Genomic DNA, 71,901 nt, shown 5'->3' with positions numbered 1-71,901 from the left:
GCAATGTCTAATGCGTGCTTTGCTAGCAAATGGATAGGTTTATTACCCCTTTTCACAATAAAATAATTTTGATTTTAATATATTGCAGCTTACAATAAAATATGTTTCTTATATTTCAGTTTTTTTTTTTTGGGTTGAAAAAAAAGAAGTAAGCCATATTTTCTTTTTGCTCTTTTTTTCTAGAAGTTTTTCGTGACAAACCCACTCTATGTCCCTTTTACCCCATAAATTTATCATCAAAAGTCATATTTAAGGTAAATAGGATTTTTTTTTTACTTTATATCTTATGCCTTACAATTAAAGTGTAAAATTGTAGCATTAATTTGATTTTCAGTTAACCAATTTTTCCTTGTGAATGTTGAAATTATTGATTAAGTGAAGCTATAATATATATTTTTTTTGTTGATAAATTAGGTTTTTTGGCATGTCTTTTAAATGTCAGTTAAAAAAATTCATCCGGATATGAAGAAATTAATTAAATGGGGGAAAAAATCAATAACACATCTTACAATTGTGCCAATAAAATTAAGTTTTTCAGAATCAAATTTGATAAAATTAAATTTAATATTAATTATGTTACAAAAAATCTTAAGTGTTAACCATATTACCGACAAAAATATATATTATAATTTTGTATTTCAAAAAGTGAGAAAAAAGAGACTGTAAATGAAAGAAGAAGAAAAAAAATATATCTAAAGTTAAATACATATGATTTAATTAATTTGTAAAGATAAAAAGGTCTCTCTTACCACTGCCGCAAAGCCCCAAAATACATGTTGATCTTGTCTTGGAGCCAGCTCAATCGGCATCTTCATGTACCTCTCTGTCTCCACAGAGGTAAGTGTTAATGGCCTGACCCAACTTCAGAACTGTGATTGATGGACTATATTGGGCCCACGAGGGAGAGCAAAGATTAACAAAGTGACAACGCTATAACAGATTTGGATTCAGATACATAGTCACGGTTCTGACTTCTGAGCAGACATGAGGTCAGATTCTTGATTGTCGGTAGCTTTATTTACAAATTTGTTAAAAATACTCCTAATTCTTTTTGAGAAACAAGAAAAAAAAATACTCATAATTTAATTCGTTATTCTTAAATTGAAGTTATAATCGTAATCATGGTTTTAAAAACTGAATCGGGAATAAAACCGTTTTTTTCAAAATTTTCAGTTTTTCCCAGTTTTTGACTAGTTATTAACCGGTTTTGAGACATATAACTGGACTGGACTGCACCGATTTTTCCGATTGAACCGGACCGGACCGGTCGGTCCAGTCCGATTTTTAGAACATAGGTCGTAACTCAACAAAATTATTCAAAAAAAAAATAGTAGTTAAAATGATTTTTTTCTACAATTGAAATCTATAGATTTTCTAGAAGCTCTCTAAGAATAAAAAATAAATAATATACATAAATATTATATATTTATTAATAAAATAATAGTTATATCCCAAAAATGGTAGTTGTGGAAAGTGGATGTCCTTTACAACTAATGGAGAACTAATGGTGAAGAATCTCATGAGACAACTCTCACAACATGAGACATTTATGAATGTTGTGAGAGAAATGTCTTAAAGATCATTTTCTTTTTTATTATTTCTTCTAATCATGTAATATTATGCAAAATTGAAATGAATGTTTTTTTACCATTGAAATGAGTGACACAAATAAGAAATCAGGAAAAGGAGAAGAGAATTATGAAGGTATCACATTTTAATGCATGGTTGAAGGTTAGTGTATTGTATCACCCTTTTGAATTAATGTTGTTTAGAAATTATCAACTACTCTATTTTTTTTCTTAAATTTTTTTTTATATGTTGCTGGGTTACGAAATTCTGGCTTTAATTTTTCTTCTCTTATCTGTTCTATTGACATATGTTACAACATGTCATCTAGATCAAATTGTTTTTTGTAGGATGGAAAAACCGCTCATTGGAGGGACCATTTGGGTTTGTTTTGTGTTTTACATTTTTACGATTACACATCTCATTTCCTTTTTTTATTTGGGGTTTTTAAATTAAAAAAAAATGATGTTTGCAGTTATTTTTTGTGATTCCTAAATAATTATGATTGGAACAACCTACATTTTTTAATATAAACCCATCTGGTATAGTTGCTAAAGATGGTATGAAGGGGTTCGTTCTTTTTTTGTTTGATACAATACTTCGCTTGCGCCCTTTCCCTTCCATTGTGGATTTTAATCACTTGTTGGGTGCCTTGCAAGAATAAAGCATTATTTTGTAGTCATAAAAAAAATTATGTCCCAAATGTGAAGAAAGCATGTATTATACAGCACCAACACCAGTATTTATAATAGTAAGGAATATCTTGATTTTTCATTCATTTTTGCAGGGAAACCTATGGTATTTAAAGGGAGAAAGAAAAAAGTAAAGGGAATAAGCATCGATATGAAAGCTACAATGGCTTTCTAATGAAATTTTCTTTGCACTTGCATGGAAGCCTTTAGAAAGTCGCGGGTGTCAACACAAAATTTTCCAATTGTAGAAAATCAAACAATTGAAAAGAAATATGGTTTGCAAATATAAATTTGTATTGATGAATAATGAGTACAATCTCTATTTCAATTCTTTTACAAAAGAATACCCTCTAATTCTATCTTCATTGAATTTGACTCAAACAAGGAATCTTCTTGCCTTTAGTTGGAAGATGGATTGCATGGTCTTCACAACAAATCTCTAGCTTTGAATGTGAAGACTCTTAGGTTGAAGTTCATCAGGGCTTTAGAGGTTTGATTCGTTGAGTTTCAAAGATTTGAGTTTGTTGAAGTTTAAGGAGGCTTTTTAGCTTACTTCCAATAGAACTTCAAAGAACTCAAACAAGAGATCTTCTTGACTTTGATTGGACGATGGATTGAACGGTCTTCACAACGAATCTCAAGCCTTAAGCTTGTTAGAAATTTGTTGTCTTTCAAGTTCTTCAAAGATGCTTCAGACAAAATTTCTCCAGAGCTTGGATCTCTTGAAAACTTCGTCCCGAAAATGAGAGAGGATGTTCTCTATTTATAGTAATCTCAGAGGATAAGCTCTACTTTAAATTGATATGTTTGAAAGTATGTAGTAGACTTTTAATTGGCCCAAATTCTTCTTAGAGATAAATATCTCTATTTATCTATATCATATATCGATAAAGATAATAATCAACAAAGATAAATAATTATCTCTATTTGATTTATTTTAATAAAAATAATTATCTATCAATTTGAAATATAAAATTTATCTTTATTTTATTTAAGTATTTTAATAAAGATAATTGTCCATAAATTTTGAATAAGAAGTTTAAATTTATCTTGTGAGTCAAATGACACGTGGCAAATTTTGATATACCAATGTGATGTCAATTTGGATGGCATATGTCATCATCTAATTTAATGGCATTAATTTAGAATTTGCTATTAGGATTGGCTTAAAATTTTTGCCTCCTACAGCGGGTTCTTCACAAAAATCAATTGAGGGAAGCTAAATCAAGGCTTCGTTGAATGTATAAGCTATTCTTTTAGTGTCAGATTGAAGATCAAAGAATAAAAGATTGGAAGGGTCAGGTTTTGTTTGCAAAGATCAAGAATGCAAACGGATCATAGCTTGCTGCCATGGTTGGGAAACTTTGGACAAGGTGATAATTTTCTGGTTGTCAAAGATTTGGAACAGTAAGAAACAAAGGATTTATAAAGATTATTATTCTTCTAGCTAATGCTTAAGTAGAGGCCTTATCTAAGAACACAAGGGATCCTAGATGGCTTACTCAACTCAGGTTGGCAAATGGAAGGAATATGATTTAGAATGACTAGTAAGAGAGTGCTTAAGAAAGTGGATGATCTTGGGGGTAGAGCAAGGACAAGGAAAATTATGACTACTTGCTCAAATACTGTAGCAGAGAAGAGTTGGTGTTACTAATATTTCAACACAGAAGTGAAATATCTAAGTTACATGAGACTTCTTTTTTTAGTTGGGATTTCTGTGTAGCTACCATTATTGCCTTTTATTTTCTGCTAACGCTCCGTTTGTTTCATTGGAAAACCTTGTGTAAAGATAGTTTTCCTTATTTTCCAGTGTTTGGTAACATACAAAAAGATGAGTCAAAGAAAAACTATCTTTGGTCAACATAAAAAGTATGGCTTATTTTTGGAGATTGTTTTCCATTAAATTTTTTTGGAAAACAACTTTATCTCACAGCAAATTAAATAAGGGAAGTTATGAGGTTGTTTTTCAACTTATTTAAAGTTTCTATCAAACATTAGAAAATGAGATAGTTTTATAGAAAATATTTTTTAGAAAATAACTCATTTTCTAGAAAACATAATTACTGAAACAAACAGAGCGTAAGTGGCTTGTTGTACTCTTGAGTCTTCACTATGAATATATAAGAGAGAGAGAGAGAAAGAGAAGTATGAAAGAGATTGTTGTAGCATACTTGCAAACTCGAAAAGAGCTATATGGATTAGGAAAGAGGAAAATAAACCATTTTCCTAAGAGGTACTTATGCAGAAGATAAAGATTATGTGCAAAAATTATGCTAAATCTTTTTTGGCACAAGATAATATTGGCACACATTAGATATTTTAAAAATATGTTTTTGTCCTAAATTGTTTTTTACAATATATCTTAATTAATTAAGGATACTAATAATAGCTGAAATTAAGGACAAATGGACATGAAGATCAGTCCTATTTAATTGGCTTACTAAAAAATATTATTAACAAATATAGTGCAGCCAAGTGAACAATTAAATAGATCCCATTGATATATATATATATAAAAGACCCCATTAAAATAAGTTTCCTTTACCAAAAAAAAAGTATTTTATTTTACACTCCCACTTAAAAATATACTAATACTTTTTGTAGGGGTATTGGGCCCAGCAATTTATGAAGGGCGGCCCAACGAAGTCTTTTGGGCTAGAAACCCAAATCCGAAAACATCAAAATGATCATGGAGTATTTAAATGTCCCAAACGTCCGAGGAGTAGATTTGTCCTCGGAATATTAAGCCGAGGACACGCAGTATACGTGGAGGACAATAAAAAGAGCGGTGGAATGTCTAAAGTAAAGCTGCTGCCACCGCCCATACATTAAAAGCTCTGTAACTGATACGCTGGCTGGTAGAGGGAAGGATGGGACCTGAGCATAGAGCTTGGAACTTGGTCCCTAATCCCAGCGGGCTTTAGGGAAGAATGGATGGGACAAGTATCCGAAAATCAGGATTGCAACCATAAAGTGGAAGATATAAATAGAAGGGAAGGGATACGAAGAAATGGAGAGGCTTTTTGAGAGAGAAAAAGTGTATGATAATCAATATTTGTATCCAAACTTGAGAAATACTATTAGAAACTATCCTCAGAAACAGTCCGAGGAGGAATTCTCGGTCTTACTCTTTGCAAACGATTCTTTGTTTTCTTCTATTGGGCCCAAAGCCCGTTCTTTTTGTAATTGTCTAAACCATCCTTGAAATCTAGATTACAAACCCATCCTCTACAAATTCATTGTGAAGAAAGGCCTTTCAAACCCATTTCCTCCCAGTCGTAGTTTGGGAATTTGAATTGTGTCCTTACAATTGGCGCCGTCTGTGGGAATTTAGTTTTTAAGAAAGTTTAGGACATCATGGTAGGATCAGAACCACCACGCAGTGCAGAGTCCGTGGGCTCCCAGCGTGAGGATCACTCCTTACATCCTGATCATGGAGAGAACCGAGAAGGAAGTGTACATACTACACACACCATCAGAAGTGCTAGTCATTCGCAAGGAGGAAGCAGAGTTCCTTATGAGAGAAATGCCAGGGCCATGCAGAAGGAGATTGACGGCCTAAAGAGGAGACTGCGTCACGAAAGGAGAAGGAGAACTCCTCCGGTCTCTGACCCCTCTTCGAAAGGATCCGAGGATGACAATTACGGGCAGAGATCCAGAACTCCCCCAGGTGAATATGTCTCCTCCGAGGAGGAAAATCTGCATGGGAGGCGTGGCAGAGACTACCCCCCTAGGGGCTTAGGAAATGACGCAATGGGCAGAGCGTTACACTAAATCTCCAAGTCACCCTTCGCGCGCAGATTGGAAGAAGGGAGGTTGCCTCAGCGCTTCACACAACCGGCCTTCACTCTTTACAATGGTCGGACGGATCCTGTGGAGCACGTAAGCCATTTCAGTCAGAGAATTGCAGTGCATTCCAGGAATGAAACTTTGTTATGCAAGATTTTTCCTTCTAAATAGGCCCGTAGCCATGAGATGGTTTGACGGCGGGCGTAAAGGCTATATTGATTCTTTCAAAGAGCTTACTAGAGCATTCGGTTCTCGCTTTATCACGTGCAGTAGAGTTCCTCGTCCATTGGATTCTTTACTATCCATGGCCATGAGGGAAGGGGAAACCCTGAAAACGTATTCGGACAGATATTGGGAAATGTTCAACGAAATTGACGGAGACTTTGACGATGTAGCAATAAGGACCTTCAAGGTCGGCCTACCAATGAAGCATGACTTGAGGAAATCCTTAACGAAGAAGCCTGTAAGAAGCGTACGTCGACCGATGGATCGCATCGATGAGTACAAAAGGGTTGAGGAAGATCAGCAGCAGGGAAAAGGCAAGGCGAAGGTTATCCCATAAGAAAGGAGGGATTTCAGGTCGGACAGATACAACAACAATAGGCCTGCGCGGGATTTTTCCAGCAAGTGTGCCGGTCACATACCCCCACAAGTGGTCAACACCGTCTTCGTGAGCCGTGCAGAAGAACTGTTGGAGAAAATAAGGCATGAGCCTTTTTTCAAATGGCCAAATAAAATGGCAGGGGACCTCCGAGACGCAACCAAAATCTCCATTGCCATTATCACCGTGAGCGAGGTCATACCACCGAGGATTGTCGCACTTTGTGGAATCATTTGGAACAATTGGTTAAGGAGGAAAGCCGAAGCAGCTTCGTACCAACCCAACGGGCGAGGAAACCAATCAGAGTGGCAAACCACGACGGTCCTTCATCCGTACCTCCTCTAGGTACTATCAATGTCATTTTTGCAGCACCTGTAGGACCGGCTCGCCCTCCTTTCGTGGTAATGTCGTAGCTCGAACATTGGCCGAAGAGTCACGGGATCACCGAAGAGGATTAAGGCAAATATCCCGCCAATCCTAAGTTTCTGAAGAGGACAAGACGGGGACCATCCTCATGATGATGCCTTAGTGGTAACCCTCGAATAGAGAACTATGATGTAAAGAGGGTAATGGTTGATCAAGGCAAAGGGCGCATATATCATGTACCCCGACCTATTTAGAGGCTTGAAGTTAAGAGTTGAAGATCTTATGCCATATGACTCACCCTTGATAAGCTTCGAAGGGAGAGTTGTCGTTCCGAAGTGGACAAATTAGACCGCCCGTGCAATCGTGTCCTGAGGTGGTAGACGTAGATTTCATCGTGGTCGATGCTTATTCTCCCTATACCGCTATTGTGGCAAGACCTTGGCTGCATGCATTAGGGGCTGTTTCTTCAACCTTGCATGTCAAAGTCAAATTTCATTCGGAGACCAGGTGGTGGAGTTACTTCGGGAGTCAATCTGTGGCTCGACAAAGGTGTTAATACTCGCAATTCCGCGTCGACCAGAACCGTACCCCTCGGCCTCGACTAACCGGAGAGGCATAGCAATCAAAGTCTCTTCCCACAATGGGTAGATGAAGCGGTATGTGAAGAATTGGAGAAAATTCTCATAGACAATGATCCCGAGAAGTTCTTCCATGCTTGGAGTTCAATTGCCGTAGGAAGGTATGCGTAACCGATTTTATTTTTTAAAGAAAAATATGGATGTATTTGCTTGGAACGCGTATGAGGCCCCCGGGGTTGATCCGAACTTCATATGTCATCATTTAAAGGTCAATCCAACCGTAGTGTCGAGTGAGGCAACCACCCTGAGGTGCTCCAAAGAACATTCCGAAGCCGTAAAAGAGGAAGTGATCAAACTAAAGGAGGCAGGGGATATCAAAGTAGTGTTTTATACTGAATGGTTAGCCCATACGGAGGTGGTGAAAAAGAAGAATGGGAATTGGAGAGTTTGTGTAGACTTGCCGCATTTAAACAAAGCTTGCCCGAAGGACTCATTCCCAATGCCTCGGATTGACCAGTTAGTTGACGCTACTGTTGGACATCCTCGGATGAGTTTTCTCGATACTTTCCAAGGTTACCACCAGATACCCTTAGCCGTTGAGGACCAAGAGAAGACTGCATTCGTCACTCCTACAGGAAATTATCATTATAAGGTAATGCCCTTTGGTTTGAAAAACGCAGGGGCTACCTACCAAAGGATGATGACGAGAATGTTTGAGGCCCAGCTAGGAAAAACTATTGAGGTATACATGGATGATATGGTGGTAAAGAGTAAAGAAGTTTCTGCACATCTGGAGGATCTGAGCAACACTTTTCAGAAGCTAAGAGAGTATAAATTGCGGCTCAATGCCTCTAAATGCTCTTTTGGTGTGGGATCGGGCAAGTTTCTAGGATATATGGTGACTCACCGGGGGATTGAAGTGAATCCTGCTCAGGTTAAGGCAATAAACAGCTTACACCCACCTCGGAATCCTAAAGAAGTGCAAAGACTAACGGGTATGACCGCGCTCTCAACCGGATTTATATCTCGGTCCGCGGATGATGCACCTTTCTTTCAATTATTGAATAAATGGAAGGGTTTTGAATGGACCGAGGAGTGCGCAAAGTGGCTTTCCGCAGCTAAAGGAATATCTCTCGCGACCGCCAGCTTATGTCTCGACCGAAGTCGATGAAATCTGTTTGCACATATTGCGGTGGCTAACCATGCGTTAGTTTGGTTCTTATCCGAGATGACAATAACATCCAGAGACCGGTTTATTATGTAAGCAAATCTCCGCATGAGGCCGAGCCGAGTTATTTGCCACCGGAGAAAGCCATCTTGGCGGTGGTACATGCTACACGAAGACTTCCACATTACTTCCAGCCTCATAGCTTGTTGTTCTTACACAACTCCCTCTTAAATCAATTCCGCGAAGTGCATTATATGGGAAGAATTGCCAAATGGGAACTGTCCTAGGAGCTTTCGATATCAAGTATATGCCTCGCACCTCTATAAAGGGACAGTCATCGCGGACCTCGTGGCGGAATTTGCCGAGCCTTCGTTAGAAGACTATCAAGAAGGCATGGGGTAAAAATCGCAGGCATACGATTTCGTGTGAAGGACCTCCATTATGGAAAGTCCATGTTGATGGAGCAAAGAATCGAGGGGATCGGTATGTGGCTAGTCTTGATATCTCCGTAGGGAATTACTTTTGAGAAATCTTTGAGACTAGGTTCTCGGCCACCAACAACGAAGCAAGTAGACCAGGCCGTCCTCGGCAGTGGATGAACATGGTTCATAAAATGGGAGGAAAGACGGTGCAAATGTTCTCGCATTCACCGTTGGTGGTAGGCCAAGTGGAAGGGAAACCTGGAAGCAGGGATTCCAGAATGCGAGAATACCTAACCCATGTCGTATATGCAGAAATTTGTGTCTTTTTTACTATTTCATGTATCCGTATGTGGCAATACCCATGCCGACTCATTGGCCACGCTCGCAACGTCCTCGCACAAAGTCTACCACGAATTATCCTTGTTGAAGATCCGTTGAAACCCATCGGGGCGGACGGTAACTCCACTCAAATGCTCCAAATTTGACCGGGCCTAGTTGGATGGATCAAATAGTAACATTTCTAAAATGACATCCGCCCGGAGAAAAGGCTGAAGCAGATAAAGTTCGCAGGAAAGCCACTCGTTTTTGGTTATCCGAGGACCAGATATTGTACAAACGTTCATTTTCCGGACCATATTTGTTATGTATACACCCCGAGGCAACGGAGCTACTTTTGGAAGAGTTACACGAAGGGATTTGTGGAAGTCACACAGGGGGAAGGTCTTTAGCTCACAGAGCCCTTACTCAGGGCTATTGGTGGCTAAATATGCAGAGAGAAGCGCAAGATTATGCAAAGAAGTGCGACCAATGTCAAAGGTTCGCTCCAAATATACATCAACCAGGGGGAGTCCTGAATCCTCTATCTAGCTCATGGCCTTTTGCTCAATGGGGCTTGGACATTGTTGGACCCTTCCCCAAAGCAACAGGAAACAGACGGTGGCTTCTCGTGGGAAATCAGCATTATTTCACCAAATGGGTTGAAGCTGAGCCATTGTCAAATATCAGAGACGTGGAGGCAAAAAAGTTTGTATGGAAGAATATCGTTACCAGGTTCGGCATCCCTCATACTCTCATTTCAGATAACGGTTTACAATTTGATAGCAAGGCCTTTCGGAAATACTGCTGTGATCTGGGCATTACGAATAGATATTCCACTCCGGCCTATCCCCAAGGAAATGGGCAGCCGAGGCCGTCAACAAAGTAATAGTGAGCGGACTCAAAAAAGAGGTTGGGTGACGCGGGGAGGTGGGTGGAAGAACTACCACATGTCTTGTGGACGTATCGAACTACGCCACGAAGATCCACCGGTGAGACACCTTTCGCCATGACTTATGGAGCCGAGGCAAGATAATACCATTAGAAAATGGGTTCCCAACCCCTGAAGAAAAGCTCCTTCATTTCGTATAGCAATGATGATCTATTAATGAGAAACTTAGACTTAGTTGAGGAACGACGAGAAAACGCCATGGTTCAATTAGCTTATTATCAACATAAGCTCGGTGGATATGATTCTCATGTGAAACTTCGACCTCTTGACCCTGTGACTTAGTGTTAAGGAAAGTTTTGGGTACGATGAAGAATCCTGCGTGGGGAAAATTGGGGCCCAACCTGGAAGGACCTTATCGTATTACTTCTGGTCGCAGTGAATAGGGGCCTACAATCTGGAAGATTTGGACGAACATGTTGTACAACGTCCCTGGAATGTAAATAATCTACAAAGGTACTATTACTAAATAAAAGGCACTTCGGCCGTTTTTTATTGTAAACTACATTATATTCATTATCTTCGTTCGTCTAAATATCAAGCTGAAGCATGGTATGCCTGGATCCTCGGACCACATACCTCTTCTAAATTGATATTCTTTACTAAGTGTTAAACAGAACCTCCAAGTTACGTCCGGTCCTCTACATCATCTACTTTGGGAAAATTAACATTTTAAATTCTTTCGTCTAAGTATCAAACTGAAGCTTGGTATGCCTGGATCCTCGGACCACATACCTCGTCTAAATTGATATTCTTTACTAAGTGTTAAACAGAACCTAAGTTACGTCCCGGTCCCTGAGATCATCTACTTTGGGAAAATTAACATTTTAAATTCATTCGTCTAAGTATCAAACTCGAAGCTTAGTATGCTCGGATCCTCGACCACATACCTCGTCTAAATTGATATTCTTTACTAAGTGTTAAACGAACCTAAGTTACGTCCGGTCCCCTGATCATCTACTTTGGGAAAATTAACACTTTAAATTCATCCGTCTAAGTATCAAGCCGAAGCTTGGTATGCCTGGATCCTCGACCACATACCTCGTCTAAATTGATATTCTTTACTAAGTGTTAAACAGAACCTAAGTTATGTCTGGTCCTCGGATCATCTACTTTGGGAAAATTAACACTTTAAATTCATTCGTCTAAGTATCAAGCTGAAGCTTGGTATGCCTGGATCCTCGGACCACATACCTCGTCTAAATTGATATTCTTACTAAGTGTTAAATAGAACCTAAGTTATGTCTGGTCCTCGGATCATCTACTTTGGGAAAATTAACACTTTAAATTCATTCGTCTAAGTATCAAGCTGAAGCTTGGTATGCCTGGATCCTCGGACCACATACCTCGTCTAAATTGATATTCTTTACTAAGTGTTAAACAGAACCTAAGTTATGTCTGGTCCTCGGATCATCTACTTTGGGAAAACTAACACTTTAAATTCATTCGTCTAAGTATCAAGCTGAAGCTTGGTATGCCTGGATCCTCGGATCACATACCTCGTCTAAATTGATATTCTTTACTAAGTGTTAAACAGAACCTAAGTTACGTCTGATCCTCGGATCATCTACTTTGAGAAAATTAACATTTTAAATTTATTTATCTAAGTATCAAGCTGAAGCTTGGTATGCCTAGATCCTCGGATCATTTACTTGGGAAAAATTAATACTTCTTTTCTTTTTTGTCAAAAAAACATCAGATCTTTGCATGTCTAAGTCAAAATACCATATGCCTTATTTTTACATAGTTCAACTAGAGATCCAAAATGAAGAATCAAATACTTAAATGCATCACTTAATGCAGTTCCCGGCATAATTAAACCTTCCTGGAGTATCAATTTCAATTCAAGTTGTTGCTAATAACTTTGGTAAAGGACAAAGAAATGGTATTTATGGAATGATATGATAAAAACAAAGCAAAAAAGTAAGAATCATCTAAACGAGTAAAACAACATTCGTGCTTATATTAAATTCCAAATAAGTACTTTTTCAATCACACTTAGAAATTACACTTAGAGATAAAATAAAATAAAAATAAAAAAGAGAAAGGCAGCAAGCATTCATTGTTTCAGCTTGATCTTCAGAGGGCCTTTGGGGTCTTTAGGAGATGGAAGCTGAACCGAGGACTCAACGGCAATTCCTTTGCCTTTGGGATCATCTATCAAAGCTATTGGATTAGCTTGATCACCCAACTCATCCTTCAAAGATTCCTGAAGGTCACTTGAGGGCTGTACGTTCTCAAGCGCCTTTTCTTGTACTGAATCAACTTGCTTAGGAGCATTTTCAGGAAGAGTTGAATCTTCAACCAAATCACCCCTCTTATCCTCAGATGATCCCTGGGTAGCTTCTTGAGCAGCTTCAGGAATGGAAGAAGCGCGAATTGCGGGAGGATAGTAGACACTCTCTGCTTTCCAAAGAGTGGAAGAGGCATCAACCCCAGCTTGGGAAAGTGCCTCATTCCACACCTGGAGGCAGTAATGCCTACATACCTCGGGAACCTGAGCCTTGAAGGTTTCGGTGACCTCCTTCACGCCTATATCATAACCATCTTGTTCGGCTTGGTCCCTTGAGATCTCGGCCTCTTCTTTGCTTTCTGCCTTTTTCTTCTCCTCAATGGCTTCCTCTGCCCTCGATGGCTTCCTTAGCCTTCTCGCACTGCTCCTCGATCTTTCTTGAGATCCTCTACGAGCCTTCGTGCCGTTTTGAGAGGTTATTGTCGGCTTCACGGAGCTTTAGGCGCCGATCCTCGGCTTGATTAGTCGTTGTCTTCGCATCCAGGCCTCTAAGCCTCGCCTTATCACTCCGCCTTAGCCAACTTTGCCGTGACCTCCCTGAGCTTCTTCTTGTGAAGGTCCGAGATCTTTTGGGCGGTTTCACGCCCGGCTTCTCGGCCCTCGTAGATTTGTAGGAGTTGATGGCAATCTCCCCGCGCCCATGGGCATTGAACGGCCTACGAACAAAGCATATAAAACTTAGATATATATATAGGAAATAAAAACAAAAGCCAAGGTTTTAGAGAAATAAAACTTACCATTGCAAGCTCCTTCTTCAAAGTCATGAAGATGGTGTGGTCCCTTTTCTTTCTAAGGTCAAGCATATCCTCGTGAGTACACTGCCGCTCCAATGCACCGCGACGCATGCAACCTGTCCCTTCATCGGAATTTCTAATGGTCGTATCCACGGTAATGACCTCATCGTCCATAGACATGTCCGGAAGCCATACGTGGGCGCGCACGGCCACCCGCTGGCTCCGTTCTTCTTTCCGACCTAGTCCGCACCGGCGGTGGCCTTTCCACCCTTTTCCACCTTGGGCTCCTTGGAAACAAGTAACCCCTTTCCTACCTCCACCACTTCCTTTTCTTTCGGCCGATCCCTTTTTCTTTTGAGATCAGCCATGTTGGTGCGCCGAGTTTGGGAGGATGGGGGAGGAGGAGGAAGCCTAACTTCGTGGCCTTTGTCGCACCCTTTTCGAGTCCGAGTGGCGCACCCTCTTTTGGAGGTTCTTGGACTCTAGGGCCCTTTTCAGTGCCCTCAAGGACATCCTTTAGGCTGGGCTTAATCTTTCGTTGAATGCCCATATTGTCAAGTTCTTCAGTAGTAGCCTTTGAGAGTTGGGTAGAGGTGCCGAGGATGGAAGTTGAATCTTCAGGAGGGTAGGGTTGATTAAAAACCTCAAACTCGTCCTCGGAATCTGATACCTCAACTATTTCTTCTTCTTCTTCCTTTATAGTGGAGTGGGAAGACGCGGCTTCACCAAAGGTTAATTTTGTGGAGAAAGGAACTGTGGGAATCCCAACTGGAACGAATTGTGGTGGTTGGATTGGTTGGGTGATCAAGGTGTCTTGAGGAATGATAGTCCCCTCCGGTAGCAATAAACCTTCAACGGCAACGCTGATCCGAGGAAGACGAGGATCGTGGGCTTTTATCACGCACTTCGGCGCCTGAAAGGCTTTGGATATTGGAGTGTAGCCGAGGATCAGATGAGCTGCTCGGAGTTGGCCGTCAGTGTGCACGAAAACCTCAGCTTGTAGGATCCTATCCAACCGTCCGAAGTCAACAAGATTGGGATGATGGTCCGCAGCGTGTGGATCTGTAGAGTTATCCAAGTAAAAGAGGGTAAGAATAAGTAAAAAGACAAAGGATAATTGTATGTAAAAGAAACTTCACCTGGAGTCCCTTCCCTTGTCGGACAGGGGAGGCCGTCGTGCCAATTTCCTGATATGATCAGGAAGTCGTTTTTTAGGCCCTTATTTGATTCAGGCAGACATTGAATTAGCCTAACTTCTGGGTATCTAGATTTTAGGTAATACTCGTCTTTTTTGCTTAGGTAATGGAGGTTGTAAACCCAGTTCACGTCGTGGTGAGTGAGCCCTAGGTTCATCTTCTCATTTAAGGCATCTATGGAACCTAGGATCCTAAAGACATTTGGGGCGCACTGGGTGGGAGCTAATCTAAAAGCCCTAAGATAATCCCTAGTCACGGTTCCCATGGGGATTTTCATTCCCCCTTCGATGAACGCAATCATCGGGATTACAACTTCCCCCGTTTTTCTTTTTGTATAATACTCTTCCTCGTTACAGTACCTAATGGATACATCCGAGGGAATTTTGTACTTAACCTTAAACTGCTCTATTGTTTCGTTTGAATCCACCAGGGACGCAAATCTACCCATTCTTTTTGAAAAAAAAAGGGGGGGTGTGAAGGAAACTAACTACGCCGAGGATGAAAGATACAGTGAAAAAGAGAAGATGGGAAGGAGAAGAAACAAAAGAAACAAAAAGCTGATAAGGAGGGGAAAGAGTATTGAAGAACTTACTTTTAAAGAAAGAAGAAAGCACGTCACCTCGGACAGGGTACTTGATAGAAAGAGAGAGTACGGGTAGGTGGAAAGTGTGGCAGGTACGTTATGAGGTTTCTGTAGTGTGAAGAATTTTGAAGAAAATTAGTATTTATATGTCAAAAGATGTTTTGAAGCGGGCGAATTCCCGCCTCAACACAGGATTCGCTCTCAACTGTTGGATATGTGTCATATCAATGAAACGTGGGGAACATAGAAGCGCCAATAATTAATACGGGGGCGTTTCGCATACCGAAGCATCGAGAACACGCGATGGGTAGATCAGAAGTTATTTCCGTCAGCAGTAATCCAGGATTCTGCAGGGTGAAAAGGTCTTTTTTAGTCGAGATCCTATTTTCCTCCCGATGTGAAGAAAAAATAAAGAATCTCGAGGGGCTATTGTAGGGGTATTGGGCCCAGCAATTTATGAAGGGCGGCCCAACGAAGTCTTTTGGGCTAGAAACCCAAATCTGAAAACATCAAAATGATCATGGAGTATTTAAATGTCCCAAACGTCCGAGGAGAAGATTTGTCCTCGGAATATTAAGCCGAGGACACGCAGTATACGTGGAGGACAATAAAAAGAGCGGTGGAATGTCTAAAGTAAAGCTGCTGCCACCGCCCATACATTAAAAGCTCAGAATCGATACGCCGGGCCGGTAGAGGGAAGGATGGGACCTGAGCATAGAGCTTGGAACTTGGTCCCTAATCCCAGCGGGCTTTAGGGAAGAATGGATGGGACAAGTATCCGAAAATCAGTATTGCAACCATAAAGTGGAAGATATAAATAGAAGGGAAGGGATACGAAGAAAGGGAGAGGCTTTTTGAGAGAGAAAAAGTGTATGATAATCAATATTTGTATCCAAACTTGAGAAATACTATTAGAAACTATCCTCGGAAACAGTCCGAGGAGGAATTCTCGGTCTTACTCTTTGCAAACGATTCTTTGTTTTCTTCCATTGGGCCCAAAGCCCGTTCTTTTTGTAATTGTCTAAACCATCCTTGAAATCTAGATTACAAACCCATCCTCTACAAATTCATTGTGAAGAAAGGCCTTTCAAGCCCATTTCCTCCCAGTCGTAGTTTGGGAATTTGAATTGTGTCCTTACACTTTTTTTTTCTTTTTTTTTAATGTCATAATTTTTTATTCATCACAATTTGAGATTTAAATGAATGTTTGATTATATTATGCATTTGAGAACTACAGATAAAGCTAGGAGTGTCATTAGGCTAGTTCCAAAAATGAACACATTCACACACGAACATATGATTTTAATTAGGGGTGTTTTGGTTCGGTTTCGGTCGGTTTTTATGGGTATTGCCAACCGAAACCGAATATTTCGGTTTGTGAAATTCTCAACCGAAACCGACAGAAATGTCTGGAATCCAAACGGTTTTGGTGTATTTCGGTTTCGGTCGGTTTCGGTTAGTTTTCGGTTTTTCAAAGAAAGGGTTATTGAGATTTTCTAAACCCTAACTTCAATCACATATAAAAAACAAAGTAATAGAGCAACAGAGAGGGAGCTATTGAACAAATCAGAACGACAAAGAAATAAAAATTTCCAACAATATTTGTTCAACAATTTACACACAGATTCGAACAAAAAATTGAACTTTACCACACCATAGCAGGAGCCTACCACCATGCTTGAGCCTGCCAGTGATTTTGCGTTCTTTGTATAGAGATGTGACTCAGAGAGAAGGGAAAGGCATGGCCATGGTCCATGGGACTCATAGAGAACAAAAAGAAATGAAAAAAATGGGGAGGCTGAGGTAGACGTGGGCTGATGAAAAGAAAAGAGAAGAAGAAAATAGTGAGACAGAAAAAATTGGGGAAGGGGCAGTTGGAAAAAAAGAAAAGAGAAGAAGAAATTAGGGAGGATAGGGGCGGCTGGAAAAAAAAGAAAAGAGAAGAAGAAATTAGAAATAGGGGCGGCTGGAAAGAAATGAAAGAGAAGAAGAAAGTAGGGATATTTATATGATGCTATAGTACTAGGGTTTTAAAAAATTAAATAGCAAAAAAATCACTCATGCCCCCGCGAAGGCTCGATCTCTGGATCTGCTAGCCAAGACTTGCATACCACCAAGCCACTGAAGAGTTATGTTTTAAAGTTACATAAATATATATATATATATATATCAGTTCGGTTCAGTTGGTTTCGGGGTGAAAAAATCCAGCACCGAAACTGAAACCGAAAATTTCGGTTTTTAGAAAATGAAACCGAAATCGAACTGTACCGAAACCAAACCGAAATTTTGGCAACGATTTGGTCGGTTTCAATCGGTTTGTTCGGTTCCTCGGTTTTTTGCACACCCCTAATTTTAATGTTTTCTCAAGGTTCATTTTTGGTGGCTACCTCATGACATTCATGACTGTATCAATAGTTCTCAAATGCATAATATGATCAAATATACACTTAAACCTCAAATTATGATAACCAATGCATTAGCCTAAACAAACTTAATATAATCCTAAGGAGTTAGTTTGGTGGCTCTTAAGATCTCATGATATTTATGAGATCTTGGGTTCAAAATCTCTTGTCATCATCTTAGGGTCATCCTCATGAGATTTCTTTCTAAAGAAAACGTTTTGTCTAGAGTTGGCAGAAAATGGGTTATTTACGCCACCAATCAGGAGCTGCCACGTCATATATTCAATAAGGCCTTAGTACACTCTATCACACAGAATTGTAGCTCAAATAAAACCAAAATCATCAAACACATTCTATTCAAAAGCCCTTACTTGGAGGAACAGCACCAAAACCAACGCCTTCTCTCCTTTGACCAACGGAGCTCCTCTTTGCCGCTGGAGCCACCGGGGCGTTGTTCTGAGCTAGTGCCCACGCAGTATTTTCAGATGTCAGATTTTGCTATTTTCGTGAGTTGTAGCTAACAATGTCCTTCCTCGTCCAAACATAGAACCAAAAAAAAAAAAAAAAATGAACACAAGCACAAATTTAAGAAAGACAGACAACAATTATATTTCATAAGCAGAATTACATATTTACAAAAAAAAAAAAAAAGACGCTGGACATCAAATTAAAACTAAACCCCCCCCCCCCCCCCCCAAAAATCCAAAAAGAAGAAAAAACAGAAATTTAAAATGATTGGATTTTAATAATTCTTATGATCTAAGAACAAGCACAAGGGTTATCAACGACAAGCATAGCAACATACTCATCTCCACTCCTAAAAACCAAGTAACCAACTGCAAGACTAAGCACAATAGCCACGACACACCACCGCTAAACGACATGACGGCGAGCATAAGCAAGTATTCGATCCCGGAGTTGAGCCCAAACAGGGTGCCTCTGACGAACCTCGCGACAGACTACACAGACTCTTTCCCATACACCTCAACTATTCATTACTCCAATCAAATTCCACAATACTATGGCCAATCACAAACTACAACATCTAATCATTAGCCAAATTACTATTCCAATCACATAAAACACACCCAAAAAAAAAAAAAAGATTCATTAGTCTAATCATTACCCACATTATACCCAAGTCCATGATTCATCCCAATTTATTCCTCAACGTGGAGTGGGGCAAGTCTGATCTCAACTTGGCTAAAGGACTTGGTTTTAAAATTCGCTGAAGGATCAAACTTTCAGGATATGAAGGGTGTGTTTGGTATTAGAGTTCAAACTCACATTTTTACATTTTAAACAATATTACATACTTTTTCACACACTTTTTCACTCACATATTTTAAAAAACTATAAAAATCTCATCTCAAACTACAAAAATCTTATCTCAAACTATTCTACCAAATACCCCGAAATTTCTAAACCCAGAAAAATGTTAGGAAAAAACAATAATTTTTTTTTAAAAATTTATGCAATCTTAAAATTTTATATATTTATTTTATTTTTAAAAGTTATTTAATTGATATGGCATGATTTAATTGGTTAATTGTGTGTTTGGATACCACTTATTTACTGAAAATCAAAAACTTATTACTAAAAATATTGTAGCAAAATAATTTCTAAATGTGTAAATAGCAATGTTATTAATTCCGTTACGGACCCCGTTTCAATTTTTCTAGTGGAACGAAATATTTCGGTACCGGCCTATTCCGGTGTATCGTTTTGGGGTGTTTCGGAGTTCCTAAAATAAAATAAAATATATATATATATATATATATATGTATATATAACTAGATATTATTACTATTATATAAAGTAATGAATTTAATTTTATTTTTTAAAAAATCTTAAATAAAGTGGGATTAAAAAAATATTTATTTATAATTTTTCTACAAATAATACAATAAATATAGTGTATAAACTTTCACCTTAAAAAAAAAAATTCAGTGCAGTGGATAAAAAAAATTATGGAAATATTTTTTAACTTTTCACTTGTGGCATTGTTGTAAATAACTAAGTATTTATGAATAGTTTTTTAAGTTGGAAATTTCCTAGAAGCTTCCTTACCATTTCCATTAGCCCACACGTATTATTCCACTTATCAATATTATTTCCTCTTCATCTGATCTCCTTTCTTCTACTTCACAAACTTCTCCGCCTTTTATCTTCTTCTTCTTCTTTTTTTTTTTTTTTTTTTAATAATTTAATGCATCCCTAAGTCTTAACTCTTCCTCACACAAACAAAGGCTGGAGCTCAACACGCCCAACAAGTAAGTGTTCTCCAGCAAAGTAAATGTCAATAACAGAGAAGTATGGTGGCTCAAAGCAACAAGGATGAAGAAGTGAGTTTTAATGGCAGCACTTGAGCTTTGTCCATGACTTGAATTTTTTTTCTTCTTCTTCTTCGATCTGATGTGAATCTTATCTTTCTTCTTCTTCTTCTTCTTTTTTTCTTCTTTTTCTTCGATCTTTGTGAACTGTGAAGTGTGAAGCAAATCCAAAACACATACCGGCCGAATCTTTAGTTTCGGCCGGTATTTGCCGAAACACACCGGAATGACCGAAATGCCCCGAAATTGGCCGAATTTTGACCCGAGGTGGAACAAAGGGTATTCCTGTTTCAGATTTTATACTGGTATGAGAAATTCCGTCCGTTCCGGCGAGAACGGAACAGAATTCATAACAATGGTAAATAGTGTGGTGAGACCCAAATATATATATATATATATATATATATATATATATATATATATATATATATATATATAATAGCAGAAGAAAATTGGTTTTTACATTTAAGGAGATATTGACAAATAGGATAATTGCCTATTTAAATTTTAGACACATAATTTTAAAAAGTGATAAATTATAAAAGGTCATGCTAACGAATGTCCTTAGGGCATTGATTAACAATCTAATTTGAAAGTTTTGACATCATTTTTATGAGAAATGAAAAAAACTGTCAAAACAATAATTTTTTTATTTTTTTTTCCATAAAAACTTTTTTTAAATAAATTATTAACCAATAGTCTAAAGGTATTCATTAAGATTTTTCAATTATAAATAACAACACGGTTTAAAATCCTCTAAAAAAAAATCCCCTCATTATAAATAACCAAAAAAAAAAAAACCGTCTAAAATTAAAGAGTACACATAAATAGAAATAGAGAGAGGCGAAATCAATAGAAAGAGAGAGAGGCGATGAAATCGAGAGAGAGGCTATGAAGACACGGAGAGGAAAAGAGAACTGCGGGGTCTTTCTGTCGCCTTGCTGCAGCAGAGGGTCCTCGATCTGGGGTTTAGGAGGATTGGAAGCTTTGGCGGTGGAGACGAGAAGGGAAGGGGAGTAACTGATCCAGGAACTGCTTGTCCAACTGTCGAACAGGATCGTCACCTAGTTGTCCACGCAGTATTTGGGCGCCGCCTCAGGGGAGAGGAGGCGTTGGTGCTGGTTTTATGATTTGGGTTCTCTGTGGAAGTTGACAAAGTTCACTGGATTTTGACATTTTCTGGGTTTTGGGTGTGCAGTTGGTAGTGGAATTTTGGGATTAAAGATGTGAATGGGAGGAAATAATATTTTATTGAATTGGTGATGTAGTATTGACTGTTGAGGTTGATGCATGTCTATGAAGAAGCAAAACTAGAAAAAGTCAGAGGTGTTTTTTTGTGTTAGTTAACTAGATTATGAAACTTCTCTTCCCTTTAAAATCTCACAAAAGTGACACGTTAACAACCTCTCAGTTTCACTCCACTTCAACTCTTCTTATCAAACTCCTTCACCAAACATCATCACCTCATACTCCCACACATCTCAACAATCTCCTCAACACTATTCTCCATACCAAAAACCTCAAACATGTCTTCCAAATTCACGCCCAACTCATCACAAACAACTACACTTGTCACCCTTTCCTCTTCACCAACCTTCTCAACTTGTATGCTAAATGTGGCCATATCAACCAAAGTTTACACCTTTTCTCAAATACCCATCATGGGTTTAAGAATATTTTCACTTGGACCTCGCTTATAACCCAATTGTCACACTTTAACAAACCCTTTAAGGCCTTGACATTTTTTAACAATATGAGATGCACTGGTATTTATCCAAACCACTTTACTTTCTCTGCTATTTTACCTGCTTGTGCACATACTATGATAGTTACTCATGGTGAACAAATGCATTGTTTGATTTGGAAACATGGGTTCAAAACAGATGTGTTTGTTGGTACTGCATTGGTTGATATGTATGCTAAGTGTGATGACATGAGCTCTGCAGAGAGAGTGTTTGATGAAATGCCTGAGAGAAGCCTTATTTCTTGGAATTCAATGATTGTGGGGTTCTTGCAGAATAAGTTTTATGATCGGGCAGTTGGGGTTTTCAAGGAGCTTCTTAGGGAGAGTTCAGATAGTCCTGATCAAGTGAGTTGTTCGAGTGTGTTGAGTGCTTGTGCCAATATGAGTGGTTTGGAATTTGGGAGACAAGTTCATGGAGTTGCTGCAAAGCATGGTTTGGTAACATTAGCTTATGTTAAGAACTCATTAATGGACATGTACTGTAAATGTGAGTTGTTTAGTGATGCTGTCGAGTTGTTTCAGACCATAGGAGATAGTGATGTTGTTACTTGGAATGTTATGATAGTGGGGTGCGTCTGTAATGACAACTTTGAAGAAGCTTGCAATTATTTTTGGGTTATGAGGAGGAAAGATATTTCACCTGATGAAGCATCGTACTCTTCTGTTCTTCATGCTTCTGCAAGTCTTGCGGCCCTTGATCAAGGCACTTTGATTCATGATCAGATTATAAAAACAGGTTTTATTAAGAATGCGTGTATTGCAAGTTCATTGGTTACAATGTATGCAAAATGTGGGTGCTTGGGAGATGCTAGTCGAGTGTTCGAAGAGATTGAAGATCGTAATGTGGTTTGTTGGACGGCTATGATTGCAGCTTGCCAACAACATGGCTGCGCAAACCAAGTGATTGAATTGTTTGAGGAAATGCTTGGGGAAGGGGTTAAACCTGATTACATTACATTTGTGTCTGTTCTATCAGCTTGTAGCTATGCTGGGCTTGTTGAAGATGGGTTTGTGTACTTTGATTCCATGACTAAGGTGCATGGCATGAATCCTGGGCCTGAACACTATGCTTGCATGGCTGACTTGCTTGGCCGTGCCGGTCGATTGGATGAAGCTAAGAGGTTTATTGAGTCAATGCCAATCAAACCAGACTCATCAGTTTGGGGAGCTATGCTTGGGGCTTGTAGGAATTATGGCAATGATAAAATGGGAAGAGAGGTTGCAGAGATTCTTTTTGAGTTGGAACCGGAAAATCCAGGGAATTACGTGCTGCTATCTAATATGTATGCACGTAATGGGATGTTGAAGGAAGCAGCTGAGGTTAGAAGGATGATGAGGGTCAGTGGGGTAAGAAAGGAACCTGGATGTAGCTGGATTGATGTTAAGAACACTACCTTTGTGTTTACAGTGCATGACAGGTCACATCCTAGGACAGATGAGATATATGGGATGTTGAAGAAGTTGGAGGAGTTGGTGAAGAAGAAAGGTTATGAACCTGAGACACAGTTTGCAATTAACAGTGTAGAAGGGTACAAAGAGCATAACTTATGGCATCACAGTGAGAAACTAGCCCTTGCATTTGGGCTACTGGCCCTACCAGTTGGGGCTCCAATTAGGATAAAGAAGAATCTGAGGACTTGTGGAGATTGTCATACAGTCATGAAGTTAGCGTCAGAGATATTTGAGAGAGAGATTATTGTAAGAGATATCAATAGATTTCACCGGTTCATTAATGGTTTGTGTTCCTGCGGTGATTACTGGTGACTGGAGTTTGAGTTTGAAGGAATAGAAACATCATCTCTTGGGGGCTTTTTCTTTCCTCCTTTTGCCCCCCATTTTTTCTTTCAAAAAAATATGTTGATTCAAAGTTGCTTGAATTCTATCCAAGAGGTCGTGTGATATTTGGTATTATTAACATGTGAGAGTTTTTTCATTCATCACATTAGGATATTTGTTGAGAAGAATAAGTGATTGCCACTTCAGTGTATGTATTTAATCATATTTCAACGGTGAGAAGTAAAGCTGTCAGCCTGCCACCTTCATGTGCTTGAGGATTGCCTATATATACAGTATATATTGAGCTTAGAATCTTCACCTCAGCTAGGGGTTTTCAAAATAAATAACAATTATACGAAGTTTTGAGTCATGATGTCAAGGGTTCATCAGGATTAAAGGCAATACTGATTAGAAGTATGTAATTTACATCTTGGATATGCAGCAAATACTCATAAATTATTTTGATACTCACTTTCTTTCTTATATTACAGTGCAAAAGCAGCCTCAATAACGTTGTATAAATTCTTTATGGTGTTTCACCTGAAATATATATATATATATATATATATATATATATATATATATTTAAATATATATTTTACTTAATTGAGTGTGCATCAAGATTAGCATTAAGTCATATCCCTCTGTAATAGTGATGGATGAGCTCACTAAATCGATTCAAGAGAAAGTTTCTTGGTGCTTTTTGCAGATGATATGATTTTAGTTGATGAAACTAGAAGTGAAGTTAATGCTAATTATTCTCTATTGAGGATCCATAGTCAATCCCAAAAATTTGGGATTAAAGCTTGTTGATGTTGATGTTGTTTACTTAAGTAAATTCATATTCACACCTTTAAAACCATTTTATCCACATGTAGTGCAATACTTTGGTGAATGGGTAAATACCTAGCTTTTCTAAAGGACAAGAAAGGCCTTTGCAGAACATTCTGTGACAAGCATTGAAGCTTTAGTATAAAATTCTACACTACACAATATGTGACAAGTTCAATAATCATCTGCTTGCATTAAAGGCTAAGAAACTCTTCTGCCCTTTAATTGATAGTGACATAGGTTCTGATTGGAGGGTTTTAGTTGCACAAGGGACAATACTATTATTGGACCTAGGTTCTTACTGGATGGGATGTGCAAAAAGAATCCTCTCAGCTTGTAATTACATGGCTATCCAGCAACAACAACTTTAGAATCTATGCAAAGTTGTTTGTTTTCCCTTTTGTCTTTATTTTTTTTTAATCTGCTCAGATGGTGCTAGAAAGCTGCGGATTACCATTCAAGAAACCGTTGGCCGTTTGTTGGAGAAATGTTGCAGATGATAGGAGGTCACCATTGTCTATTGAATTTTATATTTCTAAGAACTTGGGAGACAATTTACATTTTATTGTTACCGAAGTTCATCAATTTTCTACCTTACATGCACATTTAAAGCACATACTTGGAGGCATGAATACAAACTTTCAATGATGAATGAATTCTGCTTTCACAACAAGTTGCATTAGCAAATCTGGACATTATAGAGTTTTTCCTGATTTGATGCTCTTGAGATTGTATCTGACATAACGTCATGTGATCAAGTTGCACCAAAATACTATTCTAGCATATCTGTAATGATGCCTCATCTACTCCATTAACTCATATCTTTGAAAATGATATCGTAATATCTGGAATATCTTTGATATGAATGACAAAAATGTCTGTACTTAAAGAGTCATGTCATCAAGAATATAGCTATACATAGTCCCCACCCATAAGTGTGACATATAAAACCTTTCTAGAAAATAAAAGAATTTATTTCCTAAGAAAGCATTGGAACAACCACCACTGCACCTCATTTATCTTCTTTTTTTTGCTGAATGCACCTCATTTATCTTTGCTGCTACAAATAGTGGTCAAGTGATGAAGTACCTTCCATACTCCACCCTCCCCCAAGAAATATAAAATTGGAAGAGGTTCTACTTTCCATGAACTGATTGATATTTCTACAGTTGTCCTGGCAGACATGTCATTTGAGTTGAATTATTTTTTAGTACTTGACATCAGAGCATCATGGGCAGAGTTAATATAATAAAGTCAGGTGGTCCCTTCAGAAACTTGAACAAACGGTTTGTTTTTATCGTTATCTTATATGTGATGGCTGCCTCTGTCTGCCTTCTACTCTCATTTGCAGGCTCTCTACCTTAGCCTTCTGAATACATGCTTTTTGCACACAAAAACAAAATTAGAAAATAAAAGGGAAAGAAAAAAGAATGCGATTAAGTGGTGACATTCTTAAATTTTACAAAATGTAGCAAAAAAGTAATAGTAATGAGTGTCTTATTATTTTAATTTGGAAAAAAAAAATCACCAATGATATTCTATTTGCTTGTTTATGATTGAGCATGATGTAGAAGGTGCACGTTTAACATGGTAGAAACATTATCCAATTGTTTATTGATACTTGATATGGGTAGCATTTATAGAGAAGAAAAAAGATAAAAGCAGTCTAGTGGTTGTGGTTCTACTCTATTAAGTTTTAACACTTAAAAGTTTAAGATTTATAGTCATAAAAATATCTGTGCCTGTTAGATGCGTCTAGGGGTCATGTGCAGATTGCAGGGAAGTAAAGACAACGGCCTGAAGAAACAGTTAGCACTGGGAGAGCATTGTTCAGGTTTTGGAACAACCTATAAGGCTCCACAGCCAGAGACAGAATTATTCTATAGAAGGTCCATCCCAGTTCTCTTATCCCATGAAATTTCTCACTTGATTAATTTTCATTATCCTCTGTTCTTCCCATTTCTGTGTATCAGACACTGTATTTTCTTTATTCTGGTATCTCATTGTGTCTGATATATTTACTTGGGATCTTCAGGTCCTTACCAGCATGCTTTAGCAAATTATTTCTTTATTTATATTCCTAGACACACTGCTTTGTTATCTGCATGATATGCTGTTTAAGAATAATAATAACGGTTCCACTCACAAGGTTTTAAGTTTGTTTACTTAGCTTAGTACAATTTGGAACCATAACAAAGTCATTACATCAAAGAATGTTTATGTTGGTTCTATGCTCTTATTGCAGAGGAGGAAATGACTGGCTGCTTAAAAAAGGTGGTGGCTGCAGCCTGCAGGTTTTGGACAGCAAGTTCAAGAAATTGATAGCAGTGGGAGCTTAGAAGATTGCAGATAAAAGACAAGGAATAAAAACAGTGTAAATATGCAAACCTCTGCCTCCTAAAATAGTTATAAAGATGACTTTATAATGGTATCCTATTCTATTACAGCAAAAAAAATCAAGTATTTCTCCCAGAATTTTGGGGTTGAATATGAATTCTCAACAAACAAATTAATTAAGATTGACCGCATGTATTCTTCTCTATCATGAGGGGTTGAATATGGATTCTCTATCATTGTGATTTATGACTTTGAAATAGGGTAGATGCAATGATACTTTTGTTGCTTGCAATCTGATTCTACACAAGTCTCTTTTGAAAGGAAAATTATCTTATGCACCAACATATCTGTAAGAGGCGCGCTCCATACTCGGGGAGCATAAGATACGATGAAATGATGAAAATGGATATGATTAGGCTGCTTTTAATTATGACTGCAATGTGGTACATAGTAACTCCGAAGGAGATGAAACTGACATGCATGTCAACAGGAGCAAAGCATTATTTTTTGCAGGCAGCAGTGTACAATGTACTTTGCAACCACCAAAGTTGTAATCATCCTTTTGCATAGGGGACACGTGTTACGCTAACTTGCAAACCATGTCATGCAATCACCAGACCAGCATGGTGGGCTCAATTTGGCTAAGAATGAGTGGTTGGTATATATAACCATACACACACAGTCACGTGTGAGGTTCACACATGAACGTGAATTTCACACACTCACATTTGAGAATCTAGCATCCACTCAAAAGTTTGGTCCATTTTAAGGATACTCTCATTATTTCCACCTCTAGAGTTAGAGTAAAACCGTATCACATTCACCCTCAATATTATTATACATTGTACATGGGAAAGATAGAAGATGCTCTAAGGATTTGGAGGCCCACATGTATGGTGCCAAATCCCTTACTGGGTCACTAAGGTTCCACGTGGGCAATGCCCATTCCTTCATCTTTCAAATGTGGGTGGGGTCTACTTGGAATGAACCCCAACTTCCCTTTAAAAATTGGGACATTTAAGAATTTAACTCTGCTTTCAACACAACTTATCAATAAGCTTAGGATGCAACATTTTTATATTATTTTTCATAATTGTTAAGATGATAAGTTATAAGTAGCAAAGAGTCGCTTTTACATAGATTTGTTTCTAACACCAGTTTTATTTCACCCTACACAACCTGCCACTTCAACGAATTACCAAAAAAAAAAATCAACTAATTACAGGAAAAAGTTAGGTAGCTTCTCACATTAAACTGTTTATGGAATGCTACTATAGATTAAGATAGCTTCCCATTGTACATCTCTGCAACAAAAGCAAAATTAAAACTACTATGTATGTCCTCTTCATAAAAGACAGAAAGGCATCCACTGGCTGCTGATAATCCACTTGAACCAAATCTAATCCCATTGTTCCTTTATTGAATTATCTTCCCACTATATTAATCACTTTTCCTAACTTTACACATATTGCTGTTTTATTTCAAACAAAATTTTCCTTAAAACATTTTTACGAGGGTCCTACATATATCTTATCAAAGTAAAATCAGTGACTCAGTGGTTAGAGTATGAAAAGTCCTTAAAGTCCCAGATTATAATAATTTGTACCTATAGAAAGGCAATTCTGACCTTGATATATCATATCAAAGTGCTTAAAATGATGAGCAATGGTGACATTTTGTTTACCTAAATCAAAGGAAGCGCTAACTAAGCTGATTATAAAATGTGTGATAATGTCATGGATTCTAATCCATGAGAAAGGATCATCAATTACAGAATCGATTGTGACTAATGGTTTTGAATATCTTATATTTCTTTAGCTCAAAAAAGGGATTACGAAAAAGCTTCATCTAGCAACTTTGAGGTTCGTGTAAGCCTGTATATTTAACTAAATTCAAATTAGTGATTTCAAAGCTTCTTATCAAAAATCCAAGTTTATGACAAAAGGGAAACATTGCAAAAAGGACCATTCTTTAAATCATTAAAATGCCAATACTATACTCCACCGGTTAATTTTACAAAAAGTCTATCCAAAACTGATGGACAAGAAGATTTATTTAGTTTTGTTTGAATCTATTTGGTTCAACTTATTTTCATCCTAAAGTGGAATTTTCAAAATTTTAAAATAACACCTTTTAAAGTGCAACTGTAATTTTCACAATAAAGTAAGTAAGATAAATTATTAAAAATAAATTCATCCAAAAGTATACTTCCAATTAGCTCAATTGGTGACAATTCTGCTTCTTGGACAAAGACTTGGGTTTGAATTCCTCCTAAACTAAAAAGGAATTTATTAGTATTATGATTGATGAAACAAATGCTATAAATTTCAAATTTTATTCATAAACAAATGTAGAATAATGCTCTATTTGTTTTAAAGTAAAATATATTCAAATGTAAAATTTGTTACATATAAAACATTTTCAATAAAATATTTTCAAATATTTAGTATGACAAATAAAATTTTTCAAGTAACTATCAAACCGGTGGCTCAACCACTAAAGTAGCTAGTGTTGAAGGTTTGATGACCAAAATGTTGGAGTCGGTAGCCGAAACGGTGGCTCCAGTGATTGCCATTAGAGTAGTGTATGCGGTGGATGGACCACCAACATAGGTGGCTGGAAGGGTGGCTCCGACTATTGAACCGTTAATATCTGATGTCTAAACAGTGGCTCCAGCTGCCTAGTCCATTGGACATTTGTCGGACCGTGAGCTATGTCACTGCATCTCAAAACCAATTGATGATGAAAAAGAAGACACACTCAAATCTTTTATGGCATTCGACATCACATCTTGTGGCCCTGTTTTTAGAATGGTTGTAGGGAGTCAAATTGTAGTCTTTCCAACAATCCTTCCTTTACAATGACACTCTCTTGAGTCGAACTTATGACTTTGTATTGATGACCTAATTGGTGAGGGGAAGCCACTGTGTCTGCATGTGTTTTGTAAAATGTTTTACTAAAATTTTAAAAGTAAGACATTTTACAACTTTTTGTAAAGAATTTTACTGTCAAAATTGAAAAATATTTTACTCCAAAAGCGTAAGTAAACAATAAAAAAAAAAAAATCGACTGTGAGCAAGTCAATGGTTATATAAATCCCTTACCCCACACAAATTTTAAAACCAAAAATAAATTGTACAAGTTGAAAAGGATAGATTACAGAGACTAGAGAGTAGACTACAGAGAGACCCCTCCAACTCATATATCATAATAATGATCTTGTTGTGTTCCATTATGAAAGCATCCATACAACTCACAAAATATAAAGTCCAATCCGTGGCCAATTAATCTCATGTGAAGATAACATATATAATTGGAAAAAGATAATATGTTGTATTCCAATACAGAGAACAGAGACAGTGCATCAATCTCAGCCGAACAACGACACCAACAAAATGGGACACGTATGACTTATGACTTGCCCCCTCCCCCCTTCCTCTTCCCCTTCCATGTTTGCGCGTGAACTACAAGCACCATCTATCACTAGGGGTATAAACATGGTGGGCCTATTGAGCTTGATAAGCAGATCACACACTCCTCAAGTAACCGTTGGATTAAAAATGGAATAATATTGAGTTATTCTCTCTTTCACCCTTATAATTTAGGATTATTTTTGTTTAAAAGTCTGTTTGGATACTGCTTATTGTTAAAAATTAAAAATTAAAAATTAAAAATTAAAAACACTATAGTAAAATAATTTTTAAATGTGTGAATAGTACCGTGAGACCCATTTTTAATAAAAATTTTGTTAAAAAAGAGATTTGTGAATCTCATAAATAATACACAGGGCTTGCTGACGGACGCAAACGTGCAACACAAGTGTTGAATACGTTATCCAAACTCCACCTAAGTCTCTTAGATTTGAGATTTTTTTACATTATTTTGGTTTATTATATTTGATTTGCTTTATAAAATGGTCATTCTGTTGTGGTTTTGTTGACACATAAATGATAAATTAATCATGTAGATGGACAAAACGACTATTATAAAAATGGAATCGAAATTGATGGTTCAAATGAAAAAAAGAAAATCTCAGATTCAAGCAAGTAGAATTGAAAAAAGATACAATCTTTAAGAGTCAAAATTGTAATTTAATCATATAATTATGATTGAAACTCTTTGGAGATGTTTGTTTCCTTAAAAAAAAAAAAACAAAAAAACAAAACTCTTGAAGATGGGCCCCTCAGTATTTAGCCAAAATCATGGGCCCACACTCCTAAGCAAAAGAGTCTAAACCACGAATTCAACATTTAACTGTGGTTAAGCTCAGCTCTCTCTCTCTCTCTCTCTCTCTCTCATACTGTACTGTGCCTTGGTCCCCTGCAACTCTGCAAGCCTTTCGCCGTCTTCTACGTCCACTTGGATCCTCTCTCTCTCTCTCTCTCTCTCTCTCTCACACACACACACACACACACACACACACACACATACACATTGAGCTGAGCTACAAACTCTTAAAAGCTCAAACTTTTGGGAACACTTACCCTGATATACAACCAAATTCCACGTTTTTAATGCATATGGATTAGCAAACTTTGGCTGGTTCGAGGAACCCCAGATTTTCCAAAGACTTCATTTTCAATGAATCATGTGAAAGTTTTTTTCCAAGTTGGGAATTGGGTATTTGAGTATTTTGAGCTGGTTTCCAGCTTAACATGACTTTCCCATGATTTTAAGTGGTGTTTGTTTGAGGTTTTTGGTTTTACTGATCTGGGTTTTTTCTGGGGTTGCTGTTTAGTGATTTAAACAGTGGAAAACAGAGAATTTTTAATCTTAAAGAGCTTTAATTTGGAGGTTTTTGTATCATTGGAAGCCATTAAAGAATTGGTTTGACTGGTACTTTATCCTTAATTAAATTTTGTACCTTTTATATACATATATTATATACTTCACTGACAAGGACTTTAGTATTAAACGAAAGATTTTATTCTGTAAATTTTAACTGTAAAAGAAGTGCCATTTCGGCATTTCCTACTTTTTTTTTTGGTTTGGGGGTTCCCTTATAAGTTTCACTGGGATTGTCTTTATGGTGGGTTTTGGACAGGCTTGTGTCTTAAAACCTCGTTTGGTTTCTATATTTTTTTGGGTTCTTTGAGCCATGAATTGAGAGTTAAAAAAGAGTAGGGTGTGGATGTGGATGTTACCATCAACAATGGCCAAGTGCTTGAATCTGAAGCATTTCTGAGGAACAAACTGTGTTTCCACCTCTCACAACATGCCTTTGTCTGAGCTGTATCGAATGGCTAAAGGAAAGCTTGAGTCTACTAGGGAGAAGAACACCGCTTGTTCAAATGATCTGTCTTTTCTGTAAGTTCAGTTTCACTTCATTTTGTTTTATAACCTTTATGCTCTTTGCTCTTTTGGCTCATGCTTTTAAATTTCGTTTTGTTATCCTATTTGATCTTTTGGGTATTTTTGGTATTGTTATTCTTCTTTTTTGTGGGTTATAATGCAGACCAGAGAATGATCTTTTTGAGCTGGTATGGGAAAATGGTCAGATTTTGAAGCAAGGTCAGTCCAGTAGAGCTAGAAAGAGCCCAACTAGGAACAGCTTTCAATCTCACTGTTTACCATCTTACACCTCTAAGATAAGAGATAAAGACATAGGGAATGGCAGCAATTCAAAGATGGGAAAGTTTGGGGGAATGGAGTCTGTATTGAATGAAATCCCAATGTCAGTGCCATCAGATGAAATAGATTTGAGTCAAGATGATGACATGATGCCTTGGTTGAATTATCCAATTGATGATTCTTTACAACATGAATATTGTTCTGAGTTCTTGCCTGAATTATCTGGGGTCACTGTAAATGAACTATCCAACCAGAATAATTTGGCATCTATCGACAAAAGAAGTAGTTGTAATCTGGTATATAGGGATTGCCATACTAATTCAGTAAATGATGTTGTGAGTTTAGGACAGGGGAATGTGTCAAAAGTTTCTTCAGTAGGAATAGGTGAGGCCACAAGACCTAGAACTACTCCTTTATACCCATCATCATCACAACAATGTCAAACATCCTTTTCATCTCTTAGATCAAGGGTTACAGATGGTGCTGGCAATAATACGAGCAGTGTCATGCACCGTGCTGTATGTGGGGATTCAACACAGGTTGCATCTGCTGCAGGTGTATTTCCCACTATAAAGATGCAGAAGAAAGATCCAATGTCATCTAACAATAACTCCAATCTGATGAATTTCTCTCATTTCTCACGTCCTGCTGCTCTTGTGAAGGCTAATCTTCAGAACATGGGCCTCATGGTTGGTTCGGATTTATCAAGCTTGGAAAGGATAACAAGTAAGGATAAAGGTTCAGCTGCAAGTATTAAACATCCTCCTGAATCAACACATATCAATTCCATTAGTGGTTTACAAAAAGAATCAAGTTCCCATTGTCAACCTCTTGCTGTGCCTGCGCCATCCAAGGTTGATTTAAAACCATCAGAGGATAAGCCTGTTGAGGAAACAGTTGCCAGTAAACAATCTGAGGCTGTCTGTCCAGATGAGGCCTCTAGGAACGACAAAATCTCCAATCAAGTCTTCAGTGAAAGTGTGACTAAGGGACTGCCGGATGGTGAGAAGACTACAGAGCCTGTTGTTGCTTCTTCTTCTGCTTGCTCAGGCAATAGCGTGGAGAGAGCTTCCGATGATCCAACACATAATTTGAAGAGAAAATTTCGTGACACTGAAGAGTCCGAATACCATAGTGAAGTGAGTTCAGTCTTGGTTTGATATCTTTTCAATTTTTGTTCGGCTTCCCTCAGTGTATCTCTTTCCTCCATTTACCAAGAAAACACTGTCATGTGCAGGACATTGAAGAGGAATCAATTGGGGCAAAAAAAGCAGCTCCTGGCCGAGCGGGTACAGGTTCCAAGAGAAGCCGGGCAGCAGAAGTGCATAATTTATCTGAAAGGGTGAGCAACACCATTCAAGATTATCATCTACCATTAAGAACATCTTTGTTTCTTGCATGCATTGTTTTGTTTCTGAATTAAAATGTTTTAACTGGTGCTCATTTTGGAATTCTACAAACAGAGGCGAAGAGATAGGATCAATGAGAAGATGCGTGCATTGCAAGAACTTATTCCAAATTGCAATAAGGTTGATGTTTTGAATTACAGTTTGCTTGATTATTTGTTTAATAAACTTCATGTATTCTTTTAAATTTGTTGTTTGTGGAAGTGTATCCTTGTGTATGAAGGTCTGAAGCTAAAAGCTAAAGTCTGTGTATGAAAGATTTTGGACTTTGACTCTATTCTAAAGTCTAGTTGATTAACAAATTCAATAGTTTTTGATAGTGATGGATCTTAATAAAGTATGTTACCTTGAACATAACCAACTAAAAAAGATTGATATTTTCTCCATTTTCGGTTCTGCTGACTTCACATTTTGGCATTGCAAGAACTTATTCCAAATTGCAATAAGGTTGATGTTTTGAATTACAGTTTGCTTGATTATTTGTTTAATAAACTTCATGTATTCTTTTAAATTTGTTGTTTGTGGAAGTGTATCCTTGTGTATGAAGGTCTGAAGCTAAAAGCTCAAGCCTGTGTATGAAAGATTTTGGACTTTGACTCTATTCTAAAGTCTAGTTGATTAACAAATTCAATAGTTTTTGATAGTGATAGATCTTAATAAAGTATGTTACCTTGAACATAACCAACTAAAAAAGATTGATATTTTCTCCATTTTCGGTTCTGCTGACTTCACATTTTGGCATAATAAGGTGGACAAAGCTTCAATGCTTGATGAGGCCATAGAGTATCTGAAGACACTTCAACTTCAAGTGCAAGTAAACATTCTTTTCTCTTTCTCCAAAAATCATTTTTTAGTTTTCTATTTACAGGAATTGGATAATCCAATTGAAACATGGCACCTTTCCCTCGTTGTGCAGATTATGTCAATGGGAGCTGGTTTTTATATGCCTCCAATGATGTTACCAACTGGAATGCAACACATGAGTGCACCTCATATGGCTCATTTCTCTCCTATGGGCGTTGGAATGGGAATGGGAATGGGAATGGGCTATGGGATGGGTATGCCAGACATGAATGTTGGACCTTCGGGTTACCCTATGATTCAAGTGCCCCCCATGCAAGGAGCACATTTCCCTGGCCCACCTATACCAGGACACACTGCTATGCATGGGATGGCCGGATCTAACCTTCAGATGTTTGGGCTTCCTGGTCAAGGACTTCCAATGCCAATGCCAATGCCTCGTGCACCATTAATTCCTTTGTCGGGAGGGCCTGTTATGAAGTCAGCCACAGGACTTAATGCCTGTGGGGTTGTAGGTCCTGTGGAAAATGTGGATTCAGCTCCAGCCTCTAGCTCAAAGGATCCAATGCAGAATGTTAATTCTCAAGCAATGCAAATCACTGGTGCTAGCATCTCAATGACTCAGACATCTAGTCAGGTTTGTGCATTTATTTGGAGTTGCTATGCTGAATGAATAAAGAGAAACCTACAATATTTGGAAAAGTGGGATTTCTGTTTTATTAAAAGGTAGACTCAGCATAAATTAATGAGAACATATCACTAAAGAAAGTTGTGACAATAGACGTGGAAGGAGACACTAAGTGTGGTTATCAGATTATATATTTCACTAGCAAATTTTCTCTTTAGTGAGGCCAGACCTCCCTCTCTTTATTTCTAGCAAAAGCAAGAAGTGCAAACAAGATGGTTTTTCCTATCTATGCTTCTTTTTTGGCCCTTAAGCTGCTAACTATCTCTCAAATCATGAATACCTTAGCCACTAAATTCTCATACCGACTTGTCAGGATTAACTATCTCTTTCCAAAGCAGATGCTTGAGAGGAAATAATGACTCAGTTTCCTTTTCTCTAATAACTGTGGAATTTAGTTCATTTACTCTTATGCATGATTGTTGGGGTTCTTTGTTAGGAAAGAAGAGTCTTGCAAGATGGCATTATTATTTTTTTGATAGGTAAAGATGTTATTATAGATGTAGTTAAAACCCTAATGTTATATTTATGCATTAATAGCCAAAAGGCTGAGAAGGTAATGAAAGAAACCTAATAAGATTATGAATCTTGGTTAGATAGGTAGACAACGTCATAGAAATGCATGGGTAATTGTATTTCATTCTCTTTAAGAATATGGATGAGACAAAAAAAGTTGGACAAGCAATCTTCATACAAGCGATGTTCTCTTCAACTTAGTGTTATGAAGAGTTGAAAGTTTTGGATGGTTAGTTGAGTGACTTGTGTCTAGCACATTTCTATCTTGTATCAATTCAACTCTTTATGACAGTCTCCCATTGTCTACTTGCCTTCTGCCAGTGTCACTGGTCTCCCAGAATCACCTAATGTTTTAATGTTTTTGTAATGTCAGTGTCCAGCAACAAATGCAAGATTTGAACCGTCTTCTTTGGTGCAAAATAATGGTCAAGTCTCAGATGTTGGCAACACAGCTGTTAACTCTGCAAATGGAAATGACCTTGTGCCTAGTAAACCAGCTTGTAAGTGGATATTGGAAATCACACTTCAATTTTTATTTACATTAATTATTAGAGGCTTGAAGAGGTAAGGACTGATTGTCTGTGCAGGCTATGATTGACAACCAGTTCTTATGATCTTTGTGATTGAAGAGAAATCTGTCATGGCCTTTTGAGATTGATCCTTTTGTTTCATGCTTCTTCAGGATCTCAGCAATTTCAGTTGGACTAGAAGGGGTATAACCATCGATATTCTAATTTCAGGACAGTACAATTAAAATTGCACAGATTTTGGTACCTTGGGGAGACTCAGAATCTTTTTCTTGAGCTTGTACATTAAAATAGTGGCACACGCAGTCAATGCAATGTCTAGGAGTTAACTATCTCGGAAATATGTATTCAAAATGTTTTTTAGATCTCTCATAACAATTCTTTGAATTAAATGATAATTATATTCCAATAGACTCTCTCTCTCTCTCTCTCTCTCTCTCTCTCTCTCTCTCTGTGATGCAATATTGTGTGAATGTATGCAGAAAAGAAGCTGGATGTTCTAATGGCTAGTCTGGTTCCTTTTTGCATCTTAAATTCAGAAAATTGGCATGTGAAGGGAGCTGGTATCTTGTGTCATGGTTGCATACAATACTTCTCACACATGGGCGTGAGAGGGGAGTTGTATGCAACAACTGTTAGACAAGATAATGAATTTTGTGAAAGGGTTTTAAGTGGGTCTGATTCAACTGATAGAATTTTCTGTATGGCTATTTGGGTTCTGTGGTTGGGAGAGCATTTGGCATTTGAGTACAGACACCAAACCCATTTTTGGGAAGTTTCTTTTACACAAAAAAAAAAAAAGCCTCATTTCTTAATTGGTTTAGTGGGCATTAAATTCCACGTTTTTAGCATTCCCTTGATCAGAATCACATGGAAAGAAAATATCAACTGTTGGCTGAAGATTTATCTCTATGTTTCTTCCATTCCCTCAGTCTCTAGGCTGCATTGAACTTGTAAGATTTTACTCTAACCACAAGTTGCAATGAGCATAATTTCCAATGTGATTCCATTTATTTATCAATTTCTTTGTTAAAGTTTTCCGCTATGAATCATAAATGGAGAGTATGACTTTACAGATCTGCAGCTTAACATAGGCGATAAAAAGTATGAAAGAATCTGCAAGCTCAGCATGCATGACCGAGTTTAATGCTTGGCCTAATACCATAGTCATCACATGTGATGATACTATAAAGGAATCAGCATCCTCTTGTAAGCTTTTTCATACGTGGATGTGATTCATTGTCCTATTATTGTACCTTTCTTTTCTTCATGAAAATTAAAGAGCCTGAACATTAATGTCTACATTTTTTGAGGTCTTGATTGCCTTACATGTCACACTCCTTTGAATTGTTGGCTTTTACTTCATACTGGATATGCTCATCTTTGCTTCATTCAGTGTATTTTGAACATATTTAAGTATCCAGGTTGCTTTCTAGCTGTCTAATCATGGATATCGTTGAAGCATTTCAACGTTTGGATTTGGAGATATGATTGAGGAAATGGACCCTGTCCGTATTTCCACCAAGTTCATTATAATATAATCATATCAGGATAAGAAAGGCAAGATATTCTTAATGAGTATGTGAGTGATTGTTGAATTGCAGTTCTACATATTAGTTAAGTGCACTACATTAAGTCAAAAAGAAAGAAAGAAATATATATGTTTGGATGATGATAAACCAGAAACCTCTAGTTGTAAGCTTTCCTGCTTACTTTTCCCATACTTGGAAGTGTTGATATTGTAAATCTTACAATATTGCACTGTTGAAATATTGTGGTAAGAAACTAAAATTATTGCACTATTGAAATACATATTTAACAATAGTAATAAGAAAACATTATGACGTGACTATAACAATTACAAAATAGATATCAACAATAATTTTTCTTCACAAGCACACAGTTCTCATCTCCTGATCATTATTGGCAATCAATCAAATACAAACCCAAACAATACATACAACTGCAAAGAATTGAATAGAAACAGAAAACAATGTCTTTGTAATTTTTACAATATTGAGTATGACAAAAACTATACCTTCTATATACGCCCTTTACATATCAAACAGGCAAGCAAGCAGGCAAAAGAGAACAGCAACACAGATGAACCGAGCAGCTACCGCTATATATGTCACACAACAATTTGGAAAAGATATCACGTCTGCATAAAATTATACAATGCCTCATAGTCTATGTCAATTATTTGACTTTAATGTCACCCTTGGTATCAGAGGAGAGGGTTTTTGAGCTTGGAGATTTCCCAATGATGGCTTTCTTTGCCTTCACAAGTGACTGCTTTACCTTGGATATAATGTTATTTGATTGCTTTTGAGTTGACTTGGCTGGTACTTCTTTTGGCTGGTCCTGAGATGTTTTTATCTCATCACCAACATTGACAGGTGGCTCCAGATTCTGAACCTCAGATTTTGCAACCTCGTCAACTTTTTCTTTCTCCAACTTATCTTCACCAGTTTCTACAGTTTTTTCACTTCCTAAATGCAACTCAGATTCCTGGGGTTCTTTAAGTGGTTCACTAACAACTGTAGTGTTTTCCTGGGATTCCTTAAGTGATTCACTAACAACTGTAGTGACTTCAGCCTGCTTTTCCTGGGATTCCTTAAGTGGTTCACCAACAATTGTAGTGACTTCAGTTTGCTTTTCCTGGGATTCCTCAAGTGTTTCACTAACGGCTGTAGTGACTTCAGCCTGCTTTTCCTCCAAGTGCTCATCTTTGTTGGTTTCGGCTAAAGCTGGTAACTTGTCTTCTACATTCTGCGCTTCTTTGTTCTCCTCAACCGCTTCAACATCTCTGCCAGTATTCTCTCTCTCAGTTGAAACTTCAGCCTGCTTTTCTTCCAAGTGCTTGTCATTATCAGTCTCGGCTAAAGCTGGTATCTTGTCTTCTACATTCTGCTCTTCTTTGTTCTCGTGAACCACTTCAACATCTCTGCCAGTATTCTCTCTCTCAGTTGAAACTTCAGCCTGCTTTTCTTCCAAATGCTTGTCTTTATCAGTCTCGGCTAAAGCTGGTATCTTGTCTTCCACATTCTGCTCTTCTTTGTTCTCCTCAACCACTTCAATATCTCTGCCAGTATTCTCTCTCTCAGTTGATACTTCAGCCTGCTTTTCTTCCAAGTGCTCGTCTTTATCAGTCTCGGCTAAAGCTGCTATCTTGTCTTCTACATTCTGCTCTCCTTTGTTCTCCTCAATCGCTTCAACATCTCCGCCAGTATTCTCTCCCTCATATGATTTTTCAATAACTTCAGCTGTAGAAATAGAACTATTGATATCCCCTTCTTTAATTGGACTTGATTCCTCAGGTATCAAATTTCTCTTTTCATTCTCTTCTTCAGTTTCCACAGTCTTTGCCTTATTCTCTTCTGCAACTTTTTCTGTCTCCACCACTGCCTTCTTTGATAGCTCTTCAACCACATCAGCCCCACCTAACTCCTTTTTGTCTTCTGTATCAACCTTCTGTGAGACAGTACTTGGTGGACAAAATTCTCTTCCAGCTTCTTTCAGATCAGTCTGAGCTTCTTGATCAGTCAGGACTTGTTCAGAATCTGTGATTACAATAGGTTCTTCCTCTTTATCAGTTTGCTCTTTCTTGAGAAATTGGGTATTCTCATCCTTTTCAGCCGAAGTCCCTGTGTTTGTGGCTGAATCAACCTCCACACTTCCCTTTATCTCAACCTCTTCATATGTTTTCTCAACTTGTTTAATCAGTTCAGATTGCTCTACTGGCTTCTCATCGGTTTCAATAGCTGCAGCTTCTGGTTGAACCTCCACATATGTTTTCTCAACTTGTTTAGTAAGTTCAGATTGTTCTGCTGGGTTTTCCTTGGTTTCCATGACTGCAACTTCTGGTGGAACCTCCTCATATGTTTTCTCAACTTGTTTAGTATGTTCATATTGTTCTCCTAGCTTTTCGTTGGTTTCAGTAGCTGCAGCTTCCACTTTCTCCACTTCTATGGACTCCACATTTGAATCTTTAATCTCGTTTATCCCTACTGCTTCTGATTCTTTTGCAGGAAGCACTTCCAGTGGCTCCTCTAGTTTCTCAGCAGCTTCAGCTATTAATTCATGGGCATCAACAACTTTTGGTCTCTCCTCTTGCTCTTTCTCAAGAGACGAAATTGCTACTTGCTCTGGTGCTTCTTTTACTGCAGACTCCACAGCTGGTTGCTCTTCTGGTTGGGTATTACCAGTGTCTTCCACTGGCACGGGCAATGGTATGCTGGGAGTATGTGAATCAGGAATGGGGTGTTTTTCCTCCTTTGTATCATCTTCAACTGGAAGATCTGAAATAGGAGCATCGTCAGGCTTCTCAACCCCAGGTATAAGAGGCTCAATGTGCTTATTCTCTGACACTTCTTCAAGTTTAGAAAATGGGGTTACTGGACTTGGTGACTCACTGACTTTGGGTTCTTCTTCTACACTTTCCTTGGACAAAGGGACACTGTCTTGCTCAATAGCTTTTACTTCTTCATTCACCTTGTTCTCAGTTTGCTGCAATAAAATGAATGAGCACAAAGAAGAAAATTTAAACAGAAGTGCAACTTTTACAATTAGGCAGTCCTGTAAGACTATAATAAAGCACTAAAGAATTGTTTTATAATTACTTCTAGCATCTCAATTTAATTGAAATTTCAAGATAAAATTAGAATATATGTGTATGATGATCTAAGCAAAAGAAATTTGGAAAGCCAGTTCAGATGATCTGTAAGAGCCAAGGAAAACCATTGCCAAGCCCTTGTGGTCCAAAATGCTTGTGGTACTTTGGAAAAATCCTTGCCAACTTGCGGTCCATGGTTAAAGCTAATCGGTTTAACCCAGATTCTTTTGATGAAAAATATAACTTACTAAAATATAGTAGAATCTGCGTTGGATCATGTCCTGGCAACCTTATGAGCAGATTATGTTTCCTCAGACATCATGCTTTGCATGACCATGGATGGAATAGATACTAAAAAATGATACTTTCCCAATATTACACGTAGTAGACAGCTAATTGGCTACCAAATACATCCTTCTCCAAGTGATTACTTGACTCTTGATAGAAGGTATATTCTTATCTATTAGAAAACATCTAGGAGTAGGAGATACTCAATTAACATATTCTAACTAGATCTCAATAAGAAATCCATAATCATGACCAAGGTTGATTCACATGATCACATCTAGTGATTACAAAGAAATAAGCAAAACTTAAGGCACAAGTATTTTTTTTTCCTTTTTTAAATGCATAGCACTAGTAGGATTTGCAATTAGCAGAGAAAACATATAATTAAACTTAAGAAACAGATGAAGTTTAGATTGGTTGAACTCTTAACACCCCGGAAAATAATGACATAGTTCATCACTTGAATCATAAAAAACATCACAAGAATTTAGAAAGACACAAAAACCACAAGAACTTACTTACCTCATGATCAGTAGCAGAAGTATAATCTGATGAAGCAGTCTCAGTAGCCATAGGAATTCTACAGGAAGATGACAGTTTCAAAGTTGTTGAGAGATTGAAATGGTTAAAGATGAAGAAAAAGGAAAGGAATGATATGGTTGGCAACAACTTAAAAAAGCACAATGAGACTTTTAGAAAAGAGCTGCAAAAATAGAGACAACAGGGTGTCACTGACAGACTATTTCACATGGATGATATAGTATGAATTATTAGGATTAGGATTCCATTATGTACATATATTTTATTTATAAATAACTAAAGTAACCACTGACCGTTTAATTTGTGGCAAAGTGACAAACTTTAAATGGAGGTTGGGACCCAGAAACCTCTAAATTAAACGGTCTTAAACCATTGGGACCTCTTATCAAAGTTATTATGTGCTGGACTACTTTTTATTTCTTCTTCTTGTTATTCTTCTTCTTTTTCCTCTACTAATTTGAGCCAGATTCATGTATATGAATGGTTCAGATTTGTGTGGTTTCTAAATAATTCACACATTTCATGCAGGTTATCTATTAATGTATCAATAGACTCACACCTAAGGCATGAAATTATCTTTTCATTTTGAAGAAATTCTAAAAGTAGAACTATTACAATGGCCTTTTCATTATGCTCTTTCATGTAATAAAAGTACACTCCATAAAATTGTGATAAAGTTTCTTAGAACAGCCTTTTCTTCCTATAGTTTTTTTTTTTTTCAATTCTACTTGGTACATTGTAATTGAATAGTGGTCCTTTGAATTTTCTCATAATATATCATGCCAGTTGTTTGAACATGTTAAGTCCTTGTAGCTTAATGGTATAATTTGATTTTTCTAATAACGAGAATTTGAAGTCGAATTCCCCTCTCTCATAATGAAAATGGAAATTTCATCCGTGTATAGTTCATTTTTATTTCTAGCTGCAAAAGTTATAATCATTTTCACAAAAACGAATCATTTATCCCCACAAGAGGCCATTTGATAAAAAAGTTCTTAGAAAGTAGCCAAGCATGTTAGTATCAATTTTATGACTTTATTTTTGCCGAAAATCTAGCTGGTTCCTTTATACACCACTTAGCGGTTCTAAGTAAAGTCACTTTCAAATAACAGAGCCAGGGGACCACCAAATTGTGACTCTACTGTATAGGCACTGACTAGTTAGCTTCATGTTTAATACTCTGTATACTGTACATGTTCCTAGGATGTTTTCTTAAACAGAGACCAAAGTTGAACAAGACGCACATCCCCAAGGAATAGGTTTGCCTTGTTAGAAGAGTCAGAAAAATACTGAATATTATGTGAAAAGTGTGTTAGTAAAAATTTACATATTACAAGTATAATTGCTTCGAAGAAGTTACTTCGAAGAAGTTGGTCAGTGGAAGAGTGATCTTATAAATATTTTAAGTGAGAGTTAGTGATATATTTTTACAGTGTTATTCTCAAGTTTTGCCACTACTTAAATGTATGCTGTAGGGGTATTTTGGAATTAAAAAAATCTTGTCAAAACATAGGAAGCCCCTTAAATAGTAGTATAGATACTACCATTGAAGGAGCTTCCCCTCCCTTATTTGGACCAGATTTTTTTTTTTTGTTCCAAAATACACCTATTTCTTTAGGTTTAAGTAGAGATAAAACTAAAGGATAATTTTGTGAAATACATGTCTAACTTGCACTAAAATATTGCCTACAAAATAAAAACACTCCCCCTCTATCCCACTTTTTCAAAGCAACTATACGTTTATTTTTTTAAATACTTTATTATTATTTTAAAGAAACCCCACGTACTGATAGTTATTAAAAAAAAACTAACACATGTATTGATTAAAAAAACTAACATAGGTACTGATAAATGTGGGTGTTTAAACACACCTTTTTTTTGGGTAAACTGTAATCAATATATATATAAAAGCAGAGATTTCACGTGGGAAAGCACGAAGTTTTGCCAAGTGGCATTCTCTTTGAAAAGATAATTGATTTTTTTTTGAAATAAAATACATCATTTTTAATTTATTACAAATGCCACATCAGTTATTTAATAACTCAACATATTTTAATTAGTAATAAAGAAGACTAATGGATAAGATAGAGGGGTGTTAATCATCAAAAACTCTTTGTTTTCCTTATTCCTCCATCCTAAGGTTTTCTTATGTTTATGCCTACTCATATTCCCTTATAACTAAATGTCTACTCTTCCTAAACCACTACATGCCTTCTCCTATGCCTATGTTGCTAAATTACTGATTCGATGTTCTATAATTTGCACAAACTGAAATAACATTTAGATTATTTAAAAACACATGAAATCATATAAAAATCACCAAATTAGAGTTTAAAATTATAACTAAATTTTTAAAAGAAATTTAGGCACATTTGCACAAAAATTCCATGTAACTAAGTCACACTTAGGAATATTGGACCATTTTTCCTTTGTATAAATAAAAGGGTCCCAATGGGATGAGGAGGCTAACAATTTTCTCTCCAAAACATTTGTTGTAGGAACACAAAAGTTTTCCATTGTAGACTTTTCACGATTAAAGAACATGAATTGCCAACTAATCAAACTAGAGTTTTTAGTACCTACAGCAATTTTACAACATCGAGAACAAATCCCAATGTATACAATGTCAAATTTCATAGTCTCCTGTTACATCAAATAAGTGTTTAATTTTTCTCGCAAAGTATTGAATAGTAAAACTTTTGGGCCTTAGTCTCAATTACAACTCTCAATCATGTTGGACTTGGATGATACCTATCAACAACGTATCATTATGAAATGCAGAAAAAATTTAGAGTGTACACAACATTTAGTGTGGATGGGAAGAAATTTCATCTAATTCCAATTGGTTAGGTTAGTAAGAGACCTATTCCAATTTAATGTTTCTGGAATTTTGTATACAAGTAATAATCAAGAAAACTTCCACCTAAAATAAGTCGGACTTTTGGCAAGAGAGAAAATTGATGTCTAGACAAATCAAGCTAAGGCCGACCAAAATGGACCATATTCTTAATTTCCTATCTCTATTTGTTTCATGTACAAGACTTATAGTTCATCCTCTGAAAACTTGAGAAAAAATTCATTTAAACTAACACAATATATAAATTATAAAGGAATCAAAGAAAAATTGTCAAAAATAATAAAAATTTAATCTATGCTTAAATTCTTATAAGGATGAACACAATAGCAATATCTTTTTTTTAAAAAAATAAAGATAAAAAAAAATCTATACTTATTTTGTACGTATGATAAAGTCCTATCACAAAGTTTTTTGAGACTCATGCTGATTAGTGATTAGAAATTATAAAGAAATAATCATGAATATATATATATATATATATATATATATATATATATATATATAAGTAGAGATCTCATGTGGGAGTGCGTGAGGTCTTGTTTTATTAAAAGCAACTAAGCAAAGAAAACAGAAGCATCAATGCTGCGATCATACAAAGTTTTAGCCAAATCTAAATTCAAAAGTAAGGACACCTCTGGCTGAGGGTCAAGAAAAACTACAACTCCAAACTTCTACAGTTATTGCAAAGTACAACTACATCTTTGTCACACGCAACTCCAAACTTCTAACTAACAAATTTAAATCTCCCCATTATCATTAATGTTATCAAATTACTTCTCATCCCTTCCATAAAAATGAAAATATTTCCCATCTCCATCCTTAAGTCCCTACTTTTCATTCTCAAAGGAACAATAGTAATAGGTGTCTACATGTCAGAGGAAGCCACTCAAAAAGGAATTTCCCCATCATTTTATTTTGATTCATGTCAATAATTTTATTCAAATATCTTTGTTTTGAATTTAAAAAAAAAAACTCATGCATTTGGGTGTTCTTCATTTTCTTTCTTTTTTTTCTTTTTTTTTGTGTTAAGAACTGCATTTGTGAAGAGTGTTAAGTGTTTGTGGGTGAAATAAATTTTTCATCACACCTTTAGGTTTTTTTTTTGTGATTGAAAAATATATTAATCTAAAATTATAATTTATGCAAATTATTAAATTTTACTCAAAAAATAAAAAAATTTCTGAGCACGCGCGTGAGCACATGCTTAGAGGCTAATAGTAAACTTATAAATTTACAAAATTATATACGAATTAATGTAAATTATTTTTAGGCAAAATTATGTAAATTCTACACTTTTTTTTTCTATTATACATAGATTGATATAAATGTTCTTCTGTAACTTTCTATTCTATTATTTAATTGTTACCCTATATTTTTATATCCTATATTTTTATATTAACTCACAAATCACGTTATAGAAAACAATAAAAAAAATGAACAAAGAATGAATATTTAATTAAAATATAAAATAAATAATCTGATACAAGTGTTTTGAAAAAATAGTTGTGTAAAATAAAAAAATAAATAAAAAAAAGTTGATTTTTATGGTAAAATAGCCGAAAAATTTTACACAGACAAATCCAATGATCTGTAGTCTGTACAACAGGTATTGGGCTCACATGGGCTTGGACCTAATATCTAACATTTTCACATGCCTCGTGCACTAGACTTGTCCCACTATGGATTGATTCTTTTCAGGCCCAATTTTGCTTTAGCATTACAAACCGATACTACACAATAAAAATTAAAAAGTATCACTTTTTATACCAGTGAAATTTAATTGAATAACCAAGGGAATAAAATAGAACTTACATCTTCTAGGATCACTCTCTTGTAACAAAGCCTGTTATGAGACCTATTACAATTCACATGGAAGTCAATAGCTAGGTAGTTGGAGCCTGAAGTTCCATATCTCCATGTTGGTGACTTACAAGCCTTTTATGAGGCCTACAACAACCAGTATGATAGCTTGAGGAAATTCTATAATACAAAGAAAGGGAAGTTATAGCATTACTTAGGTTTACAATTGAACAAGCCAATCTAGACGCTACCCATTATACACTTCGTCATGGCTCAAACTCAAAGTTCACCAGATACTTGAACAAGGTTATCAGACCAACAGTTGGAACAGTCGCTACAGCTTAAAGCGTTGCCTGCTACAGCTTTCTTAGTTTAGATGGTACAATTTGTAGCACAGAGCCCATTTTATGACAATGACCACCAAACCAACACACTAGTGGCCAATCACCTGCTAAATGGCCATTTATTCAATGAGCACCTAGCTTCAAAACCTTGAAAATGATTTCATCCACAACTGTTCATCTGAGAAAGTCTTTGCAAAGGCAATAACTTTGTAACCAGATCCTCATACAGCACATGCTCGCCCTTAAACCTTGAATCAAAGGTGGCAGCTAAACCTCTCCAGATGTTATCAAACATTTAGCAGCATGCCAAGAAGTTGCAACTAGACTTCAAATTAGCAACCTCAGATTACACAAAAGTTCCACACAAGCTAGTCAGATGAACAAGCAAGCTGCACATGCACATCTCTAAACATTTTTCAGGGTACCTATCACAACAAGGAAATACTGAATCATTAATATAGTGTTATTTGTTAAACTTTTAATCACCTTATTTTGCATTTCATTTAAACAAGTCCACTCCGAATGATAAGTGCCTATTTTACAGTTGAACTATTCACATGTATTTCGTCAATTTTCATTTTTATTTTTCAAAGAAAAAAAATAAAAAGTTCGGGCAATGTAGATTTGACCCTAGACATCTTCGTTGCAAACACCAAGAAGTGCCTTGAGCAACAAGGCTCTTGGTCTATTCACATGTATTTCATCATTAAGATGGTGCTAATGAGAATGATTCAAATGTACTCAGAACAGAGAAATGCCTAAGCATCTAAGTTTGGGGTTCTGGGTCTTGGAACAAACCCGAGAGAAATGAAAAGCATAATTGGTTAAAGGACTAACTTAGCACCATTTTTAAAAGAAAACAGAGAGCAGTATTACATACCAATATCAACTGCAACACAAGAATCCTCCACAACATATCTCAGCAGAACCAAACAATGAACACAGAGACCTTGAAGCCCTCTGAGCCTTCAACTACCTTTTTTTTCTTTTGAAATCGTTTGGACCAGCAAGATCTGAATGACTTGAATTCAATTCCTCCAAATATTTCAATGCCAAATCCACCTTCCCCATCTTCTTTAACTGACTGACTAGCGATCGATAAATATAGATTGAAGGACGGATCCGCCTCATCTTCATCTCATTGAAGAGTCTTATAGATTCCTCAATGTTACCTGATCTACCAAAGCTCTCAATCAATGCAGTATAAGTAAGCAAATCTGGTTCAATCCCATTCTCACCCATTTCTTTGAAATATACTAGGCATAAATCTAGTCTCCCTACCTTCTTCAAGTTATTTAATAATGTATTATAAGAAACAATGTCTGGGGCAATGCCAGCTTCTTTCATGGAGGCAAATTCGTGAAGCATTTCATCTGTGCGTCCAGCACGACCCAAGATATCCAAAATGGTATTATATGTGAATAAGTCAGGTTTACAACTTAGACTCTTAAACTGATCATATATTAAAAGGGCCTTATCAACCTGCCCACATTTAGCAAAGGCAAAGATGATTCTGTTTACAACTGTTGCACTAGGAGAGGTCAGTGCTGACACTTTTTTGATGAATCTGAGTAGCTGTACACCATCATCTGTTTTTGTAAAAGCCTTGGCAACATCAGCATAACACGTCGAACTCAAGACTCCATTAGATATTAATAAATCTTTGAAAACTTGACACAAAAGGTCAATGTCATGCTTTTCACTCACTGCCCTCAATAAGAGATTATATGCTTTAGGGCTAAGGAAGATGTGTTTATGATGTAATGATTGAAGTAATCTAGCAGCAGCAGAAAGATTTCCAGCTCTACAAAGCTTGTCAACATAAGCAGTACAAATTTTCGTATTGGGCCTTGAAGCATTTTCTACAGAAGTAAGAATTTGATTTAAGGCTTCATCTGTCACTTCCTCTTTATTAGGAGAGGCCTGTGTTGCAGGAAACTGACACTTGCCTATGAAATTCCTTATAATGGTGAAGAACGGCAAAGGGAAACCTACTGTGATGGATGCGATACAGTTCTGTATTAGAAGCAGGGTAAACTATTACAAAGGAGGAAAACAAAACTTAAAAAAAAAATAAAAAGGATTACTTGAGCATAAACATTTTTTATAAAATATTCGATATGCGGCAAGATACAGATTTGCATGTAACAGATCTTCCAATGGCCATTAAAAGTTGCAGTTGTAAAAGGCCAATGGGACATTGAGCATCTATAAATAGACATAATAGTTTTGGAGTTGATTTCAATATTTGTGGACAGTTCTTTCTGCTTGTCATTTCTCTATCTCACATATCTATCTTAAGAGTTTAGATCCTTGGCTTTGTATACACCTAACTAGTAACATAACATTTTCTAATTCCACTATAATTTTTGTTTATAATATTCTTCAAAATGATATAACACTTCTACTATGAATTTTTTTTTATGTCAATATATTTTCATGTACCATTTTATTAAATTCTTAAAACTTTTCTTTACTTTTCAGATATAGGTATGTTTCTCATTGAATCAAATTCTACACTTTCTTTGTGGGTTTCTTTTATACTTCAAAATGAGAATGAACTCTAACTAAAACCAATGAATACAGTCTTAGTTTGATTGTTATAAGAAATGACGTATTCCAAACAATCCAAAACACACTTGCATTTTGTTTGTACCAGTAGAGTAGCATGTACATTAATTTCACCCTAATGGTCCCACACCACAGAAAAATCAAAACCATGAAAAACAAATTCAAGAATGGGAACTTGATAGTTTCATTCACTTACATAGCAAATGTGAAGCCTGCTTTGAATGATGGAAAACTGAGGAATTAGCAAAGGAGATTTTGTTGGGTTGCATAGGAAAATGTAGTGCTTGAGGTGCCTTGAAGTGGTTATCATGCTTCACTCTTTTGTATTCTGAGGAAGAGTACTACTGCACCATGGAAACCCAAGGGGCAAACATTTGTCCCAATCAAAGAGAAGGCATACACAGAGCACTATAATGGGCTCCAACACTTCCTCCCAAAAGCATAAACCTAGCCATGAAAGAAAGAATAGTATAAATCCTTCTTACAGTAGCCATGAAAGAAAGAATAGTATAAATCCTTCTTACAGTATGTTCGTTACTGTATAAAATAAAATAAATTAAAAAAAAACCCATTAAAAAGAATTATATTAAAATAAATCACATCCATGAATTGGTAGAATGTAGGAACTGCACTTCACTAAGCTGTGATGGAGAAAATGTGATGTCTTTTTTTCGATAAATGTGATATCTTTCCTTTATTCTTCTTAAAACAATTGTTGTATACATAGAATATTCCAATGACAAGTCCATTCTTTTTTCATCGGTACAAGTCCATTTTATTGAAGCTCATCTTTGCTTAATGTGGGAGCATCAAAGCAGAAATAAATTTAAGTGTTGTAGTAACAAGAAGGCAACAAACATGCATAAATAATAAATAAAAACTATTACTATGACATTATGATATGCTACGGCAGCAACATTTTATTTTGATCTCAAGATTTCTGCCTATTGTGAAGTTCTGCTTGAAAAAAAGGTGCAAGAGATTGTTGGAGTTTGTGAGAGTCATTAACATGAAACTGCTACAAAATAGATTGAACAAATGAAGGAAAGAGTTAACTTCTTAGAAAGTGAGATAGGAGAATTGAAGGCCTAATTTCTGCATATGTTTCTGTCATAGCTTTTGTATAAGATGATATTAGCCACTCTTGAGCAGAATGCACTTCTTCACACAGAATTTTTTGGCAGGAAATCAAAAAACAGAGGTATTATTCTTTCATATTTTCAAAAACATTTAGAGTCTGGAAACTTTGAAGCATCAACCACACAAACTAAAGTCCTTGTTTTCAGGCACAGATTGGAACAAGTAGAATTCCCAAAAAGTAAAGCGTTAGCTAACCTGCTTAGCAACTACCAAGATATATGTATACTTATCAAAAATGTCTGTTTAAAAGCGTTGTTATTATATTAATATTTTGCTTCCCAATGATCCAAACTCATTGATTAGAAAGGAAAAAGGATTCATGCAAATTCACACAAAAGAAACAGAGAAATTAGTGTTACTGTGATTGGGTTCTTGATTCTGAACTTATGAAGCTGGTTTTTTTTTTTTTTTTTTTTGGATAAATAAAAAAATTATATCTATGAATGTGTCTCTGATTGTTTGGTTTCACCTTGTGGACTACTTCAAGTTTCACTTCTAGACCTATATTGAGTAGCTCAACCTCCATTTTGGACAATAAAAAGTTCAGTTCTTTGAAGCCTAAAAAACACGCACGGATGTGAGTGTACATTTCAACTAATGCAAAAGAACTTGAAGTCTTAAGCCTTTTTAACATTACTATCTAGAAACAATTGGGTTTTTGCTATCCAGGTTCTCATCTCACATTCTTTATTGCTGTGAAACGCAATAAAGAGTGTTTGCTTTTAGTGTAACAGAGCGTTTTGGGACGTACCCAGAAAATAAAATGGGAGTTCCCATTAGCCCAGGTGTCAGTGAGGCATTGAGTCGAACAGGTGGTGTGCACTGGCAACTCAACCAAAAGAGTTATATTAAAAAACATATAAAATTCCCAGGAAATGAGATTAGGTTATTGAATCTATAATAAGATAAAAACCTAATAGCAAAACAAAGTGAAAGAGAGAGAGAGAGAGAGAGAGAGAGAGAGAGAGTTTACCCAGAGAGAAGATTAGAAGAATGACTTAAGGAGACCCAAAGAGATGCAAAGGCATAGGCAATGGCAAGGACAATGGCAATAATAGCACACAGGGAAAGAGAGAGTAAGCGTCAGTCTGTTTTCTAATTCATTGCCGAACTCATCAGGCCCAGCCCATTTACTTATTTATTATACTGTTCAAAGCCCATCTCTCCTTGAAAATTGATATATTTTGAATACTAAGGCCCAACACTGAATCTTCCACAATATAAAACCGGGTTTAAAGAATTTAACAGCTAGAGGCGTTGGGTTTGCTTTAGATCACATAACATCCAATTAGGTACAGGAAATGGAATTTATGCCTTAATCTTTTTTTTTTTTTGATAATCAAAAAATGGGTAGGGGATGACCAACGTGGCAATTCTACCTGGGCGTGACTATAGTAGCACCTTACCCGCTGGATCCAGGCCCTGCTAGGGTGCAGAGAGACACGGTGAGCCATATCTTTCCAGCCCCACGAGAGACACTAGTGATCCTAGTCTACCAAGGTAGGCAACCCCACGCAAGTCCATATTCGGACTCGAGCATGGGACCTCATCCTTGGTGCATCTTTGTGCATCACCTAACACCACTAGACCACACCACCTCGGTGGTAGGAATTTATGCCTTAATCAAGATTCTGGAACACAATCTTATATACTATAAAGGCAACTCAAGAAATCACATTGTATGATGAAACTAGAGCTATAGACTATAGTATAGAAAGAATTTTGCAAAGGAGAAAATGTTACAACCATTCTAGCTAGTGACAGAAAAATTATTTCTAAAGCTAGCAAAGTTCGTTAATTACTTAGGCCTGCATGAACTGGAATTTTGATATAGAATTAGAAGGACTAGTGCTGGGAGGTCTACAGGCTTTCCATTGTCAGATTTTGAGAGGTCTACACCTCTGAATGATGTACTATTCCACAGATTTATAGATATTGTTTTACAGTTCGTTCTTGTGATGCAATAGTAAAGCTTTAGTTTTGTTAAATATAGATTCAAAACTTTAGTCCTGCTGACTTGAGTACATAAGCCAATACTTATGTCTGTTTGATGATGATGAAATTGAAAATCAATGAAGCAACCCATGTCATGATCCTTCTTCTATGCTTAGCAGTAAGCACTGTAGCAGGAAACAAAAGGAAAACAACAGGGCCTGTAAAGGCATTGCAAATAATTCAAATTGCAGTATTGGCATGAAACACATTCGTTAGTGTTATCAGGCCAAGTCCACTCTTAGGTCCACTGTACTACTGTACCAAATTTTACTACTAGTATTATACTCCTACTGTACTAAATTTTACTACTAGTACTACTAGGTAAATTTTCCTGTCTATATATAGGTAATAGGATAGGCCTCTTCTGTACAGTGGTATTCATTGAGCAATATACTAAATATTTTTCCACAATTCTAACATAATCTGTTTGAGAAATTGTGTTGTTTGTATCTCTATCACTCACCTTAAGTTCATTTAACAGGGCAAACTTTTTGTCAGTACTAATGATGGCATTGCCAGAATTAAGTTTTTAATTGAGTATTGAGTAATCGAACAAAGTTGTGACTTTGTTGGAAAGAAAATATCTAAAAGAATAGCATGTAAATAGTATAGAAAAAGGAAACAATGGCATGATCAATAAGCCCTCTGATTAAGGTCAATAACTAAGTCAACACTAGAAGATGATGGGAAATGGTATGTCAAGGGTAGTTTTGGGACACACAAAATTTTGGGTTGTTGTGTGTGAAGGAATTGAATTATAGAGTGACCATCTACTTGGCCAAAGGGTGATGGATTAGATATTAAAGTGTTAGCACCAGTTTTCTTGCATGTTCTCCCTTTGTGGATTTGATTAGACACCTTTAATCGCAATCTGTTAAGCATGAGCCAATGAGAGCTTGCCACTACTTCTAATTCACACTGATTGAGTAGACTCAACCCTGACAGCAACCTCCATTAGAATCTCAAACAGTCCATTTAGGGGCATAAACTCTCTCCCAAAATTAAAAGTAATGATGTATGTATGGCAATAAAGTTGACTATCATTTCCCACTATAAAGCAAAAGCAGAAAAGTAATTATGCAAGGATGGGGTACAAGGGGAGCATTTCAACCAGACAAAGCTTTTGATAATTGATGGGGTTTAAAGGGTTTAAGGCTTTTGCTGAGGGACTTAATTGGTTTTTTTTTTTTTTTTTTTAACTTCTTATTATGTTGCCTTCTTCTTGAAGTCAAATTCCACTGTTATTTGGACCTTCCTCTCATTTTCAACTTTACAAACATCAAAAGGCTAGAGCTCTTTTTAAGACGCTTAGATGCTTCAAACCTAATATATTAATAACCCTGGTCCCTGGGGGTTAATGGGGGAATGAATAGTGGTTTTTTAACTTATAATGATTGTTGTTGAGATCTTAAGCTTCCATATATGGTAAGCAAAGTCATGATAGTGACACTCATGTTTCTGTCATCATCATTCATTGCTTTGACAAGACAAAGATAATTAAGCTTAGTTGTGATTAGCAAAAACTTATGAAATATCCATGTGCTTATGTTTTTGACTAGTGTTAATGGGCCAATTGAGTAGGATACATTTAGGGTCATCTCAAATGGAACTTTTTTGAACCCTATTAGTTTCAGTTGTCTAGGCAAAACAATGTGGGATGTTTCCCAAAAGTTCTCTTTTTTCATAGTTGTAATGGAACTTCCTAGTCATCAAAACTAAGACAATTACTAAAGGAAGATTCCCTTTCATGAGCTTAAAGGAGATGGCAAAAAATTTAACTAAGATTAAGTCTTCATTGTATTGATCACATAGCAATATTTTGCTTTTGCAAGTTGCAATAACATTGATCCATTTATGAGGAATATGTGGTTTTTCAAAAGATGACATAATTATACTGGGCAAGGCAAAAAACTGATAGTGTAGGTTGAGAGAACCATTCACAAAGTTTGTACACAGGAGCTACATATTGGTGGTAAGACCTATTCCAATAACCTGCAAAATGGTAAATTTCTTTGTAATAGATAATTTAAGTAAAAAAGGACTAAGCAATAAGTGTTTTCCGGTTAAATGAAGGAACAGTTGCTCTTTCTTGTCTATTAGTTGACTAAATTTGAATAAGCTTAGGAAAAAAAATGGCTTCAAGGATAATGGAAAGAGGTATCTCTATTTTTCAAGGCCATATGGATTATGTCTCCCTTTCTTTCAAATGACTTTTTGATCATATCTTTCAAATCTTTCTCTTCATGAATTTCAATTCACAAATTCCCATCAACAACATATTTATAAGCCTTTTGTAAGCTGCAAATCATGGCTTCACTTTACTTAGATGTCATCATTCCCTCTTGTTTGAATGATGAAAATTTCCATAGTAGTGCTAGCTGTTAGCAAAAACTGCCACTAGATGGCTCACAATTCGCACAAGGTATAAAAAACTTAATCAGAAACATAGGCTTCTTTCTGCAGAATATATGTGTCGGCAGCAATTGAAGGAAAATCCCCTAATGGAAGATTTCTATGAAATCAAATCATAACCAAAACTTGATGCATACAGTCCTATGCCAAAGAGTCATACAAGTGAGCCTTCTTGCTTATACTATTTATTTTTTTAGGGGGGGGGTTCAGATTGTATCTTGAATTTCAACCTAGAAGTAGCCAACAAAAACTGTTGATTGTGGCTCAAATGACACTAATATGCAGCATGTATCCAAAGGGAAAACCTCCTACAGTGTACAGAGCTCACATTGTCATTACAGCCTAGGAATAGATGAATTTGGAAACCTCTCACATTTTATTTAGATTAGCCTTTCTATTCTACTCTCAAATGGAACCCTCCTTTTTGTCAGTGTACTTTGGTTCTAAATAATAGCCAAGAACTACAAGGGCATGGACCTACAAGGAGTAATATTACATATTCTTATTGGCAAAACCCCACAGCCCTTCTTATGCAAATCCTATGCAACGTGTCTTTCTTGCTACAGATAAACTTAGGGAATTGTGGGGGGGCGGCCTCCATTTAAAGATTTCCTGAAAGGAATCCAGCTCAGCAATTTGTGAGACAAATACATACCAAAAACTATAAGTGATTCTGGATTAGATTTGTCCTTACTATTCTTTGGCTGTAATTATATATATATATATATATATATATATATATATATATATATATTTACGATAAAGGGGATTTGAATGTGGGTTCTCCTTTATGGGAAGAATTATAGAATGGTATTGAGCCATATGACTACTAGTATAACCATCCAACCCTATTTATATATTCATACTAAATATGATAATGGAAACATCAATCAATATCAATATATATATAAAAGCTGAGACCTCATGTGAAAGTGCATAAGGTCCTACCACGTGGTATTCTGATATTGTATTTAACATTTTTTACATTTTTTCATTAAGTTTTTTTTTACTGTTACCCAATAGATTTTAGTAACTTATTTTTACTATTTTATAAATTTAGCATTTTTTACCTTTTTTTATTAAGTTTTTTTTTACTATTACTCAATAGATCATAGTAATTTATTGCATTTAACCTTTTTTTACCTTTTTCATTAAGTTTTTTTTTGACTGTTAGCCAATAAATTATAGTAACTTATTTTTACTATTATATAAATTTAGCATTTTTTACGTCTTTTTATTAAGTTTTTTTTACTGTTACCTAATAGATCATAGTAGCTTATTTTTACTATTATATTGATATGAGTTTTTCTTGACAATTAGACCAAAAATTATTCACTATAAAATTGATTACCTTTTAAAAGTAGACCAAATCTTATGAAAAACTCAGGTCCAATTATTACCTTACATATTATGACCCAAGTTTGACCATTCCCACGTGTAAATCAAAGCAAAAACTCTTACCCTCTTACAAACTCTCTTCTTCCCCCCCACATATAGATGATACTTCTAGAAATCTCATTCTCATGAAATATCTCTTCATTTTTCCCTAATTTCAATTCAATATGCTTTTGTCTATTAATAATGTTCTATGAAATTTATGCAGACAAATTCTCTGTCATCGACCAGTGCAACAAAAATAAATATATATATATATATATATATATATATATATATATATATATATATATATATAAAAGCAGAGACCTCATTGTGTGAGGGTCTAAGCTTTTGCCAAGTGGCACCTCCTATGAAGTTTCTCTACAATCATCCAACTCTCTCATTAATTGACTAAGTTTACATCACAACTCTCTCTCTTCTTCATGTCTTTTAGTATACCAAATGTTTCAGTTTTTTTTTTTTTTTAATAAAAAGGGATACTAATAATTAATGAGATCGAGATAGATAATATTCTAGCATTTCTGTTGCCTAAATTACACAAATTCATATATTTTATTTACTATAATCATTATTATTTTATTTTATTCTATGGGAATCCTTATTATTTTATGGTTATGAATTTACATACAAACATCTCATAAATAAAGTCTCCCTCCCCTGTTAGTCTTTTTTTTTTTTTTGGTATGGCAAGTTTTTACGTTAGTTATTTAAAAAGTTTCTGCCTTTATGATTGTGTAGATGCATTAATCACAGCTTGCCTCCAAAATGGCGTTTTGGTTTTTGCCTTTTTGTTTTCACATTATGTACATTATCAATACTCTGCTATAATGATTAATGTAGGATTTTCTAAATCTTTGACTCCCCAACCACTCTCTCACGCTTTGCCTTCTCCTCTCAACTTTGACCATATGCCTCCATTCTCTTTCTTTCTCTCTTAAAAAAACTTTCTTTCTCTTCAAAAAAAAAACCTTTAATAGTTAAATTTCCTAAACTACTGCTACTCTCAAATTTTGCTTCCATACTCACAATTTTTTAAAACACCAAGCCAATAGAAGAAACCTATTGCTCTTGTGATCTTTTGTTGTAGCCAGTGGCTATCCATCGCATATTAAGTGGCCTTGACATATACGAGTTCAAGCTATCATTTGTTACTTTCAAAATTTCATTTCTTCACTTACAATCGGTAGGGTTAAGATCGTGAGATTCTTTATTTTCCTATTTTCTTTTATAGGTTGTATTATTGTGTATATCGATTTCCAAAATATGCTTGAAGTCTAGAACTGAGAAATCAATAATTGTTTATTTAGTGTAAAAGTCTCATTATTATTGTCCTTTCAAGATTGTTTAATCTTTGCATATGACTTTAGTAGATTGGTCTTTTCAAAATAAACAAAAGCTAAACATGTTGTAAATCACAAATTGGATTATAGGGATCAAGCAATAATCATCTAGGGTGGAGGGTTTTTTTTTTTTTTTTTTTTGATACAAAATAGAAATTTTACTTTAGCCAAATCTAAGTGTATATGTGTGTGAAGCTCTCTCTTAGAGACTTGAACCCCGACCCTTACCCCCCATACCCCCACAAACACTTATACTTATGGAGTGACCATCACACCAAGGGTGTGCAGTGGTAGGGTGGAGAGAATTTAGTCAATGACAATTGAATTTGCAGAGGAAAAACAACACGACTATTCAATCCGCATTCTTTAGACTCCAAAGCTTATTTCTCGAGTAAGTCTCTTGATATTTTATTAAAGAAATACATATTGACTATTTTCCTACAATAAATTGAGTTTTGGGTTAATGTTTTTTTTTTTTTTGAGTTTTGGTTTAATGATGATTGTATAATGATCTATATGTGGTGTGTGCTTTCTTTTCTATGAATTTCAATAATGTATGAATCGAGGATTTTAGCATTTTAGTGTATTAAGGTTTTTTTTCATCTTTATTTCATTATTTTGTTTAGTTTTTGTTACTTTTTATAATGAACTCATTACTAACAAAGTTCTATGACAATTATGGTATAATATATGTACAACATTCGCGAAACTTATCTTACATAAAATATTACAATATTATCCGTGCATCGCACGGGCAACTTACTAGTATATATAAATCTTGAGATCCCTCAGGTTGCTGAAATAATTGATAAGTGCATATTTTTAAAATTTACAATAACAAAAAAGTCTAATAAATAGCATATACTATCTCACAAAATGCCATTAACTTAATATTTTCTTTAAAAAAATTCAATGATAGGAATGGTCAAAAAAACGATCATATACAAGAAATACCAAATATACATGCAAAACAATTTTCATAGGAGGATTTATCGTTAAATAATATGAAGACAGTAAAGATAAAATGCATTGAATGAGATCCTACAAAAAAGGTTTGTTAATACATATTAATTTATGTAAAAAAAAAAATAGATCATATTATTTATATTAAAAACTAATACATATTAATTTCAAAGTTTATTGCAAGATGTGAATTGCTAGGGTATTGCAATAATAAGTAATATTGATACAAGAATGGGTTGGTATTACATTTTGTGCATACTTTGTGAAAGGAATGTCAAATTACAAACAAGATCATTTTGGTGTGCAAAATGTTAAAAAAAAAAATCTTTTTATCCCAAAGTTAGAGACACTCACATTAATTACATACTCTCCAAATATTTATAATATATTTATCTCACTAAAACTACTATATATATACAATTGCAAACTACTTTAGATACAGAATTCAAATTGAAGTTTTTAATGCAACTAACAAAACAAAGTTTGTGATATTTGATCAAGATGCCAAGAAAATCCTAAATAAATCTACAAGATCGAGATCTTGCTGAAAAATAAACTAAGGTACAACTTATTTAAATTATTGTAAAAATATTGATATTGGAGAAGCAATCCCACTTGATTTGAAAAAAAAAATTGATTTCTCTACTTCATTTGAATGAATTCAACCTAAAAGATGGTTTTCAAAATTACATAGTTGCGCCTTCAAATGATAAAAAGGTATGGAAGAAAAAAAAACACAATTCAACATGCTATGTTAATTCTTTTTGCTGCATTATTCCAAAATTAACAAAAATAAAAAATTTACAAAAAACTGTTACATCATTGAAAATTAATATAAATGCAAATACCTATGAAAAATCTTAGCGACAAAGTCCAAATTTTGTAAGATCTAATCAAGAATCTCTTAGTGCCAATTCATTAGTAATTAATACAAATGATGCAACAAAAGGAAAAAATGATGAAGCTCAAAAATTGAACAAATATGGATAGACTAAATTTCAAATTTTGAAGATGGAAAAACTGATGATGGCAGCAAGCATCACCATACCCCAATAACAAAGCATTGAAGAAAAAAAAAATCGTAATGAAGCTTTTTATTACATCACATAATAAAAATCAATAATATAGAATGGATTAATATGTTTTTATCAACTTTTATTATATAATATTACTCCAAGTTGTTTTCATTATTGCTCATTACTTGAGCAAAATAATTATAATAGATATATGTGTGTAATATATAATTGTTACTTTTTACTAACAAAGTTTTATAATAAATATGTTATAATAAATGTATAATATTTTCCACAAACAAATTTACATAAAATATTATAACATTATCCGTGCATCGTACGGGAAACTTACTAGTTAAATTTAATTTTGTAGAACTCATGTTGCACCACCGTTTGTTATTCATTTTTTTAATCTATTTTTTAAGTAAAAATTTAATTGTTAAAATACCTATTTATTAAATGGGTATATTTATTTTAAAAACAGTTATTTATAATAAATTTATAAAATAAATTCATAATTGTATTATATTATAAGATAATTATATATTCATTCTCGCACATAGTAGATTCAGTACATGATTAGTGTGTCTTGGAGATAGAGTAATTTTGGACATCACTAAACCCCCTTGACAGGATTCTCTACCTGTACAGACCAAGGTAAAGGAAAAATATGTGTCTTCCGTTGGAGTTTGGACCAAGTTAACTTTAAACTATTCATATATTCACACTTCCTAATCATTTGATGACAGTGATTCATTCCCTATAACCAAGACATCAAAAACAGATTAATAAAAAATACAAATAAATTAATATTATCAAAAGCAAAATCCTGATCCAGTACATATTAGTATTTTTTTTTTCATTAAAATGAATTGTTGAAACACCCACTTCTCCATTGATTGAAAGTAAATATTGATGCCAACATATTAGTAACAAATGAAGAAACAAAGAACACAGGAATAAACATTCAACAATTAATTGTTGACTTCACAGAACAGCTCATATATATGGTACTATAAAGATAAGGTAGTTACGAGTACATGATGAGGTATGGAGATTACAAGCATCTTTTCTTGAGTTTCTTTTTTTAAAGTTTCAATATTCCAATAGGATGGTTGAATTTAGGATATTGATAAGGTCAAGGACGAAGCTTCATAATAATGTCCGAACTAGAAGACAGATTATCATCAAAAGCCAGGATTTTTTTAAATTATTTTTATTATTATAATAATGATAATTAATATTATTATGGAGGTGAAGGTTCTTTCTAGAGTTTAAATGTGTTCAAGGAAATAAATAAATATTGAGGAAATCATAACTAGTTTGGATATTTGTATGCCATGCATCACTTGCCTAGCATAAGAACAAGAGATGGTAATTTTACTTATTTAAGGAAAAAAGAAGATAAATAAATGATAAATTTGTAAAAAAACTTTGATATAATTTTACCTAGAAGATATATATCATCTAGTTTATCAACTTTTTCTTGAGTCAGACACATTACATACCCTAATTGTCACATTTGGCTTTTTCTATGTTAACAATCAATAGGAAATAAAATATATCCAAAGGATAACTTATTTTATGATCACTTATTTTATTTCAGAAGTGTAACCCTTGCCTTCCATGTTGGGTCGGTGACTATAGTAACTGGTTCTAATGATACAAGAGGGAATTGAAAAGCAAGTCAGGCAATAAAAAACTGATTTTTATAATAATTAAAAAAACTCAAAACAAGCTTTTGCTGATGACCCGTTTGGTGGTGCAATAATGTAATTATGTAGCTAGCAACAATGACAATCAACTATGGTTTCATTTGGATGGAAGAATTTTATTTGAAGAAAAGGATTTGGATATTCATTTTTAATTTAATTAATTTGAATAAAATATGAGAAATAAATTCATGGAAGAATTCAAGCTTTATTAATATGTATTTTAAAATAATTAGGTTTAAAATATCATTTCAAATCTATACTATCACAAACATTTTTGCTGGAGTAAATACTAAGGACTCAAATCCTTCGTGTGTTGTTAAAATTCATATCAAGCGATTTATACTTAGACATTATTCTAGAAGTCCTTAATTTTAAATCATCAAATCCAAATATAATCATGGAAATTTTTTGTGATTTTGTTTATGGCATAACTATATTATAACAACAACAACAACAACAATGAGGTTTTAGTTGTAAAATTTGAAATTGACTATAGATCCTCTATAGACTCATCGAGATTGACCATGTATAGCATAACTATATTAGGTCACCATATTGAAGGCCCTTGCAAGTTTCAATTGTCTAGTACTGTGCATTACTTCAATAATTGTCAAGATGATACCAATGTTTCACTGAATGGCTCATCCTACAAATGTGTTCAATGAATTCAGACTTTCATAAGAGCCATCAAAGGCATTGTGCAATTAATATTTTCATGTTGAGTATACCACTAAACTTGTAATAATTCATCCTAGTTTGTCTCCATTCAGCTTTCAGAATGCATACTTAAATTGAAGAAAGGACAACTACATTATGGTGAATGGCCTGTATATGTAGATATAAGAGGAGTATGCCAGTTTACCATTTTAATTTATTTTAGCTTTAGCATTTCACACAATTATCTATACCACTTTCATGAAGTCAGAAAATCAATAAAAAAAAATAAACATTAAAAAAGAAATAATGGGAAATATTTCAAATTGGAAAACATGAATGATTTGGAGAGCTGGTGGCATTTGAGTTTTTATAAAAAGGAACAACCTTTTATTTATATGTGGATAGCAGTAGCACCCAATTATGAAACTTTTCAAAGTGAAAAAGCTGAAGTAAAAGAAGGTCAATATAACCGGAGAAGCAACCTGACACAAAAGCTAGTCAAGAAAGAAGTAATCAGAGAGTACTAGTATCTACTACTAATGGAGTATTCAGAAAATTCCACTCTCTTCCACATTTAAATAAAAAATATATAGTTTCCCTTAACTTATCATCAATTTTATGCAGTATACTTTATTTGCAAATTTATCTAGTCACAAGGTTATTACTTGTGTACAAGAAATTTTCCTTTTTGTCAAAATCTTGAGGCTACTTTTACTTTAGGATTCTCTGGAGACTAGCTAGGATGAAAAAGGGTCTATTGCTTAAAACTTTAAACAAACTACAAATTTATTGTTTCCCGTTATAAGAATCCTCATTGTTTTAGCAACTTCATTTGTCTGGACATGTATAAAAATATTTCAAGACCCTTTTTTAAAAAATTTTAAAATAAAATAAAATCTTTTCCAATCAAAAATAATAAAAATAAATATCTGTCAAGAAAATGCCCCACCAGTGCTGCCAAAGTCTTAAATTCTCAAACCTTGATGAGACATACGCAAATCAAATTATTGGAGCTAAGCAAACTTCTTCTTCTCCTCCATGCTCCTCTCAATCCACTGGATGTGTCCAGTGGCATCTGGACCGTCCATACATGATGGACCCCACTTTGTAATACTATATTTATTTATTTTTGTAATACTAGGCAGTAAATGGAGAGGATTCTATTTCTAACTCAGGAAAGCTTTTATTTATAGACTTTATAACAAAATTCAAAACCAAAATCTCCAATCATCCTCTTGATTCTTGAATATGAGTATGACTTCTCTCTATGAGCCTCTTCCTATTAATTTGATTCCCTACCAGCCTGCCATTTCATTTTCTTGATCTCTCTCTCTCTCTCTCTCTTTTCTCATAACCCAGCTTCCCATTTCCTAGAATTCATATTCTAAATTTCTAATCCTCCTCTCCTGTTGCTGACAATTCAGAAAGGACTGTCCCTGCACAAAACTTTGCTGCCACTTTTATAAAAGTTTTTTTTCCAGCACTGAAGATATTGGTTGGACTCCACATGGGGAGACACTCTTGCTGTTACAAGCAGAAACTACGGAAAGGCCTGTGGTCTCCTGAGGAAGATGAGAAACTTCTGAATTATATTACCAAGCATGGACATGGGTGTTGGAGTTCTGTCCCTAAACTTGCAGGTACTGTTTATCTTTGTTACATACTTTATATGGTTGTCAATGTGATGCACACCAAAGAATCTTAAGGACTAAAAAAACTCATTCTAATTTTGTATGACATATATTGTCAGGCTTGCAAAGGTGTGGCAAGAGCTGCAGGTTAAGGTGGATTAACTACCTGAGGCCTGATTTAAAGCGAGGAGCATTCTCTCAGCAGGAAGAGAATCTGATCATTGAACTCCATGCAGTTCTTGGCAACAGGTGGTTTTTTCTTTTCTTTACTGTTCAGTTCAGATACTACTATTACTCTTCTTCTTTATTCGCACTGTTAATATTTTGAATTATCACTCATGTTGTCATAAATGTATTATACATCACCAGGTGGTCTCAGATTGCAGCTCAGTTACCAGGAAGAACTGATAATGAGATTAAAAACTTATGGAATTCTTGCCTTAAGAAGAAGCTTAGGCAAAGAGGCATTGACCCCAACACTCACAAACCACTTTCTGAGGTTGAGAATGATAAAGACATGCTACCAACAACCGCCAAAAGCAATGAGAAAACCTCTATAGGATCCAATGAACAAAATCTCATCGAGGCAAAAAATCCAAAGCCACCTCCAATGGCTGCAGAAAGATACACACTTGATGCTTCTTCAAGCTCAAAGTTCGAAAACAGCAGTGGCAGGAACAATAGTTTCACAACCACTCCAGCTACACAGGAATTCTTCCTAGATAGGTTTGGTGGTAGTGGTACTTCCCATGAAACCTCAAGCACCAGTTGCAGGCCTTCTGATTTGGTGGGGTATTTCTCTTTTCAGCACTTGAATTATGGGCCTGATATAAGGCTTTCTGTACACCCCAATACTTCTCTTTGCTTCAATCCTAATTCCAGGTCTTCTGAAATGATTTCTGACTATAATTCTAGTATGACTTCCTCAATGCTCCATTCCATATCAAGCTCAATTGTAAAACCTTCTGTAAGCCTTCCCTCAGACAACAATCCTTCCTTAGGCTCCGGTGATGTCAATGGAATACACAACTGGGAAAGTAGTACTTTCAGTAACAACTGCAGCAACAGCAATGGAAGCAGTAGTAGTATGGAATTGCAAAGCAGCAGTAACTTCTTTGAGAACCATGCTTTCTCTTGGGGACTAACAGATCATGTAAAATCTGATAAAGACCATGCTCATCCCTTAGAAGGTGATACTGAAGACATCAAATGGTCTGAATATCTCCACACACCATTTCTGATGGGAAGCACAATACAGAATCAAATCTCTCAACCTATGTGCAGTGGGATTAAACCAGAAACCAGCTTCATGACAGACGGGTCAAGTTCTAGTTGGCATCATAACCAGCATCAACAAGCTTTGCCAGCTTCAGATATATATACCAAGGACCTACAGAGACTTGCTGTAGCATTTGGACAAACCCTTTAGCATGTACTTAATATGCGAGTTGTGACACCCTCTTAATATAAGAGAGGAGAGGAGTCACAAAGTTCAGTTTGAGATGGAGCTTGGAGAAGGATGGTTTTCTGGTTACAGGTGTGTGCTATAGACATTTTCTTTTGAGTTGTAAATGTTTCTGATACAAATCTTCCTAGCCTTTTGTTTTACAAAAATATTTGTGATTTATTTGAGCTTATGTTATATGCTTTGCCCATTAAACACAGTAGAGACACTGAATAAGGCTTGTTGCTAGCTCTTCTGTTTATATCCTTAATTTGGATTCACATGATGTAAGTTCATTTATCGACAATAAAAAGCTCTTTCTATATTTTGTACCCAAAAAAAAAAAAAAACTCATGAAGGTTGTGCGCTCTCCTTCTTAAATCAAAGTCCAATGTGATTGTGACTCTCTACTACATATCCATACCTTTTGAATCCTGGATTTATTTTCACTTTAATATAATCAATCTCTTTCTGTCATGATCCTTTTCACATTGAAAAATAAACAAAAAATTCCGTATGTTCTTTTCTAAAGCAAAATTCAATGGACCATTTTTCATAAATGGGTGTCTATCACTGTCTCCCTACAGATAGAGATGGTTTTCACTCTGACAGTCTTTGAGTCACTTATACCCCTACAAGACTCAATGGCTTAAGACAAGAAATAATAGTTTTCCTTTGGTTTATTAGTGTTTACCTCGACCCAAAAAAGTATTATAGAGTGATGTTGCCACTATATTTCATATTGCCAAGCATATATTGGTGAAAAATCCAACTAAATGAATAAGAGACGCAAAAGCCCCACAGCAAACTTTTAGCAATCAACCAGCTAGTCATGAACAAGTTTGGAAATGACCTTCAAGCTGATAAAGACCATAAATTCCTTGTCTAAGAGGCTTTTTTGCAGTACCTTAAATTATCTTAAGGACATGGTGAAGCAAAAAAATAAAAAATCCAATTCAGATTTTTCAGTGTAAGGAAATGAGGATATTTAAGTGTACAGTATATTGCAAGGTGACAAGTTCTGTACCACTAATCCATTTTGTGCCATTTATTTTAAGAGGATACCAATGCACGGTTACTGTGATGTGGGCCTAAAATTTTAACAATGCTATTAGGAACAACAGAATGGGGTCCTTTCAAAGGGCATCAATTGATGCAGAAACTTCAAGAGAGAAAGGAGAGTTTGATATCTCAGTAGTACATGATAGAAAATTAGACATCACTGATAATGATTTTTAAGGACTAAGTAGGGTCCCTTTAAGGTGAATTTACCTTGAAGAAGATTCTTTCTTTTAAAGAAATGGTCCAGTTAATGTATGCCCTTAGAGCATTTGAAAAAGCTGTCAAAATTTTTTCAATTCTCAATAAAACTTTTTTTAAAAATGGTATACTATTTGCTAAAGGAGACAAAATGTATAGTAGCAAGTCCCATGAGATGACATTGGTAAAAATAATATTCATAAAGTTAATATTATCAAACTCATGGACAAGGCAATTTAGGGGTAATCATGCAAAAGAAAACATTATTTGCACATCACAAATATACATCTTTCATGCACGCTCCTTTCATTTGTGCTCATGATTTTGAATTGAAGTCAACATATGTGATAATTATATGTGATTATTAGTATTACTGATGCAGATATTAGGTGTGTACTAAAAGTTTGCAAAAAAATATGTGCAAATATTACAATCCTAATAAAAGTGCAATTGCCCCGTGTTAATTCATTGAGAAATTCTAGTAACACAACAAAATGTTATAATATTTTTATAATATTTTTGTTTTTAGTTGTGATGTGTCCCTAACTAATATATTATTTAGTTTTACCTTGACCTATGGGAACTGACATCTTAATGTTGTGACAATTTTTGCGCCCATTAAAATCACTTTAAATCATCCACTAGTTACTCTTTCTTGTTCCTTGGCATCAGAGAAGGTTGACTCAAAAAATTGTTTCACCATGAATTAAAAAAAAAAAAAAACTACTGAATAAAAATATTATATCTGCCATAAAGAAAGTTTAAGACGTGGAATGAGATATTAATTTATGGAGTAAGAAAGTACAAGGACCGCCAATTGAAGGTCACCCTTCATTTATCTCTCACGTACACAAAAGGCACCGGCGTCTTTGTTCATCCATGTGCAAGCATTAAAGTAATCTCCCTCAACCTCAATAGAATATCTGAATATGTCAATGTCTCTTCCTTTCTTTGCAAGCAATGATACATATTATAAGTACACACATACATAAATGAATGAATGAATACATACATACACATTTATATATATATTTATATGTCAAGCACATGTGAACCAAATTATTGGGTACATCTGTAGAGGACCTACAATCATCTGCATAGGAAAAGAACAAAAAGCTTTGTGCTACAGCAAAGCCTATTTGAGATGGCAGCATTGTGGTTGGCAAGTTTTGAACCTGAATTGTATAAACACTTTGTGGAATCTTAGCTTTTCTCTGAGTATAATATGGCGGCACGGATCAAATTATTTTAAAACTTGATTAGGAATATGAATATGACAATGATTGTACTAGTGATGACACCAGCGATGATGATATATACATTATGAGAATATTATGTTCTGGATGAAAGATACACATGCATGATGTAGAAACCGAGGTGAATAAGACTACACTGTACACACGCACCAATTTCAAAGTGCTTATGAAGGCTTTGTTACGGAGGAAGTGGCCGGAGAAAGGTGGGGTGGAGTACTTTATGTATACTAAAAGAAGCTAAATTATTTCACATAGGTGATATGTAGCAATCTAGGTGCCAATTATTATTTTTTCTTTTTTCAGTAAAGAAAAGAAAGTGGGAATTGTTCTCTTCCAAAAAAAAAAACAAAAACAAAAACAAAAAAAATTGGGGATATAATTGCCTACTCATTATCCCTTGTAGACCTTGCAAAAGAGACAGATTTATATACTAAGTATGACATTTTTAAGATATATATATAGCAATCCAAGTGCCAATTTTCCTTTAAGTATAGAAAAGAAAGTGAGAATTATTCTCTTCCAAAAAAACAAAAACAAAAACAAAAAAATTGGGTGTATAATTGCCTACTCATTATCCCTTGTAGACCTTGCAAAAGAAAATGTTTATTGAAGGCTTTGTTACGGAGGGAGTGGCCGGTGAAAGGTGGGGTAGAGTACTTTATGTATAACAAAAGAAGCAAAATTCTTCCAAATAGGTGATATATAACAATCCAGGTGCCAATTTTTTTTTTTTTTTTTTTTTTAAGTATAGCAAAAAAGGGAGAATTATTTATCTTCCAAAAAAACAAAAACAAAAAAATTGGGTGTATAATTGCCTACTCATTATCCCTTGTAGACCTTGCAAAAGAAAGTGCTTATTGAAGCTTTTGTTACAGAGGGAGTGGCCGAAGAAAGGCGGGGTGGAGTACTTTATGTATAATTGCCTACTCTTTATCTCTTGTAGACCTTGCAAAATAAAGTGCTTATTGAAGCTTTGTTATAGAGGGAGTGGCCGGAGAAAGGCGGGGTAGAGTACTTTATGTATACCAAAAGAAGCAAAATTCTTCCAAATAGGTGATATGTAGCAATCCAGGTGCCAATTTTAAAAAATATATATATATATAGAAAAGAAAGTGGGAATTATTCTTTTCCAAAATTAAAAACAAAAACAAAAAAATTGGGTTAATAATTGCCTACTCATTATCCCTTGTAGACCTTGCAAAAGAGACAAATTTATATGCTAAGTATGACCTTTATAAGATATATATATATATATATATATATATATATATATAGAGGGAAAAAAAAAATCATACTCGGTAGCATTTACACGTAAAAACTTTATAATTTGCTACTCCACTATGGTATTAGTCATGAAAAGCAAGAGTCGGTAATATAAAGAGTGATGTAGAACATTTTTATAACCTCAATACTTCTTTTTGGAGTGAGCTTGGGAATTACACACGGGTCTCATCCTTGCCTTGCATTACTATGATAATTGTTAATTTATGGTAACCTGAACTTAGGTTGTGTTAATGGGAATTAAGCTTTTTTAATTCGAATTGTTGGCTGTCAAAGCAAAATTCATTGCTTGGCTACTTGATATATTTCAGAGACACCAAAGCCATATTAACACATTTATGCATACAAAAACGAAGCTATTTAATTGCAAATAGCCGGTTTCAGGCTACTTGGGTCAACTTTAGGTTTAGAGCACTGCTACTATGAGCCCTATACACATCTATTAGAAAATTTGAAATATGATTACTTGGTTTAGAGCTTTCTTGCTGTTTTCCCATGATACAACATATCTGGCTGTCTTCCTTTTGACTTGAATCATATTTCAAAAATAACAAACCTGCTTAGTACTTAATATTCACCTCAAATTAATGGTGATTGATGCAGAATAAACATCAAAACAACTTGACACCAGAAAGCAACACTTTAATTTCCAAATTATTCATCAGACAGATGATTATGGGGTTAATGACAAGGAATCCTACAATCCTACCCAATAATTAGAGATGAATCTCAACTCTTTTAACAATCATTGTCACAACTTTCAAATCTCCTAAATGTGAATTGAGACAAATTGTTTCCAGGACACCCAATAACCATGAGTCTGAACTCTCGCAACAATCATTGTTACAACCACCAAATCTCCTAAATGTGAGTCAAGACAATTTGTTTCCAGCATGTAAGACAGATTATGACATTAAAATAATCTGGAAATCATGAAAGGTAACATGACAGGATCATCATTAATACAACATTAAAGAAATGAACTCTTTGTCCAGTTGCAGACATATTTTAATAACAGCATAGAACCAGATGAGACTTCTGCTATTAGGAAAGAGCTAACAATCCAGAAAAATTACATATGGGAATAAGCTTTTGGTGCAAAACTCAAAGCATGGGTCTCCTGAGAACCACTCAAATTCCTAGGGAGGTATGAACATAAAAGCCAAACTTTGTCAATAGATGGCTAGTATAATTTAACTTCTTTGCAAGATTGGGGATAGCTTCTGAATTATTTGGTGATGCTAACCTTTTGTCCCAAGTTTTGTGCAGATTGAACCTGAATTAAATTACACCCAGTGACCAGCCAATCATTGCTCAGTAACAAAGCTAAGGCTATTAGGTACTGAGATCGAGCTTTGCCAATTATTGGCAAGACCATGAACTTATAAGTGGAGATCATAAGCAAAGCCACAACTTATAAGTTATAAGTACACCATGAACCTTTGTGTCACAGCAAAGAAACTCCAGGTTCAAGCCCACCACTACACAAGACATTGAGAAACATCATAACCATCCATCATTCTTCTCTCTCTCTCTCTCTCAACCAAACAAAGCCTATAAAAGTTTAGTTTGTTCAGCTTCAGAGAAAATGACTTACAATAGAAATGTAATATTTCTGGTGAACAACTCAGTTAAGGACATGGACGGGTAGTAGCAGTAGCATAAGTATTAAGTATATGCAACTTGTCTCATTGGCTAATTGTAAAAAATGAATAATCACAATTACAACATAGTTGAGGATATAAACACATGAAATTGCTATAAAATCAATGCAAAAGGCGCTGGATACATTTGCACTTTTCAGCAACCTTCATCTTTTATTGTCATCTTCAAATTCAACTGACTTGCTCAGTTGTTTCAATATCTAATGGAACTAAATGTATTACTCAGTAAGGTATCATGTGAACAAACCAATCGGTAGAACTAGGCTTGTCTGAAAACCAGATGGTGGCAACTCTTATCACAAGGATAAGGACAGTCGATGGCTTTAACGCTTGTTCGGTCGAAATACCAGTCTCCAACAGCTAGCGCGATTGCCTAAATACCAGCAATTATATAATTTTAGGTACTTTGAACCTCTTATCTTTACTAAACAAATGAAATAGAACGGAGGAACATGATTCAAAATGCAAGTAATAAGAATGAATGGAGGGTAAGATTGTGGGTTCAGAATCTATGGGTATTTCTGAAACTTACAAATAATAATAGTAATAATAACTTCAACATATTCTTTGGTTAAAATCTGTTAATTAGCAATATAAGATTATGAGAAAACTGGTCTTAAGGCTACTAGCTTAAAGGCATGTCCTCCAGTTTTGTCAAGGTGAGTTTTTTTGGATAAACATCAAGACATCTGGGGAGTCTTAATGAGGTTAATGTCATATGGAGCACTGTGATTCATCCAAGATAGGACTTTGGCTATGCTGATGGAAAGGTCGGTGGAAATTTTGAAGTCAAATGTATTATTATAGCAAGCTATGTGGGCCACTTCATATAACCAAGAAACACACAAATGTACAAGTGCACAAATACATATGTATACAAATTTAACGGTGAGGACATATATTTCTGGTGGTTTATGGGTATGATGTGCCAAAGTCAAACATAATCAATTAGGTCGGTATACCTTGTTTCCGATAACAGGAGAATTATCAGCAAACCAAGTGTCCTGCCTCTCTGATTGGCAGTGAGCAAAACATGAATTTATAAACAGCCCATTTTGTTTAGACAATGAGAAGCGATTTATTGCATTCAGCATTTCATTCCTGAACCCTGTTCCATCAAACAAATAAATGCCTTTTAATAAGTAGATTAATTTTAGTTATCACTTATTGAAGCTAACATGAATTCAGAAGCTCAAGCTAGCAAGTTCTTAATTTTGAAATCACCTTGCAAAAATTGGATCTGGGCTGGGGAACATGCTGTATGATTTAATCTACAATCATGCCAATAGCCTGAGGGATCTGCTGAAGTTGGAGCTAGGCTGGATTGAATCTGATTTCATGTGGAAAATTTATCACTTAATTCATCTACTTTGTCACTCAAATCATATTGTCGCTCATAATGCAAGATAATTTATATATTATGTGTTGTAAGATGGATCAAAAGAGAAATCTATTAAAAAGAAGAATTACCTGCCATGAATCATAGGCTGTATTGAGAATAAAAAGTGGGGTTTGAATTTTGGCAACTAAGTTCTG

The 71,901-nt window shown here is 35.5% G+C and overlaps 6 protein-coding genes across 10 annotated transcripts in view; 3 read left to right on the top strand and 3 right to left on the bottom strand.

The window, feature by feature from the left end:
* Window positions 1-20,820: 20,820 nt before the first annotated feature.
* On the top strand, window positions 20,821-23,642 carry LOC142627222 (putative pentatricopeptide repeat-containing protein At3g13770, mitochondrial). The gene has a single exon (XM_075801041.1). It carries the CDS (start codon window positions 21,342-21,344, stop codon window positions 23,493-23,495), a length of 2,154 nt encoding a protein of 717 aa, XP_075657156.1. The 5' UTR covers window positions 20,821-21,341; the 3' UTR covers window positions 23,496-23,642.
* Window positions 23,643-31,031: 7,389 nt separating this feature from the next.
* Window positions 31,032-36,592, top strand: LOC142628124 (transcription factor PIF3). 2 transcript variants are annotated; one of them, XM_075802125.1, is made up of 8 exons: window positions 31,032-31,982; window positions 32,131-33,385; window positions 33,484-33,588; window positions 33,710-33,775; window positions 34,401-34,466; window positions 34,569-35,090; window positions 36,028-36,154; window positions 36,337-36,592. In XM_075802125.1, coding segments are annotated over exons 1-8 (2,235 nt in total). In that variant the 5' UTR covers window positions 31,032-31,890; the 3' UTR covers window positions 36,339-36,592. The 2 variants fall into 2 exon arrangements, with proteins under 2 accessions (XP_075658240.1, XP_075658239.1); XM_075802124.1 differs by having other exon boundaries at window positions 31,158-31,982; window positions 36,242-36,592.
* Window positions 36,593-37,976: 1,384 nt separating this feature from the next.
* Window positions 37,977-41,848, bottom strand: LOC142627704 (uncharacterized). Its single transcript, XM_075801567.1, has 2 exons — window positions 41,607-41,848; window positions 37,977-40,690 (listed from the first exon to the last, which is right to left on the bottom strand). The coding sequence occupies exons 1-2, from the start codon at window positions 41,655-41,657 to the stop codon at window positions 38,381-38,383; spliced, it is 2,361 nt and encodes a 786-aa protein (XP_075657682.1). The 5' UTR covers window positions 41,658-41,848; the 3' UTR covers window positions 37,977-38,380.
* Window positions 41,849-46,073: 4,225 nt separating this feature from the next.
* On the bottom strand, window positions 46,074-51,390 carry LOC142626947 (uncharacterized). Of its 4 annotated transcripts, none has more exons than XM_075800694.1 (5): window positions 51,088-51,287; window positions 49,393-49,643; window positions 47,506-48,641; window positions 46,294-47,050; window positions 46,074-46,211 (listed from the first exon to the last, which is right to left on the bottom strand). In XM_075800694.1, the coding sequence occupies exons 2-3, from the start codon at window positions 49,504-49,506 to the stop codon at window positions 47,598-47,600; spliced, it is 1,158 nt and encodes a 385-aa protein (XP_075656809.1). In that variant the 5' UTR covers window positions 49,507-49,643; window positions 51,088-51,287; the 3' UTR covers window positions 46,074-46,211; window positions 46,294-47,050; window positions 47,506-47,597. The 4 variants fall into 4 exon arrangements, with proteins under 4 accessions (XP_075656809.1, XP_075656810.1, XP_075656811.1 ...); XM_075800695.1 differs by lacking the exon at window positions 46,074-46,211 and adding an exon at window positions 51,310-51,365 and having other exon boundaries at window positions 46,226-47,050; window positions 51,088-51,158; XM_075800696.1 differs by lacking the exons at window positions 46,074-46,211; window positions 51,088-51,287 and adding an exon at window positions 51,310-51,390 and having other exon boundaries at window positions 46,226-47,050.
* Window positions 51,391-63,033: 11,643 nt separating this feature from the next.
* On the top strand, window positions 63,034-65,153 carry LOC142626777 (transcription factor MYB61-like). Its single transcript, XM_075800481.1, has 3 exons — window positions 63,034-63,469; window positions 63,580-63,709; window positions 63,830-65,153. Exons 1-3 carry the CDS (start codon window positions 63,337-63,339, stop codon window positions 64,887-64,889), a joined length of 1,323 nt encoding a protein of 440 aa, XP_075656596.1. The 5' UTR covers window positions 63,034-63,336; the 3' UTR covers window positions 64,890-65,153.
* A 5,137-nt stretch (window positions 65,154-70,290) lies between these two features.
* Window positions 70,291-71,901, bottom strand: part of LOC142627196 (pectin acetylesterase 10-like) — a 5,319-nt gene continuing 3,708 nt past the window's right edge. The window contains exons 9-12 of the mRNA XM_075801002.1: window positions 71,836-71,901; window positions 71,590-71,695; window positions 71,328-71,473; window positions 70,291-70,738 (exon numbers count right to left, since the gene is read on the bottom strand). The exon at window positions 71,836-71,901 is cut by the window's right edge and continues 12 nt beyond it. Of these exons, the coding sequence (XP_075657117.1) occupies window positions 70,625-70,738; window positions 71,328-71,473; window positions 71,590-71,695; window positions 71,836-71,901 (432 nt within the window). The 3' untranslated portion in view covers window positions 70,291-70,624. The remainder of the gene's footprint in view (window positions 70,739-71,327; window positions 71,474-71,589; window positions 71,696-71,835) is intronic.

This window comes from Castanea sativa, chromosome 3 (assembly GCF_040712315.1).
Source record: "Castanea sativa cultivar Marrone di Chiusa Pesio chromosome 3, ASM4071231v1".
Classification (NCBI taxonomy): domain Eukaryota; kingdom Viridiplantae; phylum Streptophyta; class Magnoliopsida; order Fagales; family Fagaceae; genus Castanea; species Castanea sativa.
This window is presented reverse-complemented; position numbering and strand designations above follow the sequence as displayed.

Coding starts and splice junctions, on each gene's coding strand:
- LOC142627222 (XM_075801041.1), top strand. CDS start 21,342: ATGAAACTTCTCTTCCCTTTAAAATCTCACAAAAGTGACACGTTAACA.
- LOC142628124 (XM_075802124.1), top strand. CDS start 31,891: ATGCCTTTGTCTGAGCTGTATCGAATGGCTAAAGGAAAGCTTGAGTCT. Junction 33,386..33,483: donor AGTCCGAATACCATAGTGAA/GTGAGTTCAGTC, acceptor TGTCATGTGCAG/GACATTGAAGAGGAATCAAT. Junction 34,467..34,568: donor CACTTCAACTTCAAGTGCAA/GTAAACATTCTT, acceptor CTCGTTGTGCAG/ATTATGTCAATGGGAGCTGG.
- LOC142627704 (XM_075801567.1), bottom strand. CDS start 41,657: ATGGCTACTGAGACTGCTTCATCAGATTATACTTCTGCTACTGATCAT. Junction 40,691..41,606: donor CTTCTGCTACTGATCATGAG/GTAAGTAAGTTC, acceptor ATTTTATTGCAG/CAAACTGAGAACAAGGTGAA.
- LOC142626947 (XM_075800696.1), bottom strand. CDS start 49,506: ATGATAACCACTTCAAGGCACCTCAAGCACTACATTTTCCTATGCAAC. Junction 48,642..49,392: donor GCAGGCTTCACATTTGCTAT/GTAAGTGAATGA, acceptor CTTCTAATACAG/AACTGTATCGCATCCATCAC.
- LOC142626777 (XM_075800481.1), top strand. CDS start 63,337: ATGGGGAGACACTCTTGCTGTTACAAGCAGAAACTACGGAAAGGCCTG. Junction 63,470..63,579: donor TTCTGTCCCTAAACTTGCAG/GTACTGTTTATC, acceptor ATATATTGTCAG/GCTTGCAAAGGTGTGGCAAG. Junction 63,710..63,829: donor CATGCAGTTCTTGGCAACAG/GTGGTTTTTTCT, acceptor ATACATCACCAG/GTGGTCTCAGATTGCAGCTC.